The sequence below is a fragment of the Pyrus communis genome, chromosome 5, assembly GCF_963583255.1.
Source record: "Pyrus communis chromosome 5, drPyrComm1.1, whole genome shotgun sequence".
NCBI lineage: Eukaryota > Viridiplantae > Streptophyta > Magnoliopsida > Rosales > Rosaceae > Pyrus > Pyrus communis.
In genome coordinates this window covers 6,187,755-6,259,843 of record NC_084807.1, presented here as the reverse complement: position 1 = coordinate 6,259,843, position 72,089 = coordinate 6,187,755, and the positions used below count along the sequence as shown (strand labels likewise).

The 72,089-nt window shown below is 36.5% G+C and overlaps 4 protein-coding genes across 5 annotated transcripts; 2 read left to right on the top strand and 2 right to left on the bottom strand.

Annotated features, from left to right (window-relative positions):
* Positions 1 to 2,435: 2,435 nt before the first annotated feature.
* Positions 2,436 to 8,856, bottom strand: LOC137734606 (very-long-chain aldehyde decarbonylase CER1-like). The gene is made up of 10 exons (XM_068473845.1): positions 8,719 to 8,856; positions 8,162 to 8,385; positions 7,784 to 8,013; positions 6,759 to 6,978; positions 4,888 to 5,263; positions 4,586 to 4,693; positions 3,396 to 3,596; positions 3,197 to 3,289; positions 2,921 to 3,094; positions 2,436 to 2,838 (listed from the first exon to the last, which is right to left on the bottom strand). The coding sequence occupies exons 1-10, from the start codon at positions 8,776 to 8,778 to the stop codon at positions 2,656 to 2,658; spliced, it is 1,869 nt and encodes a 622-aa protein (XP_068329946.1). The 5' UTR covers positions 8,779 to 8,856; the 3' UTR covers positions 2,436 to 2,655.
* Positions 8,857 to 46,259: 37,403 nt separating this feature from the next.
* Positions 46,260 to 48,700, top strand: LOC137735335 (uncharacterized). Its single transcript, XM_068474755.1, has 4 exons — positions 46,260 to 46,380; positions 46,984 to 47,318; positions 47,428 to 48,357; positions 48,468 to 48,700. The coding sequence occupies exons 2-4, from the start codon at positions 47,146 to 47,148 to the stop codon at positions 48,568 to 48,570; spliced, it is 1,206 nt and encodes a 401-aa protein (XP_068330856.1). The 5' UTR covers positions 46,260 to 46,380; positions 46,984 to 47,145; the 3' UTR covers positions 48,571 to 48,700.
* A 5,606-nt stretch (positions 48,701 to 54,306) lies between these two features.
* Positions 54,307 to 66,927, top strand: LOC137735404 (DNA replication ATP-dependent helicase/nuclease JHS1). Its single transcript, XM_068474830.1, has 34 exons — positions 54,307 to 54,885; positions 55,077 to 55,244; positions 55,328 to 55,537; positions 55,804 to 55,866; positions 56,066 to 56,275; positions 56,370 to 56,423; positions 56,507 to 56,568; positions 57,618 to 57,750; positions 57,886 to 57,996; positions 58,125 to 58,221; positions 58,377 to 58,459; positions 58,597 to 58,662; positions 59,140 to 59,295; positions 59,433 to 59,488; positions 59,612 to 59,669; positions 59,745 to 59,855; positions 59,958 to 60,014; positions 61,387 to 61,521; positions 61,632 to 61,877; positions 62,817 to 62,891; positions 63,076 to 63,197; positions 63,293 to 63,365; positions 63,460 to 63,564; positions 63,707 to 63,874; positions 64,130 to 64,199; positions 64,280 to 64,431; positions 64,836 to 64,913; positions 65,005 to 65,097; positions 65,179 to 65,316; positions 65,791 to 65,830; positions 65,922 to 65,995; positions 66,128 to 66,268; positions 66,395 to 66,514; positions 66,644 to 66,927. Exons 1-34 carry the CDS (start codon positions 54,427 to 54,429, stop codon positions 66,806 to 66,808), a joined length of 4,149 nt encoding a protein of 1,382 aa, XP_068330931.1. The 5' UTR covers positions 54,307 to 54,426; the 3' UTR covers positions 66,809 to 66,927.
* Positions 66,928 to 67,719: 792 nt separating this feature from the next.
* Positions 67,720 to 71,207, bottom strand: LOC137734772 (diaminopimelate epimerase, chloroplastic-like). Of its 2 annotated transcripts, XM_068474057.1 has the most exons (9): positions 70,779 to 71,207; positions 70,476 to 70,643; positions 70,271 to 70,341; positions 70,105 to 70,162; positions 69,728 to 69,907; positions 69,424 to 69,508; positions 68,783 to 68,842; positions 68,609 to 68,682; positions 67,720 to 68,060 (listed from the first exon to the last, which is right to left on the bottom strand). In XM_068474057.1, exons 1-9 carry the CDS (start codon positions 71,061 to 71,063, stop codon positions 67,944 to 67,946), a joined length of 1,098 nt encoding a protein of 365 aa, XP_068330158.1. In that variant the 5' UTR covers positions 71,064 to 71,207; the 3' UTR covers positions 67,720 to 67,943. The 2 variants fall into 2 exon arrangements, with proteins under 2 accessions (XP_068330158.1, XP_068330159.1); XM_068474058.1 differs by lacking the exon at positions 69,728 to 69,907.
* Positions 71,208 to 72,089: the final 882 nt, after the last annotated feature.

Below are 72,089 nucleotides of genomic sequence, written 5' to 3'. Positions count from 1 at the left end.
TTGTATAAAGCAGCAGCCAGCAATTTCAGTGCTGGGCTGCCTTTGTTTCTCAGCCCAAAACTATTTTTTGCTTGTTTTTTTCAGTCTGCACCCATATTTTTGGTGCCTAATTTCACAGTCTTCACAAAGCTTAATGAGTTTTGCATGTTTATATTTGATTTGAATATCACAGACGGGTTGCATGTTAGATATGCATTTTCGGTTAAACATCATGAGGAAAATATGCATTAGAAAAATCTAACCTTCAAAGCATGTATGTGGAAATTCATAAGTAGTTGATACAAGTGCATAGGATTGTTAACGGTGACAGCTAAACCCGAGTCTTTCTCATAATTATTTTAATTCTAAAAACGTTTTTCTTCTTTGCTGCCATTATTTTCAAACTTTCAAGTTTCTTTTATTGTTAATATAATTTTTTAAAACATCAAAACTCTCCAATTTTTTATAAAAAGTCTGTTTTAATAATAAATTGAGAGTTAGTTTAATTACAAGTTAGTCAAATAATTTTTGGGGACAACGACCTTGTATGAGCGATTATACTACAATTACCTTTTATTCTTGCAAGTATTTTTCAGTAATTTTAACCCTATTTGTGCATGTACTAAAAATCCTATCATTATGTCACAAAAAACGTGTACTTTGAAGTAGAATTGTTTGCTAAGCTCTGAACGAAAGTGTTGCGTAGCAGTAAACGTGGTAGGAGTGTCATATCCTTAGAGAGAGCTATAAAGATAAACTGCACCAAAAATATTTAATGCGAGAAATTTTAATAATATGAAAGGCTTTAAGACACAGTGTTGAAATATAAATCCCATAAAGATTTTACACAAGTAATTATGCTATTGGAGAGTTCTTTTATTAGGTCATAAGCTATGTAATAGTACACTTAGGGATGACCATTCTAACCGTTAAACCCAATAACAGTGGATAACTGTCCGAATGAATTGGATTTGGATATGAAAATTCAGGTATGGTATGGATATGGGGAAAAACCGTGAACTTTATTCGGTTATGGTTTTAGATATGGTTATAGGGGTCCCCAATCCATATCCATCCCCAAATCCGACCCGAATATATTGTGTGTGTGTGTGTGTGTGTATTTGATATATAATATAGTTTTATTCAATTTACTGAACCCTCCCTATACTAATTCATTATGCATGCATCAAACCCTATACTATATTTATTATGCACCAAACATCATGCATGGGGCATACCAACAACCTCATCAATTCAATACTATTATTTTATATATCAATTATCAAATGTTCCAAGTTTATCAGATTCATCTCTATTCAAGAGTCTCACTGTCAAGAAATTAATTCATTGAATCAATTTGTTTTGTCTTCCTTTCGTATTTGCTTTTGTCCTCTTTTTCTTTTTTATTGGACCAATTTATCATATTGGCTTATCATGAACAACTTCAAATATATTGTTATGTTTTTTGTAATTGGATGTTGCTATTTAATGATGGAATTAGTATTTACTAAAATTTATAGTGCATCAATAGGATGAATATAATTTTTTTTAATTTTTTTATGAAGATGGATATAACCGATAACCGATTGAAAATCCGTTACTCGGTGGATATGGTTATGGATAATCCCCGATAGTTAATTTGCGGTTATAGATATGGTTAATTTTCATTGTTATAGGGATGGATATAGTATTTCCGTCCCCAAACCGAACCGTTGTCATCTCTAAGTACACTTGTCATTGGCTCAAAGCCTAGTTACAATGGAGGGCTAAGATTGATTGAGTTTATTAATTCTCTCTCTCTTCCAACGGTTATATATGTTTGTACTGATATTGAGCTCATATGCTCAGCATGTATCAATGAGAATCTATGAAATCATTCCTTCTTCTTCCTTTCATTTTATACCAAAATTATAGCTTATAATTTGAATTATATTTTTGATAATCAGAGTCGAAATTCTAACAGGTTTCACTTTCAACATACACATGTAATTCCTTTACATCAAATTTCAATTGGATGGTTGACTTGACAATTTGACATATTGTCAAGATTTTCCTTCCACCCGATATGCCCAAATTTATTGCTTCATTTATGTTGTTTTTAATAAATAAAAAAAAGTTGGATTATTGTTGGTTTGAAAAGAATAAAATAATACTTAAAAATGCTTGCATTTAAGGTAAGACAAGTGAAATGTCTTTGGAAATAGCAAAAATCAAAATTTGAAGGCAACTTCAAATTTAACATCTCTTTATCCATGTCAACTTAGCATTTTTTCCATGTTATCTTTGACATCTTGGTTGGGGTAAATGGTATGTCATTTGTTACTATTATGTATATGTGGCATTTTTTGCATCTCCTTTGAAGATGGTCTAAGTTGTTGAGATATATATATATATACTTTGGTATATTAAAACCACCAAGTATTAACAAAAGATCAATAACGATCAAATTTTCCCGGTGAATAGTTCCAAAGTGATATCCATTTATATAATATAGAAATACTCATAAACAACAATATGATACGATGATAACATCTAGCTAGCTGTTCATAGAAATATAGCCAGCATTACCACATTATAACGCAACTGAAACAAGGGATAATCATGAATAAATGTTATAAGATAGATGTGCACTAAGTAACTTTTTTTTTTTTTTTTTTTTAAATATTAAGCTGTAGATCACTGATTTTTGGTGTGAATGGTACTGATCGTCAGAGGCTGAAACCCATGCACAAGACTTGCTTGCCAAACTTTGTCGATGTTGGACATGGTGTAACCACAGTCATGCTCCTTCCAACCTTCCAAGGCATGCACTATTCCTGCTACTCTCGATGCACTCATCACCCTTCTTGGCAACCAGTTCTGTCGTCGCATAAAAAGATAGGTTTAGCGTTTAGGGTTTAGAGTTTCGGGAAAAATGATGAATAAGTGAATAGAGCTTTACCTCGCAAGCGTGAACATTCTCAAGAGATGTGGGCGTCTTCATTGCTGGAGTGTAGTGATAAAAGCAGTCCTTGCGCAATTTTTTAGGTGGGAATTGTGAGAAGGGAACAAATAATGTTCTTTTTGGTGCACTCATCTGTTCTTTCTCGGTCAGTCCATCACCCACTAACCATATCTGCAAATTAATCAATTGGCATTAAATATTATCCAAAATATAAATAAAGATATTTAAATAGATAAAGAGAATTTAGAATTCGGAAAATGCAACAGTTGATACCTTTTGGGCATAACTTTTTGCAACTACCAAATTACTTTCAGTGCCTAGTGATTTGGTGAGCTTCAAATACTCAGTCTGATATAATGTAGCTACCTGAGAGATTTACAATTTAGGTTAGAAGATATGAGGAAACATAATCTTACTTACAAGGGATTAGACACGACATGCCAACATGACTGCATGATATGTATATGTTTACCTGGACACCCTTCTGGCTCAAAGCATGGGCAATGGCATAAGCAACCTTTGTGAGTTTGCCTCTAAGAACAACTTGGGTTGTCCCTTTTGGAATGCTGTTTAGGATTACTGCCACAGCCAAGCTACTTCCATCCACCACCTGGATTTTTAGGTGCGGATGCCTTTGAACGTAGAGACCGCCGCATCTATTCAACTCCTCACCCTTCATATAAATATATGGAAATTAAATAAATAAACAACTGTTTGAAATTTGAATAGATAAAATTGGAAATAAATACACTGCGCAGTAATAAATGTGGTCCTAATTCAAGGGGAGAGATTTATACAAAATGGGTTCTCTGTAATCATGTATTATATTTCTATTTATATAATATGCGTACTGAATCAGAATGCTACATTGCATATCAATTTTTGACAATCGACAAATCAACAGTGAAGTGACAGAATCTCTAAATGGGCCAGACAAATGATGACGTTACCGACACGGTACCATATGGGTTGGACCATCAGTGAACTAAAATTTAGAGTACCCTACTACATAGACAAATACTTCTCAATAGACCATGCATTAACCAATATTATTTATATATAGATATAAATACACTGACAAATATCTGAGATATATTATCCATCCCAATTCTATTATTTATTTGGAAGTGAGGATTTTGGTAAAATTAATTAACTTCTGATTGAACAAGAGACTTAGGACTAGTTTAGTATTGGTGTGCTTCTTAAAAAAAATTGTTTTTATTGTGCTGTAAGAAAAGACAGCTGTAAAATAAAATTGTTGAGTGTTTCATAAACTTTTTTTTTTTTTTTGGTAAAAATGCTTTTAACAGAAAAATAGTGTTTGAGTATTTGGTGAACTTTTGTATAAACTACGGTAAATATATAAAATAATTAAAAAGAATATAGTAGTTAATATAATATAATAATTGTCAAAAAAAAATATAAAGGCAATGATTATAATTTTGTAAAATAAGTGGAGATATACTTAACATTTAAAATTTTCATTAAATGGACACTGATTATTATGCTTTGATAAAAAACACTTTTTTAGAAACATGGTCTACCATGTTTTTGTTTTTTTTGTTGTCATTAACATTAGTTTTTTTTTTAATTAATTAATTAATTTGTTTATTTTTTTTGGTTTTATCATAGACATTTGAGGCTTTAGATTTTTTTAATTACCTGATTCAAGAGACCTAGGCTTAAAACCTTGACACCCTTTTCCTCTGCTTCAAGTATGGCGTCCTCAATCAAACCATTGATAGCTTCATTTTGCCATTGCATAAAGTACTGAAATTTACAAAGAACAAATTAAATTATATTCCTTATATATGATGACGACGACGACGACGACGATAAAGAACTGAAATTTACAGATAACAAATTAAACCAGATCTCATTAAATATGATGATGATGATGAATGATGATGATGATGATAACAACAAGAAACACCAGTCTGTAATAATTAAGGGTGGGGCCTCACTTGCAAACTGTACTTGGGAATGGCCCAAGTCTGTAATCTGAGCTTGTCAAAGCGGTGCCTGTCGACAACAAATGTACGGCCGTGGATCCAAGTTATCATCATAGACCACAACGTCACAGGCCACATCAGCCACAAGTACCACGTCCTTGTGTAGGGCCTGGAGGCTAAGGCAGCAAATCCTAGCGGTAGATGATAGATGGACTCGGGTGTGGTTAGATGGGTTAGATGGAGGACATCTGGCGATTCCTCCTCCCTCTTGAGTGAAGTTTCATAAAGTGGATCGCTTGATTTGTCCGTGGTGCCATATACGTAGTCGTAGATTGGCATGAAGAGACAGTAATTGGTCTTGAATTGCGTGTGGTGCAAAGAATGGTATCTGCAATGCATGTCAAAAATTTTAATTAAATACAGAGAGAACTATCATTAGTACCTAAAAATATTTAAAAAATGGTGACGGAATTTAATTGGGTATTTAGTCATTTGATTATGTAAACGTATTTTAGTATTATATGTTTTAGAGTTTTTTTTTTTTTTTTTCGTAGGATAAGAATTAGGGTTTCTTTTGTCATTTATATTTAAGCCTAAGATTGCTGTTTCTGTTTGTTTTAAGATTAGGTGTTTGTGAATTGACAATTTTGTATTATTTTACTTTGTTCCAAAACAATACAAAATTGTCAATACGTCTATGTAACTAAAAGACTACATCTTATCACTTATTTCTATGGTCTGATGGTATTCTTCTTCATTTGGAAGTGAAAGGTTTTAGGTTCGAATTTCATGAATGGTGAATTTGATATTAAGTTTAGCTACTCATTATATAATTTAGCCAAACTTCTTCTTCTCTTAATGTAAAGATATCGATGTATTCATAAATATAAAAAAAAACCACATCTTGTGGGTACTTCTCAGATAAACACATAAGCAAGAAATTATTCATATAAAGTAATAAATAACTAAAGGCTAACAATAATAGTGATATATAACAGGGGTATATATGACAATGATGTTGGTTGGACCAAGATTCCTGGTAACCTGTAAAATTTGACAACTCGCTCAAACGTGGACAGTCAAACAAACACACGCAATAAGACTATAACAGTCTCTCACCGTGACAGAAATCTATTTTCTTGTAAAGACATTTATGGCCCGCCCGCCCGCCCGCCCATTTATTGGGCAATGTCCACAGTTCTATGCTGAAAAATGTTAAAGAGGCTGTTTTAAAATTAAGATTATTCATAGATTTTTTGTTACCTTACACTTTAACGTCAATTTTTATTCTAATTTTATAAAACGTTGTGCTAAAAATATAAAAAGATAGATTCTATGGAGAGTCTCATTTGCATTTATCTTCTATCTAATAAATGCAAAATTCAAAAAAAAATATCTCTACATATTTTTCTAAGTAACAGATAATCAAATGATAAATTATGTGTCATAATAAAAAGTAGATAAAATAATATACTTTTCGGGTCCATTAAAAATGTATTATTTACTTTACATATATTATGTAGAGTATCTTTTGAATATATGTTACTTGAAAAAATCTTTAGAGATTCACAGTATTGTTGTGAGAATTATTAAATTGCTTGCGTAGACATTTTGTACGGCACTTGGATGAGATCAGAGATTAGGTGTATATATGTACCATAATTATTCCTCGCGTTATAAAACGATTTCGGTTTTTTATTTTCTTGTGATATTTCTTACAAAAGCAATAACATTAGGACCAGAATAATTTTCAATAAAACTGTGTAAATTTATTATTACTAATTATGTGTATGACATATGCATATTTCCAAGACTCGTATAAAATAATTTTTCCCTATAACCGGTTGTATAAAAATAGTAAATGAGGGCAAAGCGGGACTTACGATGGGGTGTAAAGGAGATACTTGAGAGGAGGGAAAATGGTGAAGAGCCACTTTGGAATGAGCTCAAAATTGCAATGTCCCATGTTGTTCATAAAGTCGATATAACTTACATAACCAGCAAAGCTTACGATAGAAGATGTCCCGGTGAGTATAGTTGTCAACAATGGTATAGCAAAGAGTGTGAAATATGAGATGTGCTCCGCAAATGGGTGAATCACAGCTGCACGATACATCAAACAAAAATATACATTCAAAACAATTATTTTCCGTTATATCATTTCACACTGATTTTCTGTTTATATCATTTCACATACATCTAAATCTAAACTATGTATTAACAAAATCTTCTTTGTCAACTAAAAGATGGTGAAAAGACCATTTAATTTTCTATCTTAACAAAAACGTTGTGGGCAATAATGTCATTTCACAAAATCAAAATTTATTGTTTTTCCATTTAAGTCTCATCTACATATGATTTTAGCATATATCTAATTTTAAAAAATAAAAAATAAAAAATAAAAAACAAAAACTTCTTCCCACTCTCACTTCCACGTTCTCCCTCTCTCCCTTTCTCCTTCCCATTTTAAAAATAAAAATAAAAAATACTCACACAAAGTGTTTGTATGCAGGCATATGCTAGTTACCTATTAACGAAATCTGCTTTGTCTATCAAAAGAGAATGTAAAGACAATTTGGTCATATATCACAAAATAAAATTATAGATAGTAATGCAATTTCACATAAACTGAATTCTTTATTTCTTTCCTCACCCACATATCTTTATAATATATTTCTAATTTAAAAAATAATAATAAAAATATAAACCTCTCTCCACTATCATGTTTTCTCTCTTTTTCTCAATCCCTCTATTTTTACATGACTCTCCGGCATCTCTCCCCCATATATTTTCTTAAAAAGAGCAGAAAACTGCTTCACACAAGAAATGTGTGAACACTTTAATGTACCAAGAGAAAGTGAAGTATACTACTAATTAACTGGAGAAGGTATCTGGATAATATTCTTACAAGTGATTGGCTCAGTGACAATGGAGGAATGGTGATGTGAGTGGTAGCGAGAGTATAGGAAATGGTGGTGAAGTGCTCTGTGGAGCCAGTAGTAGAGAAACTCCACTGGACCGGCATGAAGTAGAATCGTTAGAATAACTCCATCTGTCCTCCAAAATGGCAGGTTTACAGCCCCAGGTAAGTGTCTCCCCAGATAGAATAGAATTGCATTGAACAATATTTGATCATCCCTATACCCAACGAAAAATTAAAAAGAAGAAGATATAATTAAAAACATTTAAATGGATTGGTTATAAGACATCTTTCTGAGATTGTAATCAGGCAGCGCATCTTTTAGCTAAGAATCCGCTGTCGACTGATGTAGTTCTTTATAGGTACCAGTTTCTTTCTCTGTCGACTTGCTCGAATTCAAGACCCTTGTCGACAATCCGGCTATTGCCCTTGGCCGTCCGATATCGAGAAAGAGAGATCCATAACTGGTTGTGGAGAAACCTCCACAGCATAAATGGAAATATGAGGAAATAAGATAGATCTTTATCTTTCTCATCTTTAACGAAATACGAGTATGCACCATGAATGATCCAAGGAGCCACGACCACATGCTGAAAACCCCAATATCACAAACTTTAAGTTATTAGTACATCAAAGTATATCATGTATCGATAATGTATATACAATAAAAATCTTAACGGGGGAGGTAACAAAGTTTTCTAGTATGGACTGGAGCATAGCATGCATCGAGATTCTTGATTGTTCAGAGCCATTGCATTATTGGCCTCGCAAACCAGTTGTTCATTCACCTCGTTCATACTATGGGGCGGTCCATTTTAAAATTTTCGGTATGTGGCATTGTAGGTACGAGAGAGAGAGAGAGAGAGAGAGAGAGAGAGAGAGAGAGAGAGAGGGTGGGAGCTAGGGTTTGTAGAAGGGGAGACCTTAAAGCTTCCAAGAGGAGTCCATGGCCAGTCGGTGAGAACTCCGGGAGTAGTAGCCATATCTTTTTTTTCCTTTGCTAATAAAGCTGGCTGCTTTGCACGTTGACAGTTTTAGCTTTGGGTATGTGTATATATAGTAGTTTGTCGATGCTACATGAGAGTTTTTGTTGCGAAGTTGGAGCAATGATTACGTTTATTTATTGTGTGCGTAGCGGTGCCTAAAATGCAAGGTTTTTAATTCCATTCAGATATTTTGTCGGGTAATGCTAGAAAGATTAAATTTATAGACTAAATTTACAAATTAAATTATGTGTCATCAATAGGAATGAGCCCGTTTATTAACGCGTAAGTCATAATTTAATTATCAACTTTCATATCATTTAGTTTACAAAATTTTATCTATAAATTTAGTTTGTCTAGCATTCTCATTTTGTCGAGAATTTTGAAAAATTCGGCGAAGATGTACGCAAAGTCCAATAGCAAGGTGGCTGTAAAAGTGGTTATGGAGTTGGAGATAGGTTGTGAAAATTTATTATATGCAACGATGGTTGTAATGTACATTAATGGCACGCACTTGCCTTATATAATGTCATACATTATTTTATATTTTCATTGTATTATGTAAGAAAATAAAATACAAAGTTAATAGGGTAAGATTTCTATCTGGTAAACAGTTCTGTTTACCGTGTTCGTATTATTTTTGTATCAAAATTATCATTTTAACAAGTCGTACTATGTCAAAACCTATTAAGTTAAAGGGTTTATAAATTTAAACCCAAACCCATCCGTTAAAATTAACAAGTAACTCGACTTGACCGTTTGCACCAATTACGAACAACATAATATTACTACTAATGTTAAAAAAATCGGTGAAGATGTACGCAAAGTCCAACAATAGCATGGTAGCACAAAAGGTGCTTATGGAGTCATGGAGACATGTTGTGAAAATTTATTATATGCAACGATTGTTGTAATGTACATTAATGGTACGCACTTGCCTGACATTATTTTATGTTTTCGTTGTCTTACGTCAGAAAATAAAGTACAAAGTTAATAGGGTGAGATTTCTATCTGGTAATCAATTTTGTTTGTCGCATTTGTATTGTTTTTGTGTCAAATTCATTATTTTAACAAGTTGTGCCATATCAAAACCTATTGAGCCCAAATCCAACCGTTAAAATTAACAAGTAACTCGACTTGACCCATTTGCACCTATTAATGACAATATAATATTACTTAATAAATAACCAAATGAAAAAAACTTTGCGTTATCTGAAAAGGGAAGTGTTATTGACATTAAAAAAAATATAGAAAGTTTGGAATGTAGAATGAGAAATTTGAAATGCCAATAATAATTCCCATCTGAAAATACTAAACATTAATGTATGAATTCGCAAGTTCTTTTTTACTACATATCTATATGTCACGTAAATTTTACTTCAAAACATATCTTTCAAATAATGTTTTAAAATCTTTCAAATATCTTTCAAATAATGAAGAAGAGATTTAAGGAAGAAGAAGAGTTCCCACCCCATGCGACCTCTCAACTTTCAACTTTCATCTTTTTTTTTTTTTTTTTTTTTTTTTTTTTTTTTTTTTGCCTATTGTTCAATCTAGTTGCGTAACATGGGTTGAATGTGAATTTGGATTTGGTGTGGCACCATCCAGCTTAACTTCTGTGTCTCACTTGTCATCCACGTGTTTGATTAGGGATGGCAACGGTTCGGTTTAGAAACGGAAATACTATATTCATCCCCATAACCATGAAAATTAATCATATCCATAACCGCAAATTAACCATCGGGTATTATTCATAACCATATCTACCGGATAATGGATTTTCAATCAGTTATCAGTTATATCCATCTTCGTAAAAAAATTAAAAAAAATTATATTCATCCAATTGATGCGCTATAAATTTTAGTATATACTAATTCCATCATTAAATAGCAACATCAAATTACAAAAAAACATAAGAATATATTTGAAGTTGTTCATGATAAGCCAATATGATAAATTGGTCCAATAAAAAAGAAAAAGAGGACAAAAGCAAATACGAAAGGAAGACAAAACAAATTGATTCAATGAATTAATTTCTTGATAGTGAGACTCTTGAAGAGAGATGAATCTGATAAACTTGAAACATTTGATAATTGATATATAAAATGATTCAATGAATTAATTTGGTTGAGTATAACAATAATAGTATTGAATTGATGAGGTTGTTGGTATGCCACATGCATGATATTTGGTGCATAATAAAGATAGTATAGAGTTTGATGCATGCATAATGAATTAATATAGGGAGGGTTCGGTAAATTGAATAAAATTATATTATATATCAAATATATATACACACACACACACAATATATTCTGGTCGGATTCGGGGACGGATATGGATTGGGGACCCCTATAACCATATCCAAAACCATAACCGAATAAAGTTCACGGTTTTTCCCCATATCCATACCATACCCGAATTTTCATATCCAAATCCAATCCATTCGGACGGTTATCCACGGTTATCGGGTTTAACGGTTAGAATTGTCATCCCTATGTTTGACACTATTATTTTTCTTAAAATTTATCATAAATTCATACCAGGTTCGAAAAATATTCCCTAAAGTACTACAGATTTGTACTCACTTGAACTTTCATCTCATACCATTAAATTCACTAAAATACTAAATAAAAAATTCTGATATTTTTGTAAGTTATATGTCAAATAATAAACCCAAATTTCAATACAAGTATAGTTTTTTAAGTGTAGATAGGCACTTATTTATATGATATATAATAAATTTACTTAAATCGGCTTAGTCTGCCTAGGCACTAGGCCCTAACCAGCCATCAGACTAACGCTTAGCATCTTTTAGAACGTTGACTTCAAGTATTACATACCCAAAATAAGAGGTTAGTGAAAACAAATCAGTATATTCTCGCACAATATTAAATGTTAAGGATTTATGAAATGTTTTTTATTTTCAAATTTGTAGAGTATTTCAAAATAACCTTTCTCTTAATAGGTTGAAATAGGTACCCGCAAGTAGACCTAAATTGATGTTATTAACGGGTTGACTCAATAAAAATCCGACTCATTAAACTTCAATATGAACCCATATTTTTCTATGTCATTTCATGTTGGGTTAACGGATCGTGCATGTAATTATAGGTCTACTCCTATTACAATCGGTCATGCTAAATAAAAAGGAATAATATTTCTCTCATTTCTAGTAAAGAGGAAAGTTCTTGTTCCCCTCAAACAAGCATTATATTATCGTACAAAAGGTATAGTTAGATCTGTTTATTCCTTTTATCATGAGAGTCAACATCGAGAGTCTGATGATCTATGTAGGTGCACTCAGACCTGGTATTCGTGTCGTGTTTTTCATGTTCGTGTCGTTTTCGTGTCATACGCAATATCTTAATGGGTCGTGTTGTGTAACACCCGTTAAAATAAATGGGTAAAATGACCCGACCCAAAATTGACAAGTATATATTTATATATATTTCTTTTAATTAATGTAGAAGTGTGAAAAATATAGAAAAAATATACAAATGCTCGTAATGACAATCCTTACAACTTTCATAAAGAACTTAATTTTGAAATTCGCCACTATAATCATATAAATCGTAGATTAAAATTTAACCATTGATAGTTGTTTACATTGACACTTCATTTTTCTCATCAAATTTTGTTTTTTCGGATTTTCTTTTTTGAAAACATGATCTATTAGAGGATGCAGGAAGATCAACGGTTTGGATCATTGATATTATGTTCAAAGTTTTACGGTTAGTGAAAATATTGCTTGATGTTTATAAAGTTTCTACAAATTATATGACATCGACTCATATTTCAGTTAACCGTATCAAAACGTGATATCAAATATCTAAACCGTTCATCTTCTTACATCCGCCAGATGATCATGTTTTCAAAAAAGAAAATTTTAAAAATGAAATTCAATAAGAAGAATAAAGCATAAATGACAATCGACGGTTAAATATAAATTTAAGGTTTATGGATTATAGTGTTGGATTTCGAAGCTGACCCTTTCATGAAAGTTGTAAAACTTGTCACTATGAGTGATTGTGTGTGTGTGTGTGTGTGTATTTTTTTTTTTTGCATTTTTTTACACTTCTATAATAATTATTATTATTAATTTTACCCTCAAATAAAAAACATTATTCATGAGGGTTTGGAGGATTTTAAAAATCTAAACGATAATGTAAGTGTAACCATTATCTACTTGTGGAGGAATAATGATGAATCACGAGTGTTTATATGTTCTTTCACATTTTTCACACTTGTATGCATGTCTTCTTAGTTCTTGCCTATACAAATACTATACTAGTTTATTTTAATTTTGGACAACAACATGTTAAGTACAATTTATCCTAGTAATGATAATAAGGAACTCTCATAATAAAAATAAATAATGACTAAAACATTTTTTTTAACTTATATAGAATAATAATACAAAACTATATATTTAACATAGAATATATTGTATATATTTGTCACATCCCGACCCAGGGCGGACCATTTCCCGGGCCTGACTCCACCGTAGCACGATATTGTCGGCTTCGGGCCCCGACCACGCCCTCACGGTTTGTTTCTGGGAACTCACATAAGAACTTCCCAATGGGTCACCTATCCTGGGATTGCTCTCGAGCGCTTCTCGCTTAACTTCGGAGTTCCTACGAAACCCGAAACCAGTGAGCTCTCAAAAGGCCTTGTGCTAGGTAGAGATGGGAATATACATTTAAGGATCACTCCCACAATCCACCCCCCTTAGGGGCCCGACGTCCTCGTCGGCACACACGCGGCCAAGGTTAGGCTCTGATACCAAAATGACACAACCCGACCCGGAATGTCCACTAGGATCCCAAATCGAGCTGTGTTGGCTTCGTCACCTTCCTGGTGTCAACCAACACAGCTCGATTTGGGGTCCTAGTGGACATTCCGGGTCGGGTTGTGTCATATTAATATGGCTATTGTATTTTATAATAAATCTTTTACTAATTAAACTTTAAAATTATCAAAATAATTTTTTTTCTTAATGGGTCGAAACCGGTTACCCGCGTGTATACCCGTTAAGAACCTGTTATTAATGTGTTCTTAAGAAGTCATCCGATAATGACCCGATTAGTTATTGTGTTGACCCGAAATCTATTATTTTCGTGTCGTGTCAAAAACTGTCGGGTCTAGGTGCACTACATGCACCATCGGTCCTCCTAAATAAAGTTACCCCTCGTGTTAAGCGCATTATATTCATGTTAAAAAAATTCAGGAGCCATGTATGGGTGCACTACATGCACCTTCTCAGGGCCATTTCTATTTATCGCCATTTAAAACCATCTTTTATAAAAATTATTTGATTTGAAAATATTGATTCACCTATATACGTAAGGGTCATGGTTTATTTTGGTTCTCCTAAAATTCTCCCTCTTCTAAAAATTTAAAAATGATAACTATATATATGTGAAATTGAAGTTTGACATCATGATCCCCAAATTCAAGTTTTTTTGCAATTGAAATTTCTAAGTTTTTTAGAGTTGGTTGACATATTAATTTAAAGATTATTATTTTTATCCAAATTTCAAGTTTGTTTTGAACAATTAATCGTAATGTAAAGTTCGTCTTGACATATTACAAGATGTTTAGGTTGTTATCCTGTCAACTTTGATTTGGTAAAAAGCAAATTTGATATTAAATTATTATTATAATTTTTGTGTAGCTTAACTCAATGGTATAAAAAAAATATTGTTGTATGAAAGATATTTGGTTTTTTCACTTAAAATGCAGCGTATGTACTGTTTTCTAAAACCTATTATGCGTACATGTTGAGGACTCTGATCTTGGAGGACCATTTAAGCCCTCCCCTCTCTTTACTTCTCCCACCTGTTTTTCTGTTGGTCCCCCTTGATTTGGTCTATTGCAGTCTGCCGTTGAGACACATCCCACGTGGTCGGTCTGATAGTGGAGACTGGGGAGTTACACACTCCATCATCTCCTTTATGTGTTTCATTGTGTTAGAAACTTAATATTTGGATATTAGTATTATCAATATTTAAACATGAAATATTCAAGTGAATGAAAATTAAAGTGGAAAAGTGGGTGAGTCTTGAATTGTCTATATTGGTAGCATGTGCAACTGCTACTTTTAATTTTAAGGAAAACGAATGAAAATAACTTGAAAACTTTGAGTTTTAACGATAAGAATAAAATAAAGGGTAAGGTGAATAGTACCAAGTTTGACTTTTTAGTGTAAAAATGTGGTTTTCCGTTAAAGTGAACAGTATCGCGGGCTTTTCGTTAAAACTTCCCTTTTATTGTCATGAAAGTGGTCATGGGATGAGCTTACCGGTTAATCTCGTTTGAATTTAAACAAGAATATAATTGCCTATTTGGAAAGACACATCAGTTGAACAAAGGGCATTAACACATGTGTGGTATCAGATGCCCCCTTTGTTTGAACCACTTGAATACATGAAGGGTTTTCTCCAGCTTTTTGACAAGGTTGGGATATGACTGTTGAACACAAGGTTGCATCCTTTGTCCTTTGGAAATAGAGCATCTTTGAAAAGATAGCATATCAATGCCTATAAATAGACTACCAAGTCAAGCATTTTAGAGGTAGTGTCGCATTCATAAATCAAATAGAAGTTAGTGTTGAAAAGTCTAGTAGGTAATGAATGCCCACATAGAAACTAAATACATTGGGTAGATTTTCAATGCCCATAAAATCAATCTTGACTTGGGAGATGAAGAAAGATTATATTGTCAAAGATGTGTGCTTGGAGTTGCTCTATAAATAGAGCACTCCGTATGCTTTGAATAGAGAGCAGAAAAAGAAAGAGAGAAAGAGGAGAGGAGAGAATACATAGAGTTATCTTTGTACTCCTATTATTCCAAATTATAATGAAAGCATCACTGCTGCCCAAGGACGTACTCCAGTCACACTGACTGTAGAGGAACCTCGTAAATTTTGTGTCTTGTTTTATTTATTCCACTGTACACACATCGTCGATTTTACAACACGTTATCAGCACGAAAAGCTCTCATGTCAGTGGAAAGCACAACGCCATAAATCCGGTGAAGCACTATCCACATCTCACCTCCGTCATCTAAAATCTCACAGAATAAAAGGTATGTCCATTTTTCGTCTCTCCCACTGCACCAGAAGCACTCCACCGAATTCCGGTGAGAATTGAAATTTACGACCTGAAGTCGTCACAAGATGAGAAAACTCGTACTTGACAACTGGTTTCCAGAGATCCAGAAGAATCTCATCAGACTTGGAAACCCAGATCACGTTGTTTTCGACGGATCTTGAGAACTCCCATGAATACTTGGTTGTTTGAGATGGTGATGGCAAGAATGAATCCACACAGGCCTCCCTCTCTTGTGCCTCCGTCAACCCCACTGTCATCTATGTCTCGGTATGGAGGTTCTTGCTTAACGATGCCATGTTCCCTGGGTCATGCAAGAACAACGCCAGTCTCTAGTAGCCTTTTGGATTGAATTGAATTTGGGAAACCTCCATAACTAGCCAGCTGGCCCTGCGTTTCAAGACTGGTAGAGACAGAGAAGGAAGAATAGAAAATGGGGATTGATGGAATGGCAAGGTACATGTGAAGAAGAAAGAAAAAGGATGTTGACTGCAATCTAAGGACAATATATATATATATATATATATATATATATATATATATATAAGGATTTGAATGGTGCATGACACCATTTGGTCAAAATAATATAAATAGGTTTCTGTTGGTGCATGGCACCATGTTGCAGAAATAAGAAAAGTAACAATAATAATGTTTGAATAAGTGCTGACAAAAGAAAGAAAAATAATAAATAAAAGGAGGTATGATACTTCTTGTTATTTATATGAATTGGTGTTGGTTTAAAACCCTTTCACAAGTTCTATTTACTTTAAAACAATTTATTTATCATGGACGGTTTTACCGCCTACTGCTTTAAGTTTTGATTTATGTGAATGGTGCTAAATTAAAGCCCTTATCACAAGCTTTATTTACTTAAATGCAATTTATTCATTATGGCTGGAATTACTGCCTATTGCTTTAATTTATTTATTGTACTTCTTTTTGTTACGATGAGTACATACTGGACCCCAAGTTCCTTAATTAAATAAGAACCTACAGTTTCTTGATCCTCATCAAATAAAAATGATTGGACCTGAAGTTCCATCAAACAAAAAGATCGGGCATGAAGTCCCTTGATCCTCAAGATCAGGACATGAAGTTCCTTGATAAGTACCTTAAGTTTGAAGTGCCGCAGTGCCTCAACTTAATTGCAATAAAAGCCATAAGAGTCTCAGTCTACAGACTATTAAATAAGGACCAGAAGTTCCTTATGTCCATACTCAAAAATGGTTTAGCAAAAGCATTTATTAAGCGGATGAAATTAATTATCCGCGTTCTGCTGATGAAAATGAAATTGTCAAAGTTTCTACATGGGTACATGTCATGATGCATTATTGATTTGGTTGAAACCTGTTGATAACCATCAATACTTCTCAGTACAACTCGTGTTTGGGAACCAGCCAAACATTATACATTTACGAGTTTTTGGTTGTGTTATCTATATGCCTATTACACTGCCACAACATACTGAAATGAAGCATCATTGCGGATTAGGCATTGATGTTGAACATCATCTATCATTCAATATTTAAAACCCTTGACTGGGGATATATTTACCGCGTGGTTTGCGGACTGTCATTTTGATAAGACAATTTTCCCGCCATTAGGGGGAGAAAATAACTTTGTTTCAGAAGAACGATGAGCAAATATCATTCCAGAAGAATGATGAGAAAAAACCGTTCCAGAAGAACGAAGAGAATTTGTCGTATTTTAATTCATGAAACAATCAATATACAAACGAAGTGAGAATAATTGAATGATGCAAAGATATGCAAATCAAATGCCAGATGCATTTAATGATGCAACAAAAGTGATGAAATCACATATGCTTGCTGCAAATGTGCGTACAAGAATTAATGTCCCTGTTGGACAAAATAATATGGCAGCAAATGATTTATCTGTTGCACGCCTGAAGCGTGGCAGACCTTCAAACTCAAAAGGTTTAGTCCTTCAAAAGAAGAAGAATATGGCACTACTAAAACTATTGCATTCCCGAAGCGTAACTGTCGCATGCCAGACGCATGACAGTTGCCGTAAGGATACTTGTCCTGAAAAGGTCAATCTGCGGACATGGGAATATTGATGTCTCATGCATGAAGCATGATAGACGTATAGGTTCCAATGACTCAACTCCCAAAGTGGAGATTAAAATCTAAGCTCTATAATGCTCAAGAGGAGGTTATGATCCGCATTCTCTAAATTATAACTATCCTGGAAGAAATAGTGTAATGCCCTTGAAAAGGTAATGGATATCCTAAAAGAAATGAAAAGCTTTTATGCATGCGCATGTACATGAGAATATGTGAAGCCTCAGTACTCGGAAGTACCCCAGAAGGGGAAGACACCAGAAGTTGATTATTTGGAGTCTCAATACTTGGTGGAACTCTAGACAACTAAGATAATAGATGTCTTTGGAATAAAGACTCGAACCCCCGATTGTCATTTTGAGTCCGACCTTCGGATTCTAGTAGCTGGTCGAGCTTTCTTTTCATGTTCGTAAAGTAATTATTTGCAAGCATGTGTAACACTTTATTCTCATGCTTGAGCCCTCTAATCTCTTGTTTAAGACTTGCAACCTCAGCCATTAATAATTCAACTTGGTGAGTTCGAGCAAGTAGGCCCTGGCCCATATTGGATACAGAGCCCGCACATTGAACACTGAGAGCCAATGAGTCTTGAATGGCCGCCTCATCAGACCGGTTTGAAAGGATTCTGTTGTCCTTTGGAGTGAGAAGATTCATGGCTACCACTGTAGCGATTATGTTATTCTTTATCACAGAGTCCCCAACCGTAAGAGGACCATTAGAAGATAAGAAGGACGGGCGCCATATGTTATCTTGACGCTGCTCGTCTGTATCAATCTTGAGACTCAAATCTAAGCAAATGTTAGATGGGCAAGCCATTTTCAGAAATGATGAAGGAAGTCAGATAAAATCTCAGAAGTGCAAGAAAGGGAAATTTTTTTGCAGGCAACAATTTTCTGAGTGTTTCTGAACAAAATTGATATCTCTATAAAAGGAAGGGCAACAGGACCACTTATTCAAAAATCGAAGAGACACCGATTTTCGAATTTCAAAAGCTGGATTTCCCTGCATGACGTCTGTCAACATTTCTCAGATGCAATCTCAACTCTTGGATATCACTTGCAACTTTGTCAAAGATCTCTGATAAAGTTGAAAAACGCGTGAATCTTACTGTTCTAATTACACCACAGTTGCTGACAAGAGTAAAGGCGCAGTACTACTACCTGCTATTGGGAAATCCATATATATGTCAACCTCTGTCCTCCATGGCAAGGCAGAACTGAAAAATATCTAACTCTTCCTCATCTCTGAGAATGCATCTTTCACAAAGTATCTCGAAATACTCAGTTTTCTTCCTCTCCGAGAATACCTCTACAAACAAGTCACACCAGAGCAAGAGTATCTCATATCATCAGGGACGAGAGCAAGAGTATCTCATATCATGTAATCTCCCTGTCCTTTCCTTTGTCCTTGTTCTTACCTGCCAAGACAAAGACGGAGAAAACAATATGTCAGAACCTCCACTCAAACTTTCGCTGCCACCAAGAAGTGATGGTCCATTCAAATGCAAGGTTTGCATTCCACTCCTATATCAGAGGACAAATACTACAAGAGAAGATGTCAAACCTGCATAAGGAAAATACCACTTCTGCAAGGGGAGCAAGTAAGGCAAGTGAAAATGATACATTGAAGCATATGGAGACAAGCACAACAAACACATGTCAGTTCATCCCCGACACAGTCTAAGATCACTTGTCACATGAAGCTCCTCATGGTCCAATTTCATTCAAGATCAAGCCTAGACGGCCTTTGAAGAAATCAAAAGTCCGATTCAAGATCAAGTGTCCACCACCCTTGAATCAAATTCAGCTCCAGATAAAGTAGGTAAATTTAGACCTTTGGAGGAAGTCTAGTAGAAGGCCCTCCAACCCAGTTCAAGAGCAAGTCTGTGGAAAGTTAACAAAAAGTGAAACACCTCATTCGGCAACTATCACCGCTAAAAGACTAAAGCAGCAGGATCAATGATCAGCCTAAATAATTTGAAATCAGGGGGAGATACTCATCAATGGGGAGCATCCAAAAATAGATCAAGATCTTAACGAGGCAACTCATGTTGATATGTGGGCATCCAAGGGGGAGTGTTGAAAAGTCTAGTGGGTAATGAATGCCCACATAGAAACTAAATACATTGGGTAGATTTTCAATGCCCATAAAATCAATCTTGACTTGGGAGATAAAGAAAGATTATATTGTCAAAGATGTGTGCTTGGAGTTGCTCTGTATGCTTTGAATAGAGAGCAGAAAAAGAAAGAGAGAAAGAGAAGAGGAGAGAATACATAGAGTTATCTTTGTACTCCTATTATTCCAAATTATAATGAAAGCATCACTGCTGCCCGAGGACGTACTCCAGTCACACTGACTGTAGAGGAACCTCGTAAATTTTGTGTCTTGTTTTATTTATTCCACTGTACACACATCGTCGATTTTACAACAGTTAGAGTATATTTACTGTCTGAGAAAGTGAGCGTTTAAACACTTTTAATTAGCTGTTCTTTGTGAATTGGAGTGTTACTTCCTCAACGAGAAAGATCATTGTATCCTGAGAGACATTTGGCAACACAAACCTTGAGGCACCAATGAGGGGCAATCTTGTCTTAAGGCTATAGAACCAAATTCTAGCCTCGATCTCTTAAGGCTCTTCTATTCCTTGTTCTTCTTGCATTTGTAAAGATTTTATTGTATATGTGTTGTTTAATAATTTATAATAACATACATAGCAATTGTTTCAAAGCTTTTTTCCAACACATTGTTTTTGGCCTAACCATCTCCTCGAAATGTGATTCCCAATTACCTCATGCGTGATGCGTGGGCATAGCCTTAGCTAAATCCCCATCCTAAACATACTTAACACCCCCCCCCCCCAATCCCCCTAAATAAATAAAATTAATTACCATATTCTCAAAACCTATAAATATGATAGAGCACTTAATACAAAGTATTAAAAAAAAAAAACATTAAGGGAAACTTCACATTATAGCTTGGTCATCCAACTACTAGCGTAATCTATCCTTAAACCAATTAAAGAAAACCTTGCCCGTGCTGGAAAACGAGAGGGCTTAGAAATTTACAAGATTGATATCATGTAGTGGGGGACTATGTTTTATCACCAGCATAAACTATGATGTATGCTCGCCATACACTTAATCATCAGTCACGTGTCATTTCACTTAATCTTAGTTAATATTTTTTTACAAAATTGAATAAGTAACATTTAATGTGAAAGTTAACTAGAGTTAGATGAAATGACACATGACAAATGATTAGATATATAATGAGCATACACTATAATTATGGTAGTGAGCAAAAATACTCCCCAACTAATAATACTGACAACCATAATATAATGGCTTACAACTAGAAGTTATGTTTGAGCAACAAAATAAATTCTAAGAACAACCAAGATGAAGTGACCTGTAACTCCAAATGGCCCTAACCAAGTTGACACACCCCGACCGAGATCGGAGCGTGCTGGCCGTCACACGAAGGTGACGTAGCTATGTGCACGTGCGGAAGCTAATAGGGTAGTAATATAAAAGTACGAATAATTAGAAACTAGCATACGAAGTACTAAAATAAGTGCTAGTAAGTGAGATACAATTTCAGAGCAGGTCTATAGCAGCCCAAACAAAACGACAACAGTAGTACGCCCGAAGGCGACCCTACAATGTGGAGTGTCTGTCAGAACGCCGGAAAGCTCTCAAGGGAAACCACTGCGACGGCTAAGCAACTAGAACCTGGAGGGGCGCAAAACAAAAGCGTGAGTGGGCAAAAACAAAGCTCTTTGAAAATCATTCGTAAAAATACTTTCTAACCCCTCGCCGTAAAACCTGTATACTTCCCAGAAAATAAACATATATACGTATGTATAAACATGCCAAACATGCTCCAGGGTATGCCAATCATGCTCAAGATATGCCATGTCGGAAACTCATAATGATATGCAAGTGCTTAGGTATAAATCATATCAACATCATAACATCTGGCAGCCGGAGTCACCTAACGTGACCTGTACGGCTGCATATAGAGCTCAAATCTCAAACTCAATAACTGAACCTGCCCACGAGTCGGAACCACACAAGGTGGTCTGTACGACAGGCCTGGGTGTAACATATATATACGCTCTAGTGCTACGATCACGTGAAGACTGTGCGAATAATCGCGGGTCACCTACGAGTCGGAACCACCTAATGTGGTCTGTACGACAGGCCTATGCACCTAACTTGGATCCAAGCTGAGCGTGTGGTGCGGGAGGTGAACATCACGTGAAGGACTGTGCCCTACTCTGGGCGGGAGCACTAACACCGGGGGTGCAGGTTATGAACTATCTAGGCATCTCAAACCACTACTGAAACATAAACGTGAATAACCCTCACCTGGCACTTACCTGTGCGTCCACAGCACCCAATATGCATATATATGTATGCCACTACTAATGTGTGTAATGATGCATAAACGATAATATTAATATGCATGGCATAAGGCAAATAACCCTTTTTAAATCAATTTCTGGGAATATAAATGTATATAGGTATATACGGAAAACAAAAGCCCACTCACTGGTATGTAGAAGGGTCGTAGCCCCCCTGCCTCGCGTGTGCACGCTCGTCCTCGGGGTACGTGTCACCTAAATGCGAAACAACTATAAAAACGTTAACTTTAAAGCACATAACCCATTTCTCGTAATAACTTCTCATACATTGCTCAAAATGAACAAATGAATATACCAACGTGCTCTACACAACCTCAGGATCACAACCATATTTTTAAAATAATTTTTGGACTTCTCACGCGCCCCCACGCGCCAGGATAGGCACGGACCCACGCGCCCCCACGCGCGGCCACGTGCCCCCACGCGCGGCCACGTGCCAGGCACACTGACGGTGTCAACAGACGCCGTCAGGAATATTCCGTTAAACTTAACCCATGCCGTTAGGAATATTCCGTTAAACTTAACGGAATATTCCTGCTTCTTCTCCGGCCTACCCTCGCCGGACTCCGGTCACCGGAAAACTGGAAAACTTCAAACTCACTTTTCTCCGTCGTTTTTCACCCATTTTTCACGTACTTTATACCAAAATGAAGCCCTAAACCTCATCTACCACATTGGACTAGTTTTAGAGCCTAAAAACAACTGGAATAAACTTTTTAAAAACATGGAAAATCGGCCAAACTTACAGTTCTTGGTTCCAACGTCCAAAACCGTCCAACGATGCACTCCCAAGCTCATTGGGACCTCACCAACACATCTACAAGCTTCAAAAGTTCAAAAACTAACTAGATTAAATTTGCATGAACAGTACTCAAAACGGACATCGTCGAATCGACGTGAAAACGATGTGTTTCTCACCTGAAAATGATATGGTTGTGTTCCCCTCGACTTCACGAGCTCAAATGTGTCCTTGGTTTCCTCGATCTGTGAACATTCGAGTGGGTGTGTGTTGGTCCGTACGTTTTAGGAAGAAGAAGAAGGATAGAGGACTCGGGGGAGAGAGAGAAGACAGTGTCTGTGTGTGTGGGAGTGTGTGTGTGGTCCAACACCTGCCACACCACACAAAACAACCCATAACGTGACAAAAACGAACTAGGGGCAAAGTCGTAATTTCACACATGAGTTTCGATATTTCCGGGACGGGATGTCACAAAGTGGTCCATAAACTAAACATGACATCGATAATCTATGGCTTACAACCAGAAGTTCTGTTTGAGTGACAAAATAAATTCTAAATAGCCAAGATGAAGTGACCTATCCAAATGGCCCTAACCAAGTAATTTATACAAAATGGTCTAGCTCTTCCTTATGAAAATGGTAAGAGCACATGATTGGTCCAAAACACCAATTGTTGGAACCAAATTTTGCGGAATAAGAATGGTTTATCTCAGCAAAGTCGATGTACTTCGCCCACTGATTCTGGAAAAAGATGATGGTGGCATCATTGATCCATTTAGTTAGCTTCGCAATGTGGGTTGTTGTGTCCATGATCAAGCTTTTAAGGTAGCGTAGTCTGATCCATCTCACTCTAGCCCTAGAAAATCATGGTCCCACACCAATCCAAGCCTAAGACTTCGAGGTCTGGTTCAAGATATGAATCCAACCTAGAGATATCAACGTTCGTGGTCCACAAATATAGAAAGTTATGGTGGTCCAGAGAAATATCACATTACAAGATTGAAGTGGCCACAGAATGAAGGTTTTCGAAATGGATCCCTTGATCAACACACAAAACTTCATATTCTTGTTATTCTTTAACTTTCTTATTCTAGGTTTTTATTTTCGATTGGTGGCCTTTTACTTTTCAAATTCTTAGATCGTGTAAATTTATTGATTTCAGCTTTATTTGTTAGAATAAAATTTACGCACATCTATAGGCGGAGGCCAAATTCATCATAATTGGCCATGATCTCCTATGAGAGGAGAATGGGGGTAAACCGAGAGAAGGAAAGGCCAAAAAAGACACAAGTTTGAATGAAGATCAACCTAGCGTAGTTGGGTCATGTTTTCGACGAGGAAACCAATGGCACCGCATTGCGCTAAGTGGCTATAATTTAAGTTCAAGGTGGTCGAGGTGAGCCATGGGGTTCAATTGGAACCCAAATATAGCAATGAAGAAATATTTCTCGACGTTAGGTTCCAAAATCCATGGATATTCAAATTGGATCTTTGAAAGCCACTAAAGATTTCAACGAGAAATTTTTGCCATGTTCGTCGGGATGATTGTGGGTTATCAGAGTGGTGAGTTTTCGCCAGAAATTGGTGAACCATGGGGTTAGGCTCAATTGCGTTTTGAGGACACGGACAACACCAAACAGTGTTGTTTTGGTTTTGGATGGGAGCAACTAAGCTCCAACAGCTTAGTGGTTTGGCTACCATAGACTGAGATAGAGGAATACGGGTTAGGATTAGAGGTGATTGCGAGACCGAGTTCATGTGTTAGCCATTTTTAAAATTTTTAATTAATTATTAAATTATTATACCTATTTCTAATTTATTTTTTATTTAGTTAGACTTGTGGGTCCATTTATGTGCCACATCAGCACATAATAAAATTTTTGGTAGAATTAAGATGGAATGACCTTATTGATTTTAGACATCTGTTTTAGAACGACATTAATCGATTTTCAATTTCAACCTAATATTTAATGTGAAAGTTAACTAGAGTTAGGTGAAATGACATATGACAAATGATTAGATGTATGATGAGCATACACTATAGTTATGATAGTGAGCAAAAATACTCCCCAACTAATAGTACTGACAACCATAATCTAATGGCTTACAACTAGAAGTTATGTTTGAGCAACAAAATAAATTCTAAGAACAACCAAGATAAGTGACCCGTAACTCCAAATGGCCCTAACCAAGTGGTCCATAATTTAAACATGACATCCATAATCTAATGGCTTACAACTAGAATTTCTGTTTGAGTGACAAAATAAATCATGGTCCCACACCAATCTAAGCCCCAGATTTCGAGGTCTGGTCCAAGAGGCCCAAAAAGGCACAAGTTTTGAACTAAGACTAACCTAGCGTAGTTGGGTCATGTTTTCGACGAGGAAACCAATGGCGCCGCATTGCGCTAGGTGGCTATGATCTGAGTTCAAGGCAGTCGGGCCGAGCCATGGGGTTCGATTGGAACCCAAATATAGCAATGAAGAAATATTTCTCGACATTAGGTTCCAAAACCAATGGATATTCAAATTGGATCTTTGAAAGCCACTAAGATTTCAACGAGAAAACTCGGCCATGTTCATCGGGATGATTGTAGGTTATCAGAGTGGCGAGGTTTGGCCAGAAATCGGTGAATCATGGAGTTGGGCTCGATTGCATTTCGAGGACAGGGACAACACCAAACAGTGTTGTTTTGGTTGTGGATGGGAGCAGCTAGACTCCAGCAGCTGAGTGGCTTGGTGGCGCAGCTCAAACGGCTTTGAGCCAAGGCTAGCGTGGGTTAGCTAAAATTTGAAATGCGTAAAATTTGGGTTCATGCATTATGGTGAATGTTTCATGCAATTAAAGCTAAAAAAAATATCGACAATTTAGATTGTGTTTTAGAAAACCTAGATTGCTTGATGGGGATTGTGAACTGGTTTGTAGCAAAAAGTACCATTCATATTCCTTAATGCAGCATTATGAGCATGCTTGATAATATGTTATGGCCTATTTACCGAAAGGAGAGAGAGCGAGGTGCACCAACAAAGAGAGAAAATGAGAGAACAAGGCACAGGGAAATTGTGGAATATATTTTCCCCATGCCAGTGCCTTTATTTATAGTGAACCATGAGCAGATGGAAATTGGCTCTCCCGAGTAATACAAACCTAATAGGAAAAAATCACTAAATTACATAAGAATGCTACACCAAATCTACCAAGGATTTACACAATCACACAGTGTTAAATATTAATTACTACATATATCACATTTATATCATTTTCTGTTTTTAGTATTTGAGGGTTTCAAATAGGTTTCTAAATTCTCGTTAAACTTCTTAATTTGTTTAAACATTTTGGGTTTATATCACAAATGGTACCTGAAATTAACCCATCCCATCAAGATGGTCCTTGAAATTGAAAATCGATCAACATAGGTGTTGCAAATCAATGTGGTCATTTCGTCACAATTCTGTCAAAAATTTTGTTATGTGCTGATATGGCATATAAATAGGGCCCACAAGATGTAAGAGTTTCTTTTTTTTTTTTTTTTTTTTTTTTTTTTTTTTTTATCACAAATGGTCCCTGAAATTGATCACACCAAGATGGTCCCTAAAATTGAAAATTGATCAACGTAGTGCCTAAAAAATATGTCGCGAATCAATGTCGTCATTTCATCACAATTATGTCAAAATGATGTTATGTGTTGATGTGGGTTTAATAATTATTAAGAAAGTTGTCAAAACATCTTTTTGCACAGTGATATTATCTCAAGGTAAAGGTCGCCATCACCAATCCAAGTCGTCACCAAAAGTGGTGTCAATCCTGGTCCAATTCAATGAAGGGTGTCAAAAGTGGTGTCAATCCTGGTCCAATCCAAGTCGTCACCAAAAGTGGGAATATACATTTAAACATCGCCCAGGAGAGTTTAAATGTATATTCCCATCCCTACCTAGCACGAGGCCTTTTGGGAGCTCACTGGCTTCGGGTTCCGTGGGAACTCCGAAGTTAAGCGAGAAGGGGGCTAGAGCAATCCCATGATGGGTGACCCACTGGGAAGTTGCTTGTGAGTTCCCAAAAACAAAACCGTGAGGGAATGGTAAGCCCAAAGTGGACAATATCGTGCTACGGTGGTGGAGCGGGCCCAGGAAGTGATCCGCCCCGGGCCGGGATGTGACAAATTGGTATCAGAGCCTAACCCTGGTTGTGGTGTGCCGGCGAGGACGTCGAGCCCCTAAGAGGGGTGGATTGTAACATCCCACATCACCCAGGGGAGTGATCCTTAAATGTATATTCTCATCCTTACCTAGCACGAGGCCTTTTGGGAGCTCACTGGCTTCGGGTTCCGTAGGAACTCCGAAGTTAAGCGAGAAGAAGGCTAGAGCAATCCCATGATGGGTGACCCACTGGGAAGTTGCTCGTGAGTTCCCAGAAACAAAACCGTGAGGGAATGGTAAGCCCAAAGCGGACAATATCGTGCTACGGTAGTGGAGTCGGGCCCGGGAAGTGATCTGCCCCGGGCCGGGATGTGACTGTAAAGATGGGTGTCTTGAGATTTTTATTTTTTTTTTATTGAAAAAACGACGAAGGCTGCCATAGTTTGACGTAGAGGAATATGGGTTGGGATTAGAGGTGATTGAAAGACCGAGTTTTTGTGTTGGCCATTTTTTAATTAATTATTAAATTATTATACCTATTTCTAATTTATATTTTATGTAGTTAGACTTGTGGGTCCATTTATGTGCCACATTAGCACATAATAAAAATTTTGGCAGAATTAAGACGGAATGACCTTATTGATTTGAGACATCTATTTTAGAATGACATTAATCAATTTTCAATTTCAAGGACCATCTTGATGTTGTGGGCTAATTTCAAAGACCATTTGTAATTAACAAAAATTTAAAAAAAAAAATGACTTTTGGACCCATTTATGTGCCACATTAGCACATAACCAAATTTTTGGCTGAATTGTGACCCAAGACCACATTGATTTCTGACACATATTTTTAAGGACTACATTAATCGATCTTTAATTTCAAATACCATCTTGATGGTGTGGGTTAATTTGAAGGACCATTTGTAATATAAACCCAAACACTTTTCATCAAATACTAAAAATAGTAAGGGTATAGTGGTGATAATTGGACAGCTTTTGTTAAAGTATTTAAATCCTGTAAAATTCAAGGTTAATAAAAACACTTGGTATACTCTAAGGATATATTTACTTGCATGGTATGAGATTAAAAATGCATGGGTATGAAAAGAAATATGAGGGATGAGCTTAGTGGCGATCCAAGATTTGAACGTGGAGGTCCCAGTGTTGAATACAAATTTTTTGGATAGGAACAGAGCGCGAAGCGTGCAAAAGAAAAAATATGTTTATTCACTTAGGCATTTTATCGAACATTAGGTAGGCTTGTTATTGTTAGCCAAACCATGTTGCGCACAGGTCACATATATGCCAAAGCAATCTAATGAGTCATGTAGAGAAAATTTGTCATATGTTGTCGACGCAACCTGTCAAGATACACCTACATACATTACATCAAACATTGAGTCGGCATGAAAATGACCCAACCAAATATTTGGAAAGTCCTCGACAAACCTTCACATGCATATCTTCTAGACTTCGGGTGGTCTTGGGACCACTCGGAAGTTAGAATAAGTGGTTGTAAGGACCTCCGAGGACCACCCAAGTCTGGGTGTACGGTGGTAATGGCGGCCGGTGAAGAAAGAACCAGTAGGCAGCCTGAGGAAGAAGGAGAAAAATTACTCTTTATTTTTTAACCCTCGACTGGACGGTGCCGTTTCATCTATTCATTTAATGAGTATTTGAGAGGCTGTTTGTTTTTGGGCCTTGGCGTATAGAGATTCATCTATTCATTTACTGAGTATTTGCGAGGCTGTTTATTTTTGGGCCCTAGCTTATAGAAACTAATGCCACATCACTTTAATTATGTCTTTGTCTTTCTGTTTTTTGTTGAAATTATTTCCTTTTGGTTCTCCACTGCTTCCCTCATCCTCCTTCCCTTTTCTAGTCCAATTTTTCATTGTTGACCAATTTCATCTTGGTTGTCTGTGTGTTCTTCTCTTTGGTTCTTTTTTTTGTGTTTTCATTTTCATTTGTTTCCTTTGTTTCCTAATTATAGAGGATAATTCTACACTTATTTTACAATAAGAGAAGGAAAAAGAAGTTTGAATTGTTTGCTTCGTTTTACAACCAGTCATAAAAGTAAAAGTAAAGACATTTAATTAGGTATAAAATGCTGAAATTGAAATGTTGTGGTCCGAACAGAAATTCGTTTAATTATTCAAAAGATGCAAAATTATTCACCAGACTCAAACATGCCATACAAATAAGCAACTTGGTGTTTACCTCATTGAAGCGATCATTCAATTCCTTAAATTTTAAGAGAAATAACGTTGTGTGGCTTAAAAAATATTGAAAAAATGGTCAAATTAATTGGACAATAATTAAAAAAACAAAACAAATCTCAAGATAAATCAGCACATTAAATAGCAAGTTAGTTGGCGCACATTGATTGGCCAATGGCTAAAAAAAAATAAAACACATCAGGGTAATTTTGAAAGGGCACGTGGGTGGGATGGGAGAGAGAGAAAGTCTCTCTTCTTCCTCCTTCTTCTACCCTCTTTTTCTTCGTTAGAACCAGAACTCCATTTCTAGAAGCTACAAAATGCAGATCTTCATTCCTCCTTTCATTCACCAGGCCTGGTATTTTTCTTCAAGAAAACAAAAAATGAGAACTTGCACGCAGCCTGCATTGTGCTAGAGTATGGAAACCCAAAAGGCCAGAAAACTAGAAATTTCATCACTTCCAATGGGACCAGAGGGGCGAACCATCGCTCCTGAGCTTGATTTCCGGCGAGAGGAAGGGCAGAAGCCACTCCTCGCCCTCACGTAGCTTCGTCTATGCACATTGGGACCACCCAATGTTAAAATCTTGGATCTACCACTGCCTCCATGTGAGATGTGTATGGGATAAACAGTCCCGCTATGTTAATGAGATACCTTCATTTTTCAGGCATGTCATACCAAAAACCTATGAGCTCATCTAGTTTCTTTATTCATTTTATAGTTAATAACACATGAAAACGAATGACACTCATTCTTACTAAATTCATTTATTAGTACGTAAACATGCCCTAATAGATGAACTCAGCTCTACAGAAAGTGTTTTTGAAGAATATTTAGTTATGGGAAAACTTTTTTCTCACTTGTAAATCACTTTCAAAACTCATAGTATCGTTTGATAAATCTCTTCAAAAGTACAAGGATTTGCTCTCTCTACATAGCTTTTTAACAAGCGATAATACCAATTCTTTACGTGTTAACAGCACCGTTTGTAGTTGGCAATATTCTTCGTCGATCCATTAAATCCTATTTTTCCTCAACCATGAATGTAAGCTCATTTATTTTCCTCCACCTCTATATATAAGAACAACTCTCCCATGCATTCCCATGCCTATCCATAAATTCCATACCTACAAATACCGAAATAATAATAAAAATTGGAAAACAAAAACTGAGTCATTTAATTTTATGGTTGCGTTGCTTAACTTTAGGGGCCATTTAATTTTTATTTTTTTAGTCGGACCGCTTATCTATATCCCCAAGGTGCAGACATATATCTGCCACTTTATAAACTATCCGACAACGATTTTACTGGAAAATAAGGTTGAGGAGTAATGGTAGTTGTGCATCACCACATGGAGATGTTTATAACATATATATATATATATATATATATATATATATTCTGAGCAATGCTACACTTATCATATATTTGTACAATGATTTGTATCACATTTCTTATAAATGGGCAACTGATGAACCAACACACATAGGTCCCATATCTTTTTTTCTATTTTTAAATTTTTTTTTATAGAAAGTGATATATTTCATTGAAAGCCAAACAAGACTAAGAAGTATAGGGAGCAGATAGATCCTCCTCAAGAAGGTCACAAATAAGCAAAGGAGGTTCAACGAACCAAGTACAATTGCCTATAGAATGGAGAGCAAATCTAGCAATCCTATGAGCCATCGAGTTAGCTTGTCAATGAATATGGTCAAAGGAAACTTCAGTGATCATTCGTGATAGATGCTTAGCGTCCTTTATAATTGGTCCAATCAAAGACAAATTCATTGAGGGAGCATTCAATGCAGAAATGATCTGAAGTGAACCGCTCTCAAAAAAAGTATTTCGGAAGCCCCTTTCCATCACCAACTCAAGCCCAACTTTTGCTGCCAACGCTTTGATTTGCACCGAGGAGAACACATTCTGGAAGACAAACGAAGCCGCTCTAACAAAGTTACCATTACCATCCCTGATAACAAATCTCGCTTCTCCAATGGACCGAGAAACATCCCAAGCATTGTCCACGTTTACTTTGAATTTACCAGGCAGGGGTTTAGTCTAACGCTGACAACCCAGCTGGTTAGACGTAGACACTAGCTAATGACAAATTCACAAGAAATCCTTCCACCAATCCATATCACGTCTGGTGATCAGACCGGGAATTGGATTGGAATCAGTGTCCCAGAATTTTTCTTTACATGCCATCCAAATTGCCCATATTACCATTAAGCAACCATCAACATTTGTTTGTCGTACTACCTGTGACAAAAGAAGGGCCCACTCTAGCAACAAACCTCTATAGCCCGATGGCGGACGGATACCCAATGAAGAAGAGAGCCAAACACATTATGCAAAGGGGCCTTCTAGTACAAGATGAGTGGTAGATTACAATTCGGCGCCGCATAAAGTGCGTGAAGGCTCACCATCAAGTGCCTTTTGTGGATGTTGGCCCCATAAGGTATGATATTGGACAGAATCCGCCACGTTGCCATCTTCACCTTAGAAGAGATGCAAGCCTTGGACAATTTATCCTATAACAAACTAACAGGTGTACAAGCTAACAATGATGAAGGAGCCAGCACCTTGGGGATGATCTATTTGCGCACCATGTGGCATGCGCTCTTGACTGTGAATCTACCCTTCTTGTCAAAGTGCCACACCAATCGATCAAGACTAGGGAACTTACACAATGAAGAGATCAGATTAAATCTGCTTCCTCTTTAGAAATAAAGAGTTTATCAGAGGAAAATTCCATTTTCCCTGCTCAGCGAAGAACTCATTCATTGAAGATACCTCAACACTAACGGGTTTAGGAGAGAAAACTCGAAAAGATGAAAGTAATGGCAACCATCGATCCCCCAAAATGCTTATTGATCTACCATCCTCGACCTGCCACCGTGATCCTTGTTTAGTAATTTCCTTTCCAGCACAGATACTCTTCCATACATAAAAAGCATTCGATTTAATTTCAACCTCTATGAATGAGCAACTAGGAAAATACTTAGCTTTCAAAAGCGAAGCAACAATAGAGAAAGGCTCGTGAATGATTCTCCATCCTTGTTTCGCTATGAGGCCTAGATTAAATGCATAAAGGTTTCGAAACCTAAGTCCACCTCACCCTTAGATCGGCAGAGATTATCCCAAGACATCTAATGGATCTTCTTGGTGCCCCTCAATTCATTACACCAAAATAAGGCCATTAATTGATGGAGATCATCGCATAACTATTTAGGCAACAGGTAACAGTACATAGTATAAAGTGGAATAGCTTGTGCAACCACTTTGATTAGGAGTTCATTACCTGCCGCACAAAGCATACTCCCTTTCCATCCTTGAAGCTTTTTCCCTAGGCGTTCTCGAATATGGTTGATGTTGGTATATTTCATTAATATATATATATATAATATATAAGATGCAATGGTGTCGTATGTGTAGGAAGTGAAACTTCCATCTGACATGTCCCTTAGATTAAAGGATTGAAGAAGTACAATTAAGGGACATGTCCTTTGGTTATTGAATCAGAAAGTTATGACTTTTTGGTAAAAGATACATACATGAACAAGCAATGGGATTGCATTCATTTGGGGAAATGAAAGGATGCAGCAGGTTATAGTTTTTGATTAAAGGATGCATCCATTCGGTGGCAATGATGCAGGGAAGAACGTGACCTTTTGTATACACACTTTGATCCATCTTCAATGGGTTCCATAGTATCTATATATAGCCCATGTTGGTTGCATATTTGGATATACATTTCAAAACAACAGTTTCTTATCCTCTTTCTCTCCATCTAAATCATACAGTTTCCTTTTAGAAGATTTTAAGAGAATTTCAGTTCTAAAATTCAAACTTTGTTGTATCCTGGAAGTGATTTGCTTTAGACCCGTTAGCAAACTCATATTAGAGTGGGGGCAAATATCACTTTAAAGAAAATGTATTAACGTGCCTCAAAGTCATTTTTTCTGTCAAATTCTCAACATTATCCTAACAATCTTAAAGTGATATACGTAATGGACAAGATGTCTGAAATTATTACCTCGATTTCTCCCAACAAAGGTGGGAAGTCCTAAATACTTCTCATGGTGATCAACATACTCAACCCCTAGAAGCTCGGCTAAGAAATTTTGCGTAGGTCTCTTTATGTTATGGCAAAGCAAACTGCACTCTTTTGAAAGTTCACCACTTGCCCCAATGCCCGATCATAAGACCTAAGCAAAGCTTTAGCCATTTCACAATCCTCCCTTCGAGCTTTGGTAAATATAAGGCAATCATCTACAAAGAGTAAATGGTGGATGGTCAGAGCGTTTGGGCAGATCGTAACCCCCTGCAGTGAATCCATTTATTACGCCTTATCGATGACAGCTGAAAAACTTTTAGCACACATTAAGAATAGATAGGGGAGATGGGATCTCCCTTTCTTTGCGGGAAGGACTCTGATTCATAGCTACCCTAGTGAGGATTATATCCACGTGTCCAGGTCTAGTATTTACATTTTTTAACGTATTCACCACGTCATCAGTGGGATTCAAATCCCAATTCCTCCACCACTGAGAGTCATTTCCCGCAACGGTCGCCGGCCGCTCACGGTCAAGGAAGAGGCACATAGATGTCTTTTATATGGAGGCAACTTGAAGACTATGGTTGAATTTGTTCTCACCATCCTTACTAACTGGAGGTTTTCATTGACAATTACGAACATGGCCCAATCGTCCGCATATGAAACAAAAATCTTCCAAATCTTCATACTTTAGAAAGAGGGTTCGATTACCTCGAATGGCACACGACATACTGAAATTAGTGAGAAAGGGCCTAGTGGTGTCGATATCCACCCGAATTTGTAGAAAACCAATGACCGTTGGATCATCCACCTCCATAATCGAACCAAGCTTTGCACCCAGCATACGAGCATTCGTTGCAGTGCAAGAACCTGTCACGCCACTATCTCGTCCCCCACCTTAATGGAATAAACGTTGGCCTTTGCATGAGGGGCCTTGACGTTACCTATTTTCCTTTATAGATTTCGAAGAACTTCCTTCACAACAATTTGGGATTGTTCTAGGTCTGCAACCAAAAGACCCACCAAATGGACTGATTCTAAGCATTTTTCCTCCAGATCCAAACTAGCTTCAAATTCAATAGAGAGATAATCCATGTATTCTTCATCAATGGGTAGGTCATAGTGTGCCATTGAACAAAACTACGCCAAAAACAGCATCCCAAGCCAACCCAAAGAGAAGCACCGTTTAAGACACAAAGCCTCACTAATTGAACCACAAAGGTAACAAAACACAGGGCGAAGGGGAAGATTACTCCTTCAAGAGCTAACTGTAATTTGGAGTGAGTGAGTAGAGATGCAGAGCTGAGGGTTCGAAAAAGGGCAGAGAGGACGAGGGAGAGAGAGCCATTTTTTTCTCTCTATTTGAAAACTAGGTCCCATATCTTTTTAGAGAAATGGTATATGATGGTACATATATGTGATAAAAATAGCATTTTTGATATATTTTTTTGTTTCATTCATCAAATGGAAATTTGCTATATATGAGGAATTTTTTCAACTACCCCCTTTAGTCTTATATACCTCTTTCTCCTTTGTCCTTTAGTTCGTCGCGGTTCTTTGCCATTTAGTTCTTCAAGATTCCTATTTATTTAGTCATCATGGCATCACCCTTTAGTCTATCCCAACAGCGTGTAGCAATGGCCCGGCCACATCACCCTAGTGTTTGGCCCAACGGTAGCTGCCACAATGCCTGCCACAACTCGCAACAACAGACCCACTTCGATTGGCCCACCTCTCTCCCTTTGTCCAGTGGCAAAACTTAATAGTTTCTTACACAACATATTAACGTTAACGGATCAGATCATAAAATAAGGGATTTCAAGTCAATATGTTAATTAATCGGATTGTTATTAGACCACACTTTAATAACCTGTTAATAATGGGTTCTTAACATGTTTATCCTCAGCTAACACGTTTCAACTTGATAAAAAAAAGTTAGTTTTGATAATTTTAAACTACTAAAAAAATCTTACTAGAATAAATATTTTTTTTTTTTTTTATCTCACATAAGTGAGATTAAAAAATTTCAAAGCACATTAAAAATACTAAAGCAATTAAAAAAATCAAAGCACATTAAAACTTTCAAATTAACTAATTTACAAGTATGAAAATTTGAAAAAATATGTAAGCGCTGATGATCGCATCCTTTACGTTTTGATGATAGTTACATGCTGATGATCGCATCCTTTACGTTTTGATGATAGTTACATTGTTGTTTGGATCTTTATAACCTTCCAAACCCTCATGAATAGTGTTTATTGTTTGATGCAAAATTAATAAAAATTCATAACAATCAATGTAGAAGTATGAAAATTATAACAAAAAATAAATACAAATCACTCGTAATAATAAGCATTACAACTTTCATGAGTGGGTCAACTCTGAAATTTGACACTATAATTCATAAACCTTAGATTTATATTTAACCGTCGATTGTCATTTACGCTCTATTCTTCTCACCGGACCTTGTTTTTCAGATTTTCTTTTTGAAAACATGATCTTTTAGCGGATGCAGATAAATGAATGGTTAGATCGTTGATATCACGTTCCGATGTTTACAATGAATTGAAATATAAGTCAATGTTATATAGCTTCTAGAGACTTTATAAACTCCGAGCAATATTTTCACTAACTGTAAAAATCTGAATGTAATATCAACGGTTCGAACCATTCATCATTCTGCATTAACTAAAAGATCATGCTTTCATAAAAGAAGATCTAGGAAAACGAAATTCGGTAACACCATCTCCAACTCTTGGATTAAAACCTAAACTTTTTAACCCAAGAACAATTTTTCAGCTCTAACCCTTCTGAGTCAAATTTTTAACCCAAGATTATTAAAGAATGAATTTAGGATAATTTTTTTCTTAAGTAACTTTTTTTAACAAAAAAAAAATTATGTAGACTATACTAATTTAATTTTATAAACATTTTAACCTAAAAATATTTAAATTCCGATAAATATTGAAAAATCACTAAACCGACATCTTGAAACTCGTGGAACATTATGAAAGAATATGGAAGAATTTATCTTAAAATATTTTAGCCGTTGGATTTGAATTTAAACTGTTAAATTTTTTTATTTTATTTTTTTACTGTTAGATTTGATCATATTAGATCTTGACCTTTAGATTTAATGAATTTATAAATATAAAACTAAAATAAAACACACATATATGATAGGCTAGCCCACTAACCCAAGGGGGAATCATGGGCTAAATTTGACCCAAAAATAAGTTTTGGGTTAAAACTTATATTTGGCCTAAGGTTTGGAGCAAGTTGGGATAGGTTTAGAAACTAAAATTTGAGTTTTACCCCAAGGGTTGGAGTAGGTCTAAGAAGAATGGAGTATAAACATAAACTACAATCATCATTTAAATTTAAATCTATTGTTTATGGGATTATTGTGTAGTACTCGACGACACGAACACGTGAACACAAGCGTAGTCGAATTTGGAATTACGATAGAGATTTTACTGACTTACGAACGTGAAGGGCAATTTGGTAATTTCATGTTTAGAGATATTTTGTGGCTTGTTTTGTGAGCCTCGTGGGGCCTACACCCCTACTCTTTTCCGTGTCTCCCAATCTCTAGAAATCCTTTCTTTTTTTTTTTCAACTCTCCACTCATTTGCTACAACCTCATCTATCCTTCCCCTATTTCACTCTTTCTCCTCTCTTAGCTCTTTCTCCTCTTTCTTTCTACAAGTGCAGAGCTCGCGCCACACCATACCACCCACACTAAAACAACGAGCATCAACCCACCACCGCCAGCCACTTCAACGATTGTCAAAATCCAGATCACCACCTCACCCTACTCCCTACACTCTCAAACTCTCTCATCTCAAAGTCTTCCATCTTCATCTGTTTGCACCAAGAGGGTGCAACAGTAACACCGCCACACCATATCGTCATTCCGACGATTCCTCTGACCACTGAACCACCATCATAGTACCAGTTACCAACCTCCATTCGAGAACTGACCTCTCTTGGCGTGTACGAACTGAGGAAGAGTTTGTATCAATTTGACTTTTTTCGGCAAGTTTCTTCCATCCCCGACCAAGGTAGGCTTCGAGACTCCTCAAACCTTTCTTATAGCTCGATCTAATCCTATTTAACCATGAATGTCGTCTTGGTGAACCTGGGAACGCAGGAACATCGGGGAGAAATTTTCCAGTCTTGTGGGAAATGAAAATTATGGTCAACTAACCACTTTCAGACCAATCTCCTGACCAACTCCGGCCACGCTCGGGAAAAGGTATAGTCCTACACTACACTCGTTTTTCTTCATTTTGGTAGGAAAAGTGTGAAAAATGGTTGATTTTTTAGCTCGTTTGGAGCTCTAGAATCACTGCCCAGATTCCGGTGATCGGACCCGCGACAAGGACCTGGTCAACCTGACTGGGAAAAAAAAAAACCTGGAACCAGCCCAAGCCCACGACCCGTTTACCCTAACCCGGACCGACCCGGGTCCATTTTAGATTTTAGAGGGAATATTTTCCTAGAATATTCCTTTAACTTTAACAAAATATTCTGTCTGAGGATGGAATATTCCGTTAAAGTCAACTGTTGAAAGTTAGTTAACTTCTTTGAAATTTTCTCAAAAACCCTTTTAGGCTAATTTCGACGCCCCGAGTCCATTTTTTGCATCCATTTAGTGAAATTCCAAAGTTTTAATATAATCGACTACGTCGGCGTCTTGGTTGACTTTTTAGGGTTGATCGTTGACTTTTTACAAAATTTGCCGAGAACCCTCCTTAACGTATTTTGACGCCCTGATTCCAAATCTGCACTCCATTTTCTCAAATTTAATTATCTTAATGGAGTCTTACTAATGGGTCCCAATATTATGCTTAGGTGCGATTACTATCGGAGACTCCGGCTATCCTAGTTCGAACAGCTGCAACCTCACAAGTATCTGTGAGTGGGTCTTTGCTTTTAAATATTATATATTTATTTAGTTTCCATTTATACATTTGAAAAAGAATTTCCTACATATTCCTAGATTAGACTAATGTTTATAAGAATTTGCGAAATGACGGAATTTACGAAATTATTTTGAATCCTGCAGGATGCACATGTATATGTACTATTATGGGATGCTTTAATTATATTTGTGGCCATGAATAGTGTTATGGTTGATTAGAATTATCGATTTACCATTATATGATCATAATTATATTCTTTGTTCATCGTGTGCTACAATGGTGTTGTACTCGCCCGAGCCAAGGCCAGTTTTTTAATTGTATGTTCAGACTACCTCCAATGGTGGGTTAAATGCTAAATTACCCCCCAACATCATCAACGTACACTTAAAATTATTATATAAATGCTTAACCAACATCATCAACGTTCACCTTCTCGGCGTCATACATGCTCAACCAAATATTTTTGGAGTGTGTCATGACATTGAGGAGCTTGAATTCTATTTAAACGTCTCATATACTCACTCAAGGTGACCCTATCCTGTCGGGTCTCATATGTGGTTGGAGCGAGATATTCAACATCTCTTGCAATAGCTCTTGCATGTGTTGGTTGGTCATCATCCACATCTTCGTCTGAATCTTCTTCAATTTCAATGTACTTATCTTCCACAATCATGTTGTGCAAAATTATGCACGTCATCATGATTGAATGGAGGTCTTTGGATTGCTAAAATCATGCAAGCCCTCTAACAATGGCCCATCAAGGTTGTAGAATCCTGAACGCTCTCTCCACATCCTTCTTGTAAGACTCTTGCCTCTGCGAAAATAATTTCTTCTTTGCACTATCGGGATGAGAAAAACTTTTGACAAAGGTAGACCAACTAGGATAAATACCATCAGTTAGGTAGTAACCTAGCTCATACCTATTACCATTTACCTTGTACCGAAATTCTGGTGCCCATCCATTGACAACATTATCGAATAAAGGAGAATACCAAAGAACATTGATATCTTTGTTTGATCCAGGAGCGCCGAGGAAAGCATGCTAAATCCATGTGTCATAAGACGTCACAGCCTCGAGCACGATGGTTGGCTTGTCATGACGGCCTTTGAATTGGCCAGCCCAAGCAGTAGGACAATTCTTCCACTCCCAATGCATATAATCGAGACTTCTTATCATGCCAGGGAAGCCTATTTTTTCTGCCTTACGTAGAAGCCTCTTCAAGTCTTCACGATTTGGGTTGCGGAGGTATGTGGCTCCATATATGCCTTCAATTGCCTTACAGAAGCGCTTCAGGTTCTCAATAGCAATACTTTCTGCAAGTTGGCAATACTCGTCAGTTGAGTCTGCAGAGCATCCATTAGCTAGCATGCGAAAAGCAGATGTGAGCTTCTGATGAGGTGATAGACCTTGTCAGCCTGCGGCATCTACCCTCCTTTCAAAGTAGTGGTTATGATTGATAACTGCATTCAAGATGCTTTCAAAAAGCTCTCTCCTCATCCGAAACCGCCTCCGAAAATCATGAGCAGGAAATCTTGGATGCTTGATGAAATAATCTTTCATCATTCGATCATGACATTCTTCTCTATCACGTTGCACATATGAACGCCCCATGACAAAACAACGATGGCTAGATTCACCATGGTGCTCAGATTGCATAAACGAGTTGATAAGTTCAACTTCGGCGTTGAACAATTCTGCATCCTCAATCTCCATCCTTGCTTGGTATTGTGCCATCTGCATTGCCATACTACGCCTTCTTCTATCACCCATTGATGAGATATTGAGGATTTTTAGGAAACAAAAACTCTTTGAAAGTCGAAATATTGGTGAATATAGAGGATGATTGAAGGTTGAAAGGTTGTGTGATCAACAAATATTGGACATATGTTTATATAGAGGATGATTGATGAAAGTTTGGTGTTGAACGGTTGGTGAAAGTTGAAAGTTTGGTGTTGAACGGTTAATGAATTGAAAATTTGGTGTTGAAAGATTGGTGAATTGAAAGTTAGCCCAGGGTTGAAAGATTGGTAAAAATTAAAGGCTTGCTTTATGGAAAATTTAGTGATTTTTCAATATTTATCGGAATTTAAATTTTTTTAGATTAAAATGTTCATAAAATTAATTTACGATAGTCTACATATTTATTTAAAAAAAAATTAATTTAAGAAAAAAAATAGCCTAAGTTCATTCTTTAATAATCCCGGGCTAAAATTTTAGACCAGAACGGTTAGAGCAGAAAAGTTGTTTCTGGGCTAAAAGCTAAATTTTCCGGGCTAAAATATTTGGCTTTTAGGCCAACCATTGGAGATGGTCTCACATCGCACCGTACACTTACTTTAGATCCATTGTAGGCGTCTTGTCCTAAATTGCTACAGGCAATTAGGACTTGTATGTGATGCACATAGCACTAATCTTCATGTGATTGTAGTACTAAAGTGTAAATCATTATTATACCCAGTCATGTTCATGTCATAATACCTTTGCATGAACTCAAGTGTCTACATATGTAGATGAGCACTCGATGTGACATGTTTATTTCTGTGGGATATTGTGATTACTATAAGTTATATGCCTATTTACGAATTTTGTGATGTATTGAATTCTTGAGATATTGCAGGCTACGATAAGTATTTTCATACTATACGTAGTATGTATATTTTGAAAAATATACTTGTTTTACGGCAATGGGTTATAATGTTTCAAAAAGGTTTTTATAAAAACTTTATTTTTAGGCCCATTGACCTTTGTTTTTTGCCCTTCCAGGTTTTTGGTGCTAAGCTTTCGTGTCAACAATGATTCTTGGCAAATCTTGGTATAGGTGGTTACCTTCGATGGTATAGTTCTCATTCTACTTTGTTGTACTTTACTTATGCTCTGACATCACATGTGAAATGAGTTCATTCATACTCATAAGCACACTCTTATATTTAGGCACTTTTAGGTTTAAATTTATTCACATTTTTCACATCACTACATTTTATGGCTTCGTCACCCTCCTGGTATCGGCCAGCACAACTCAATTCGGAGTCTAGGTGGACATTCTAGGTCGGGATGTCAAACAAGTCAAGTCATATTATCCGTTAGTATTAACAAATCGAGTTCGAATTGAGTCATATTATCCTTTCATTTTACTGAGTGTTACACGACATAATAACATAAACACGATAAACACGACATGAATTTCAGGTCTTGCAACAGCCCACTTAGCCTGGGGCAACCAGTCTTGCTATTGTTGATGGTGTTCTACATGCTACACCTTTAAACACACCCTCGTAACATGTCCTCACTAGTACCCATGGGCCCGATATCGCTCATCCTTTTGCCAGAGTTCAATTTACTCATCTGTCAGATTTGAACTATTATTTTGATATCGGTTCCACTTACCATATGACATGACAAACCTCTACACTTTTTGTTCCCCAGCCATATCCCAGTCGACACAATGTTTATTTAGGTAAGCGGGCTGGATAAGGGATTCCATATAAGGAATCCAAGTGGGTGGCCTGGATTGGCCCTCCCTTTTCCTAGACCAATCCCATGAACTCGCTTGTCTGTCATGACTCGGATATCTGCCTTCGACCTGTTTCCCATCTAAGCTTCCTAAGTGAGTTTATCGGAAACTCCGGCAACGAGCACCGTCGCCACCACCACCATTCTACTGCTCTTGGTGCCACGAATAGAACCCACCCAAGTTTTACTTCATTTGGTCGCCACACAAGGCAGCTCAAAGCCGTGAAAATCTCGAATTTTCTACGGGCAACGATCTTCCAGTTTTGTTGAACACTCTAGCAACTAACACCATCATTTGACAAGGCACAGTCCCAGGAGCAAAACCTAACCTTCCGATTGTTTGTTGGTGTAGCGTGCAGCGAGGCTACCATTTTTTCCAGTGATCTGATGGTTCTTGGTGATTTTCGCCGCTTCCATCCACAACCAATCTCATGCGAAGTTGAAAGTTACTCCACTAGTTATAGTGTACACTCTGGTGAAAGTTAAGTCATTTTGGAGTTGGTAAGAAATTTCGGCAAGTCATGGCTGCTGACTATCGCGTATGGTGGCGACTCATGAGCCTAACGAAATGCTTTGTCTACTAGGCTAATGTCGATACCCTGAATCCGTTTTTGACATCAGCTTGATGAGATCCAATCGTTTTAGCACAATTTCATAAATGATAACCACTTGACCTTTGTGGTAGGCGAAGATCTGACCGTTGGATTATCACAAAATTATAGTATGTAGGTAAACATAATATTTGAGGATATTAGGACTTTACGGATCGAAAATCCAATGTACAGACCTTCCAGATTGGATTAGGTGATTGTGCCTTGTATATCCATGATGGTTGATCATTGCCTACATAGGATTGTATAGAGCGGTTGGTAAATCCGCGATGGATGATCGCTTTCTGGTTGGGTTCCATTGAGTGGTCCGGAGTCCTAGCTCTTGTTTGGTTCCATTGAGTTAGCCTTGAACCCTAGATTCTAGTGAATATAACTTACTCATGGTAGACATTTGTGTTTGTAAATTTGGGTTAAAAATGTTATTCCTTGGACTCCAAGTAAGAAAATATGGAGGTTTGCTTTGTAAAACTTCGTGGATTGATACTTGATTTTATTGATTAATTAACGTAGTTAAATTAAGCATCTTGAGTCATTGAATCAATTAATTGCTATGATTGTGAATCTGTGTTGGAAAGCATTGTGATATGTGTGAATGACGAATTGACAATCTTGGTCGTGAAATGGTTGCTTTATGTAGTATGGAATCTAACAAATCATGCTTGTCGAGTTCCATTAAGTGATTAGGGAATTCTATGCTTTTCTTTTAGAACATACTATGATAAATGTCGGAGTCTAATGAAGGGTGAACTACGAATGGTTTGATCCCATTTTAGGGTAGTCTATCATAGAGGTTAGATGCAGCCATGATATAAAAAGGAAAGTTACTGCGTTGTTAAACCATTGATTTATGTTTTGGTCATGTCTTGGAGGGCATGAAAGATGAACAGGTATATAGTGACGTCACGTGTCGATCCCGAACGTATCTCGGAATTAGAGCGTGGCAAATTTATTATAATTTATTTGTTCGAATAAGAAATGTGTCACTTCTAACTTTTGTTGGATTAGTTGTATTGAATAGTTGTATTATTTCAAATGCAACTAACTTCTATATTAGAATTGCAAAAAGGCATTTAAGGGATGCATTCCTTAGCCAAATGACGGTAGCTTATAAATGTAAAGTTACATCTCCTTAGACCATGTGCAATGGTTTTGGGTTAAAGCTTAAAATTTTAAGCAAGAGAATATCAAGCCAGAACCTAGAAACAACTTTTTTATCTAATGGTTATGGCTTTTAAGCCCCATATTGTTCAAGAATGATTTGTTATCCTAATTTAATCACACAACCTACCCCAGTCTTAAAGACATACACATATGCACCACATGATATGAAATAGTTTTGGAAGTGGGTAGAAAGAAAAATGAAAGAATTGTATGAAGAAAGTGAATTTTGTGGAGAACAAATACACAGGTATTCATAGGGTTTTTTGGGGTCAAAGTTGAGTTAAAATATTAAAAAAATTTGTTAGCCATTGAATTTAATTGTGGATCGTTGGATCAACCAAAAGCCTAATCATGCCAACTATTTGATCAAAGAAAGAGTCGTTAGGAGAAAAATGAAAGAATTGTATGAAGAAAGTGAATTTTGTGGAGAACAAATACACAGGTATTCATAGGTTTTTTTGGGGTCAAAGTTGAGTTAAAATATTTAAAATTTTTGTTAGCCATTGAATTTAATTGTGGATCGTTGGATCAACCAAAAGCCTAATCATGCCAACTATTTGATCAAAGAAAGAGTCATTAGGCTTAAAACAAGTGACCGAAAAATTTGTTAGCACTGGGACCAAACCGTTGCATCTTTGTTAAGTGTGGCAAGTGAGGCGCGCCAATTGGTCGAGTGAGTCAGTTTCTTCAGCGCATATATACACAGGGTGGACCCAAAGACTTAAACCAAGCTAAAACTATCAGAGAAAGGATCCTCGCCGGATCCTTCAATCACATCCGTTCATTGTACATCGTGCAACCAGTTTTCATCAGGTACTTGTTTATATTTAATATTAAATAAAAAAATTACAATGATTTCTGACCATACAATGTACGATGAACGAATTTGATTTGAGGATCCTCACTCAAACTGTCAAGGGAATCTGGACCAAGAGTTTCTCTCTCTCTCTCTCTCTCTCTCTGGCTTATTAAAGCCCAATAATTGGAAATACTTTAGAGGATTTAAAGTTCAAATTTTAAGCTTTACCCAACCATTGCATTTGATCAACCACCATTGGGGTTGCCTAGTGGTTGGACACGAATTTCAGGCCTGCATTTCATACTGTACATCTTGAGTTCAATTCCTGTCATTGGTGAATCATCTGTTTATTCATGTCTTTCTCCTTATCCATCAATTTATGATCGAAGGAGAGCCTTTACTTAAAATTGGAAGGGCGGTAGATTCGTGGAAGCACTTGTTCTTCCATATTTTGGAACTTAGCTCCATAAAACAATATACTAATTACGGATGAACTGCCAATTTAGTCCCTGAATTATCACCTGAGTGAAAATCAACCCTAAACTATTCTTTTAGAAAAATTAGTTCTTGAATTATAAAAATATGCCAATTACATCCCTAATATTATATTCGAAGTTATTATATTCAATTTTTCGTCAACTTAAGTCACTTGACACACTTTAGTGTGAAATATCGTCATTTTCTCGCCTATAAGCCCTTAACATTTTATATAGGTTGCAAATCTAATGTCTAATTTACCCTCCAAAGTTAACTTCATACACTATTTCTTTATGAAAATTACCATCTAAAGTTAACTCCATACACTATTTCTTTATGAAAAATTACCAATCTCGGGTGAACTGCCAATTTAGTCCTTGAATTATCACCTGAGTGAAAATTAAGTTAGTCGTTGAATTATAAAAATATGCCAATTACATCCCTAATATTATATTCGAAGTTACTATATTCAATTTTTGTCAATTTAAGTCATGTTATTTGCATGTGATACACATTGGAGGGTAGATTGGTAAATTTTCATAAAGAAATAGTGTATGGAGTTAACTTTATATGGTAATTTTCATAAAGAAATAGTGTATGGAGTTAATTTTGGAGGGTAAATTAGACGTTAGATTTGCAACCTATATAAAATGTTAAGGGCTTAGAGGCGAGAAAATGAAGGTATTTCACTCTAAAGTGTGTCAAGTGACTTAAGTTGAAGAAAATTTGAATAAAATAGCTTTGAATATAATAGTAGGAATGAAATTAGCAATTTTTAATGAATTTAGCGACTTATTTTACCAAAAAAATAATTCAACGACCTAATTTTCATTGAGATGATCATTTAGGGACTAAATCGACACTTCACCCTATTAGTTACTGTTGAAAATGGTAGAATTTATTTTGGCCGTGCCTTGAAGTGAAATTGTATTGTATGTTAGCTTAGAGAGGTTAGCGAACTACTACTATCTATAAATTTCTCAGCTATATTCAATTTCAACAACAATAGAAGAAAATTACCTAAGTAAAATAATGAAATATTAACAAGGTAAAGAAAAATAAAACAAGAAATATAGGAGGATGGATCAAGAGGAGTGTACCGGGCCAAGCCCAGCCAGGTTATCCATTTTTCTGTTGGGGCACCTGAAAACGCTGTCGTTTCGTTGCATCTCTAGGCGGGCCAAAAAATGAAATAGGAAATCTAAGCGCGCCATAAACCTCTTTACACCTTCCTCACTCTCCTCACACTTCGAAACCCTAGCGAGTCGGAAAACCAGGGTACGGCGTCGTTTACCCTGCAAAAACCCTGGATTTTCATCGTTTCTGCCCTAGCAATGTAAGTGTCTCTCTCTCTCTGTTTTGTCATTTTCGCTAGAAAGGTCATCTGATTTCTCGTTTGGGTAAATGGGGATTGTGCAAGATGTAAATTTGCAACTTGAGAAATGTCAAATTGGTTTTTTTGTGTGTAATTTTTGGAATGCCGTCAGGCAATGTTTGGTTGCTCAGAAAATGTAGGAAAACGAGATAACGGAAAAAGAATCCGGATTTACCTTTTGGGTTTTAGGGATATGAGAACCGTGATTGTTAGTGGTTTGTAGCATGTAGCCAGAAGCATAATTGTGGTTTTTTCTGGTGTTTATTTGTAAACAATTTCAAGGGGGTTTAATCCCGTTATCGGAATTGACTGATCGTTACAAATTTGCCTTGCCTAATCTGCGATTCTTAATTAATTGGCAAGTTTAGATTGCATAATTAATTGTCACAATTCCATAACAATGACAAATTTGATTGCTGTATAAAAAGAACGGAATGTTTTAGTGTATTTAGTGAGGGCACCTAAAAAGTTTCTATAATTAACTACAGTGGTTTCTGTAGCTTCTTTGCTCGTATTTTTGAACCTGACACAGTTAAATACGGAATCTAAAACATTTTCTTACAGTTAAACTTTAGGTAACTCAGTCCGGAAGGCAACAATTGACTGTAAACGACGAGGGTTATTCATCATCTTGGCTTTCGACTATTGATACTTTCTAGTGGAAGTTGGAACTCTCATGCAGTAGTCCCATTTTTCTTCTTTACATCTATCTCTCTCTGTGTGTGTATGGAGAAAAATATGGATCCACCATCTCCAGGCTGCACAGGTGCAGAAGCAGTACTAAGTCTCCAACCCAACTCATCAATTCCTATTACATATCACCCGCTCTTTGGTCCTCACGATGATCTGATCCTCCTCGAGGTTGATCAGAAACTTCTCCCTGATGTCCTCCACCAAAGGTGAGGGATAAATTAAACTACTTTCTGGAACTTTTGTTCTTGGGTCAGTAGAGTGTTATTTATTGTTACTTATTGGCGATTTCTTTTCTTCTCTTCTCCATTTCTCTAGAGTAACTGTTAGAGGACAGCCTGATGAAGATGCAGTCCTCTGCACGGAGTCAAAAACTTATGCAATGAAGTCCGTTGGAACTTCAAATTCTGTTTTTCTCATACCCCCATCAGGTCAATATAATACTTTTGAAAGCTCAAAGTGTTCCAATGAGAACTATCATGACCCACTATCTGTTGCTTCCATCATTAAGATTGCAACTGGTAACATGGAGCTTGTTGAAGTTGCTCCCCGACTTGACAAGCTAAGGTTGCTACTTTCCCAGAATCCTTACCGATCTGATGAGGACATAGAAATGGTGGATTTAGAAGAGATGGAGAGAACGAATGCTGGGCTGTATAGATGGAATGATCTCATCGAGAAGGTTCAAGCTAGCGATTACGAATTAAGGATTGGATTGCGGGCTCTTTCAGCAGTGGAGATAAATGGATATTGGAGAATTGTCGATGAGAAGTACATGGGCACAATTCTAAGGATGCTTTTGCACAATTCAGTGTTGAATGATTGGTCCTTATCTTTGCTTAATCAAGATGATGTTGTTAATATGTTGGAATCAGATGGCTTTCCTCGCAAACTTGCTGACCACTGCTTGCATATTTTTGGTAATAAGATGACTGAAGGTGTGATTACAAGTCGTATGTGGAAGTTGGATGAGAGAAAGGTATGTGTGCATTTTGCAAGAGAAATCTTGAGAGATGGGAAGAGGAAGATGAAGAAGTTCATGGAGGAATGGGTTTGTAAGGTTCCCGAAGGGATGGCAGCCAGTTTTGACATATTGGAAGGTGAAGTTTTGATAGAGAAGCTTGGAGCTGAGACATGGATTCGAGCCTTCAGTGTTTCATCTCTACCCTACAATCCTGCAGAGCGATTCTCCATCCTTTTTAAGGAGCGTGCAAAATGGGAGTGGAAGGATCTACAGCCCTTTATCAGGTTGGTTTGTATTTCTTGTGATCGTCCTTTTTCCTTTTCTGGTGTATTCCTGTTTTTGAGACTTTGATCAAAAGTAATTTACATTTTCCTTGTCTGAATCTACTTCTTAGGGACTTGAATGTGCCAGGCCTTTCTGCGGAAGGTTTGCTTCTCAAATACACTAGAAGAACACAACCAACTGCTGATGCAGAACCAGTCTTCAGCGCGAGATAGGATTAGCGTATCTGTTAGTTGGCGTTTCTGTGGTACTAGTAGTGTCATGTGTCAGCGTGTGTGCACTTGTGAATTGGCTATATTGTTAACAAATCAAGTAATGTCCTCTACATAATATCGTTCAATGCACTCTAATGAAAAACCTATTCGATTTTGTTCGGAGACTGCGATAAACATTCAGAGGTGCATCACTCCCCGTCCTTTTGCAAGGCGGCCAACACCAACAGTGTCTCCCTCCATTTCCACCTTCGCAACCTGCAAGTCCTGCACAAACAGGCTGCATCTCTGGCCGCCAGCGCCTCAGCCAGCAGCGGTGGGGAGACTCCCATATGTTTCTTCAACATTAGCAGCCACAAAATCCCCCTTTTCATTTCAGACCACCACCCCAGCTCCTCCCACCTCCCGCAGTTCATCCCAATTAAGTTTAGGTCCATGAAGCATATGATTCAATATCCCAATAGATAAGGTGTTGAGTCTAGATTCTCTTTTCCACTCCACCATCTTTACTCATGCATGAAGGTGTTTGGATGTAAATATTTTCCTTGACAACAATCTATGATGTTGATACACAAAATCAGTGAGATTTTGGAACAACGTAAAGTGTCGAGTTTGTGACATTCGCTCGATTGCCCTGGTCACCTAGTAAGGGTAATATGTAAAGAGATACAGATAGGGAAGCAAACACAAGATGTAGGTGGTTCACCCTAAGTTTGGCTACGTCCACAGGGTAGAGACGTTCTTATTAATAGTGAAGGGTTTACACAATACATAGGTTCAAGCATAATCATCATTAGTGAGTTCTAATGACGGGTTTAAGTACAATAATGATATTCATTATTAAATGTAGGAGAATGATCTTCTTTTATAGTTGAGGAGAGTCTCTAGCTTCCTTCCGCAGTCAATGTGGGACTTTAGGAACTTTGTTCTAACGTTAACACGTGTCGTATTGTGATTGGCCTCTTGGGTGGAGGGAAATTCTTGTGCTTCGGCAGGGGTGCCTTAGCATGAACGCTTCAATAGATTCTTGAAGGTATGAAGGTGATCAGTGTTTGATAGTTTCGGGATTGATGAAGTACGGTACAAACATATGACAAAATAAATTGGAGCCCAAGAGTTCATCTTGTGTTTTCTTGGTTTATAATGCACAACATATTGGCTACAGATGTTAGACCCTGTGATAAAGTGTGTATATCAAGACATGTGGTGTTTCATCATGCATCCTCTTTTCCTTCCTCCAAACTCATGTATGATTTCAGAGTTAGTGACCTGTTGAATCTTATGACCAGTTTGTAAGGGATTCCACCATCGATAACGAACAACCCGACTTAGACTTGTATTTGGGGGAGAAAATCTTGCTTAGGGCTCAAAATTTTGATATTTTGTTGGGATGGATGACAAATGGGATTGAATATCCAATTTGACATTAGATAGTGTGAGACATTTTGACTATTCCTGCATCCACATTGGCTTCAAAGTCTACATTTGGCAATAGTATAAGATTATCAACTCACATCGTAGTTAGCTTCATTCAAGCACAGTGGAGTCTCACATGTGTGCTCGAGACTGTTTGTAGAGTCAGATGCGAAGAATGCTTACTGTAAAATTTCATGTATTTATAGGGATAGGATTCAGGGATATATTTTGACACCTATTTTGAAGGGTCCACTTTGTAATGTAATTCAACAATTTGAACCATTTATATTTTAGTTCATCATTCATGGATCATTTTTGCAATATATATATATTAGACAAATAAAAAATCATTAAGACATTCATTCATGATAAAGAAAATGGACGAATACAGTTTTACAAAGAAACATTAAATTTAACCCAACAATCTCTGCATAGCTTTGGAAAAGATAGACGAGTGGATCGTTAAAATACATTACAAATTGGGCTTTACAAAAACGTGAGTCAAAGTGTTTATCAAAAACATGTGTCCCCGTATCTTATATGTATATATACGTTTTTGTGAGGCTTACTCTGTAATGTATTTCAACGATTTAATTGTCTATCTTTTATGACTTACCTCAAAAATTACCCAATCTGAAACTCGTTTTCCAATTCATTCACTTCAAATGAATATCTTAGTGGTTTTAGATTTGTCCAAGTTTTTGCAATGATGATCTATAAATGATGTATTAAAATATAGACAGTTCGAATCGGTGAAATATATTATGAAGTGAGCCTGCAAAATGGATGTCACAATGTGTGTCAAAAGAGAGTGTCCATGAATCCTAAATCATATATATAGGGAATTATTATTAGTATTTCAAAAATCTCATTTGGCACTCTAAACTTTCTATAATTAGAAAGAAAAATACACTTGTGAGGAATGTCAAATGAGATTTTTGGAGTGCTAATAACAATTATATATATATATATATATATATTTTCATAATTTACCCGCTTAGCCTAATTTTTATTTTTATTGTGGAATTAGATTATGTGAACTCTAGAGTTAGTAGTATTTGACTTTTCTTGTTAAACTTGTAATATTTTATTACACAAGCATTTTAGATCAATTTTCATTAGATTAGGCTTTATATACTTAGTATTAGTATCGAAGTTTGAGATGTTAAAGATCCAAGTGTAAATGGATGTGGTTCAACAAAAGTCAAGTTATTTTATGCATATGTATTTCACTTTTAAATTTCTATGCATTATGATTAGTAAAACACACACATGAGTTGGTCTGACACCTTTTATGCTGAAGTGATTTTTTCACCATTGTTCCTTTCACATTGTATTTGCACTCGACAAGTGTCCTTGTGTTTTGTACTTCAGCTAATCCAAAAGGAAAGATCTTCTTGTTTTAAAAGGTGCTGTAGGTGCTTTTTGGCCTACGTTTGGAACTTTATTTTCAAAGAATGTTTCTGTTTTTCCTCTCCAACATAAACCTTAGAAGCAGCTCCATATAATAGGTTTAGATATTGAACTTGTTGTGTTATCCTGATGTGAACCTTATTTTCACTAGTGAATTGGATTCTCTGGAGTCCCTGGTTTTTTTAACCTAGCTAGGGTTTTTCCGAGCAAAAAGTTGTTTTGTATATTTCAATCAACTTGCCTGCGTATATTATTGTTTATGCTACTTGCTATTATTACGTGATATGATAAGTGAATAAGTTTTTGTGCATGAATACATGTTATTAAAATTGAACTGGGTAGAGTTTGACTAGTTGAGATTTCTAGTCATTTAAGTTTATATCTTGCAACTGTGTTTTCTATTAGTAACAAACTTATAACTTGTTGACCAGCTCGTCTAAGTAGTCTACAATTTTTAATTTTTTTGTTGCAAGAATATTCTGCCTTGTACCATTTTCATATTCAAACTCTTCTACTAGTGTTAAAGATTTCCCGTTAAATAAATTTTTTTTTTTTAACTTTTTGGTTATTGTTGATTAGTTGGGAAACTAAGTCACTTTGTACATTTCTTGTCACTTTGTACATTTCTTTTAAGTCATAAGATTTTGTTTGCCAAACTATTAGAGTGTTCGAAGGTTTAGTTTTGGATATTTATTGTAGGGTAATCTAAATTTAGAGTTTTGAATTATCTAGTATTCAAGTGAATGATTACCTTGAGTTTTTGGAAGCTTGAAGTGTAGAATTATGCCCACAAAGTCACTCATTTGATGAATTACTTTTGGAACTTATCATGTTAAACTCTTGTTTAGTTTAATGCAAGGACATGGTTTATTGTTAATCACTATTTAAAGTATTATGTGTTTAATCAATAATAGAATCCAATGAATGTAATCAACCTAAGTTAGAAGTGATATAAGTGTTAAACCAACGAGATCTTTCTCTTACGTTCATTTCTAAAATGTTCTAACCATAGGATTATCAATTGGGCATTGACAATTCACTAACACTAGTATATGTTAGTCAACTCAAATGGAAGTATGACTAATCTCAAGGCCGTTAGTGTTCGGACACTAAGACAAACAAATAGGTGCTCCAAAGGTTGTTGAGGTACACTGAACAACGATCAACAAACATACATGTCAGGTAAGAACTCATTGGTTACAATAATAAAAAGTAGTCATTCGACCTAAGACATCACAGTTGTCCTGTGGGTATGTCTTTGATCATTTGACAATGTAACAAGACCATGCATTACCTTGGGCAAGTTCCTAGCATTGTTGCAATCGTTTATTTACTCAAAGAGACATGCATATGTGAGGGTACAATAAGGGATATCTAACATTCCATAGTGGAAGGAGAATACTATAAAATATATTTAGGAGTCTTTGGCTAAAACATATGAATATGATTTAGGAAGTATGTTCCAAATCATATTAAATAGAATCATATAAAGAAGTATCACATTGGATAGTAGACATGTAATAGAACTGTCAACCAAACAATTTGATCAAGAGTATAGAATTAGAGAAGAACCACATTACATTATAGTTGTAACTTAATAGGTTCTCCAACAACTTCTATTTAGCTTAGGAAGCCATAACATACAACCAGGTGTCACTCAAGGTTTGTGTAAGCCCCGAAGATTAGCTATCACTAATCTCATCAAAGAGAGAATTGAAAGGAAGTTTTAATTCACAATCGATTAGTAAGATTTATAATTGTCCACTGCCTCGCTAATTGAAACCTAATGGATCGTACACCATGTAAGGATAAGTATGAAGATTTATAATTGAGATGGATAAGATCAATTAAATAGTTTTTTGAGGCCCAATGGCATTTGGTCCATGATGCCCATTAAGCTTAAGTTGTATGTCAACTTAAACCAAATGTGACACAAACCCAATGACTAGAGAAAACCGGCCATAGAGAGAGAGAGAGAGAGAGAGAGAGAGAGAGAGAGAGAGAGAGAGAGAGAGAGAGAGAGAGAGAGAGAGAGAGAGAGAGAGAGAGAGAGAGAGAGAGCTTAATTACATTCACATCACTCAATTTTGAGCGGCTACAAAAGGGGTGTTAATGTGTTATAACTAAACCCTCATTAGGGTTGTTAGAAGAAGAGAAACTTAGAGGTGCTTCATCTCCTCTTTCTCCCTTAAACAGCTGGCAATTAGAGCAAGTTTTACTAGCATCAAAACTTCTTATAAGCCTTCCATCTTGCTTCACATCTCTATCTTGATGTGGTGGAGACTTAGAGGTACCATCTCTTTGGTGCTTGGAGAATCTTTTCATCAAATCCTCAAGAAGCAAAGGAGAAAGGAAGGAGCAAAGGCCCAAGGATTCAGAGAGGCAAATCCATGGAGTCTTGGAAGAAGATTGAAGAGCCTTAAATGGCTGATAACCTTGTGAACACAAGGATAAGCTTCAAAGGTATGAAGGCTCAAACTTTCTTCTTTCACTTTGATGAAAAGAGTCTTGGTTCACCACTCACTTGGCCTTGAATTTCATGGGAAAAATTTGTTTTGAGTTCATGCTTTACTTTAATTATTATTTATATGCATGTGTTGCTCAAATAATCTCTACATAGTCAAATTATTTTCTCCACCAACTTTGTAATCATATAAAGTTTGATTTATTTTAATCTTAGACTAGATGTTTTTAATTGAAAACTTGCTTGAATTTAGGAGAAATGTATGTTGAAAAACGGTTATAAATAAATAATTACGGTTATCCAACTGCCATAATCGATGACCGTCTTTAGCCATTTATCTCCACAAATTCATTTGGGCTCTCATAGAGGCCGGATCTCTATCATCTTCATCCCAAAAGCCCCACTACACCCACTTTTCATTTTTCATTTTGGAGCCGTACGTTCATTTTGGCGGGAAAATCACAGATCAGCAGAAAGCGAAATCCAAAACCCCCAAATCTCCAATCGCACTCCGAGAACTGAACCAGCAGACCAGGAACTGGAAAAGCTACCACACCATTGCTCCAATGGCTCCGAGAAAGAAACCCATTTCTTCCAACACGACGTCGTCTAAGAAATCCAACTCGAAAGCTCAGCCGCAGCCCTCCAAGTTCGGCATCCAACATTTTTTTGAGCGCCACACCCAGAACTCTCAGAAACCCAAAGAGGTCGCCGCTTCTTCCCCTCATCAGAACCCTAAAACCCTAGCCGCCACCGTCTCTCCCACCGTTGCTCCAGTACATTCGGTTCCAAAGATCCGAAAGCCTGCTCAGATTGATGCGGGCAATGCGGTTTTAGCTTTGGTGAATGATGAAATTCAGTCGATATCGGAATTGGGGAATAAGAATAGCATGCCGAAGTACACGCCGCCGGAGAATTTGATGGCGGCCGGAGTTGATGGTGATAAAGAGAATGTTGACGATGAGGCCTCGCCGGAGATTTCAAAGTCCAAGTCTTTAAAGCGCTTCAAGTTTTCACCTGGAATGGTAAATTCTTAGCTTCAATTTTTCACAGAAATAATTTTATTTTCATTTTGTATTGTTTCTTATTGAAAGATAATTTCTTTATGCTACAATTGATGGAAATGCTTGTGTTTTACTTGTGAAACTTTGAGCAATGCTGATTTTATGGTATTTATTTGTGTAATTTGATTTTGGGAGTTTCGATACGGTTATAGTTGATTAAGCAGAGCCAAGATGACGGAGGTGATGAGGTAACATGGAGGATATCTCCGGTAAATGAAAGACTCCAAGCTGTTTCAAAACGCATGCCGGAGATTATTAGAGTGTTGGCTGACTCTTCAAGGCTTGAATCTTTAAGGATTAATCAGTGCTCGCAAAACAAGGCATGTTTATTTTTTAGTTTTCTCTTCATTTCCTTCTTTTTGTTTGTATTGTTGTCAGTGATTAATCAATGATAAATGTACAGACTTCTCCTGTTAAAGCTGTAACGGTTGAGAAGTGGATTCCCTCACCGACACCGAATACTTCTGATAGATCGTTGGTATCCCTGAATAGGGTTGGTGTAAAAAGAGTTAAACTAGATCAGGATATGGATAGTAATGGAGCTTTTTCAGGTATAGATAGTAGGCAGAGTCCATTCCGAACTCCACCTTCTCTACCGTACTGTCATGATAAGGTAATTGTGCTTTCAAACTGACCCAGCGTAATTATTTATGATGTTGTCTGAACTTTTAAATTCACGGAAATGGTGAAAGCAAGAAACAAGAAGAAGAAATTTGTTCTGCTGTTTTGTTTGCATCGGTCTTTTCCTATTCAATCTTTTCTCTGTCTGTACATTACAATCAACAGATAAAAAGAACATTCTTTGATATCCTTTTTCCGTCTGCTAAGTAGAGGGTGTGGAATCATCTTTTTCTGATTGACGCTGTAACTGCAATGCAGCTTGCTAATGGTGTTGCATGTAATGGAGTTTCAGATCAGCCGGGGTTGAGGCAGCATAAAAAGGTTTGGATCAATAAAATTATCTACTTGACCAAGTTTGGACCATGCTATCATACTTAGATAAAAAGCAATTAATCACTTAATTTTCTAATCTGCAAGTTCGCTTGGACTTGACCTGTGTGGCTGGTATGTGTCAATTTTATCTTCTTCAAGCCGTGGTGTTAATTAGAAATTCTTTTGGCATATTTTTCTATTCTATTAGGCATTGCTTGAACTCTTAGATCAAGTGGAAGATGTTATTTCTGTTGAAGATTCAGTGTCTAGTGATGCGGAGGAATCTCCATTTCAAGTTGAAGATAAAAAAAGCAAGAGAATGCCCATCAGTTTGGATCACACAGTAAAAAGAGTAGAGACAGCTCTAACAGGAAGGGTTCTTCGGAAATCTTCCTATTGTAGTTTTCTTGTATTGGAGGTATGGATTACGAGTTTAGTTTCTCTTTGAGAAAGAATAGTGAATTTCTTTAAAATTGGTTAGCAACTTTTTTTGTTTTTGCTTTCTGCTATAGGTATCTGAGAAATGTGGAGATGCTGATTCATCTGGTGATCAATGCCTGTTTAAGGTTTCTAGTAAGCAAAATCTTAAATTATTACTTTTGTTCTATAGATTAGTAATGCTAATATAGATTATCCCATTGATTTGCAGGTTATAAGGTTACTAAATGAGCAAAGCGGAGAAGAGCGCTCTGTATATTTACGAGATGAGTGGTAAATTCAGGTTTTTCTTGTTTTGTAGCAGTTTAATACTTTATTGGTTCTTCGGAAATTATTTTCCGGTAATGTGGCATAATACAACAATTTCTTACAAGTATTATTTAGAGTGGTTATTTTTCTCCACAATAGAAATGCACATTCTATGCGATTTCAGCTTGTTCCTGCTTGATAGGGAACTTTTTTTTAGTTCTAACTAATTCCGCAAGATGGCTCTTCATGGTTTTTCGTGGCCTCATCTTTATAGCCATTTCCACCCCTATTATTTGTGACTTGACTGTGATTAGAATTCTTCTGTAAATCTAAGGCACCAAGGTTCAGATTCTTGCTTGATTTATTGATCATCGGAGGGTCGAACTTGTAATAATGTTAAGTGGAGGAGGCCTTACATTTGTTTAAATATATTTGTATATTATCTGCAATGGATTTTTGTCCGCATTGCCCAATTACTGTCTGGATGTTTTGAGAAGGCAAGGTTGAGTTGGGTGATCCTGGCCTCTTGTGTATTTATTATTTGAGAAGCATTTTGCTCTTTTATTTTTTGGATTTTGGGTGGGTGGGGGTGGAAGAAGGCAAAAACTTTATGTGTGTTGGCTGTAATTTGGGTGGTTTGACTATAGAAAATTGGTACAATTATTGAAGATAGGCTAGGGGATGAGGTGTCATCTTTATGATCCTTAGTATCCTCCCTTTTTAGGAACATTCCTTATAATATTCTTCATCTCGATTGCATGCAGGAGCTGTGAGTTAATCTTAGTTTTGACCATTTGCAGTCAAAGTTTGTATTTTAATTTGGATGTAATAGGCTACGTTTGTGTATTTTTGGCCTAGATTGTGGACCTCTGGTGAGATTAAATTATTTAAATTTACCATAATATCTTTGTTTTCTTCATTAAATATTAGTGTCTTAGAGATTCGTACATTTGGAGTGAAATTGAATGCTCTTGGTTTGCCAACAAGACTAGTACATTAAAATTCAAATTCTTCTTGATTTCAAAATATGATTTTTAATAATGTCGCTCTCCTATTCTCCATTATTTTCTCAGGTTGTACAGTGTCATTGCTCCTGGAGATTCTGTCAATGTTATTGGCGAATTTGATAACCAAGGACAGTGTCATGTGGATCGTCACAATAATTTTATAATTGTTCATCCAGATGTTTTGGTGTCTGGAACTAGGGTACTACTTCCTGCTTGTTCATTTATCCTTTACATGTTGTTGACATTGTTTTTGTTATGATTTCTCTGATATTTTGTCATTAGTTTTGTAGTTATTGTTGCCCTACTTGATCCTAATAATTTGAAACACTTTTAGGTTACAGCTAGCTTCATTTGCCCTAGGCGAACTGTCCTGGATGAAAGGCTAAAATCCAATGAGCATTCAACTGCAGCACTAAGTGGTACAATATTGCATCGAGTTTTTGAGGTATCAAAACCACTTTATGACCTTGTAAACTTTTTAATGTATATGGATAGTGTCATGCATCTTTTTCCCATGAAATAATTTGTAATAATTGCTCATCTATATCGTGTAAAATTTCTTTGTTTCTGTAGGCTGGACTTATGAAGGAGATACCTACAGTAACTTTCTTGGAGGAACGCACAAGAACGGTGCTCCAGAAAAACCTTGAGAACTTGTATGCTTGTGGAGGTTAGAATTTTTTAGATTTTACTTTGAAATAATTTCTGATTTCTATGTCATCATCATTCAGGTTAGTTTGAGTGGGACTAGTTTTCCTAACATTTCATTGGTCAGTTTTATGGATCTTAGTCAAGCTTCTCTTCCCTTTCATGTGGATTTTGCAGTGAACGAAAATGATATGTACAAAACATTGATTGAGGCTGTCCCCACAATATTGAATTGGGTTAACCTCTTCAAAAATTCCCAGGTGCGGCCATTTTGTTTATATTGATTTTTTTTTTCTTTCTATTTTCACAATTCAGGTGAAGAATTGTTTGACATTTTGCACCTTAAAGCAACAGTAGAGAGTAGGGCTATATTCTGAGGCTAATGGTATTGTGGCAGGGTTCAAAAGCTCCTTCTGTTGATTTTGGATCTGACATTGGCGTCAAAAAGGTCAAATTATCTGAGGCAAGGCATCACACTTGGTCTATTTGTAGATAATTGGTTGTTCTATGTTATATATTTTTTGCATCCGTAGATATGTTTTCATTGTATCTACCTGTTTAAAGATCATTTACATGGGATTCATGCGCCATACCCAATCTGGAAGCCTGCATGAATCGGTAGCTTTGTGAGTTTGAAAGTTGACTGGTTTTCCTATTACTGCAAAGTATTTTTCATTGCATGCACCCTCCTGAGTTTGAAAATTGTCTTCTTATACTGTAAAATATTTTCCTTGCAAGTAAATGCATCTATATGATGATGGGCGTTCAAATGTTTTCTTCTATATGTATCTGCCGGTCGAAGGCATACATGGTTAGATGAAGTTTGTGTTTGTAAACATGGTCCTAGTTTTCAATTGTATGTTATGTGCTATTCCGTAAGTCACATGTACTCATTTCAGGAACAACAATAGGTCATCTGTGAACTATGTCTATTCTGTAGGTAATTGATATTGAGGAGATGGCCTGGGCTCCAAAATATGGTCTGAAAGGCCAGATTGATGCTTCTGTCAGAGTGAAAGTTGAATCTAACAGTGGTGAATCTCATGAAAAGGTCATGCCCTTAGAGTTCAAAAGTGGGAAAGTACCAAAGGGCCAGGCAAGAATAATGTCTTTACTAGTTCGCTTAAACTTGTCTAGAATGATATTAAACTTGAGTCATGTTTGTCATTGTATTAACTTATGTTGCTTAAAGTTTCTCTTTTGAATTTTGGGTCATGGTTGTTATATGTGCAGTCGTCTATGGAGCATAGTGCCCAAGTGATCTTATACACTCTCCTCATGTCGGACAGGTACTTATAGTTTTATTCATCTCTATTTTTTTGGTTTCCACAGGGTCCAGGCCTTTGTACAAGTCAATATTGATATCTTTTGAGAAAACTTTATTTAATTTGCTATGCTTCTCTTGTATTCAGGTACCAGAAGCATGTCGATACTGGTCTCCTATGTTATCTGCAGTCAGATCAGACACAGGTAGTACGGAATGCACCTGCATCATGTATTTATGTAGTCTTAAATGAATTTATCTTAATAAAATAAATTAAACAGGGGATTGTTGCTAGAAGATCTGACCTGGTTGGTCTAATCATGCGACGTAATGAACTTGCAAATGATATCCTCAAGGCATCACAAACACAAGTACTGCCCCCAATGTTACAGGTATGACGGTTGTTGTAGTATGAACAAATTTTTTTTTCGGAGAACTCTTTACTGGGCAGATATTTTAGATTCTTTCTGTTTTTGTTCTTGTTCGTGCTGTAGTGTCGGAGCATTTGCGGAAGTTGCCGCCATCTAAATGTTTGTACTGTCTATCACAAGGTATTTTCTATTTATTCTTGTAATGTTCTGTCAAAGCGTGGATAGTCATTACTAACTAGAAGAGCAAACAAATTGTTACTTCATAAATTGTTCAAGTTTGGCTCATATTCATTAATTTGAATTTTGAGCTAAAGCCAATATTTATTTCTTCTGATCTTATTTATCTTCAGCTTGTAATCTTGCGGCCCTGTGTTTGTGTGTGTGTGTGTGTGTGTGTGTGTGTGTGTGTGTGTGTGTGTATTAGTTTCTCTTTGGTTTAATTGACAAAAGAACTGATGATTAATGAGATTCTTTCAAACTTTTGCCTACTCTTGTCAGCAGAAATGCAACATTGATTTCACTTTTGATTGGGACTCTTAAAAGCACTTTCCAAAAAGAATAGAAACATGGTGGTTTACTACCTACTTCAAAAGGAAAGTGATATTCACACACCCATTTTTACTCCCACACACCCTTGTTAGTCTTTGGCCATTGATCTTCTTCAATTCATTAGATCCAACAGCCAAAAATTGAGAAGGCTGTGTGAGAAGTAAAAATGGGTGTGTGGATAGCACTACCCTTCTTTTTTCTCAGTTTCCTATAAGATTTCAGTTACTATGTACTTGATTATTCAAAATCTTAATATACTGCCTAACGCAAACAATCTGTAGATCAATTTTGTCGTGTGATATTTACATGACTGATTAGTAACCCTAACTATATTTCTTAGTATTATTTGAATCCTTGAAATCTCCATGTCATCAGTAAGTTGTTGCAACCTTTCCTGTTGACTTTTTTGCACCCCCTGCCTGCCATTGACAATATTACAATTATTTTGTTCTTTAGGCTTCTCAGGAAATTGATTGATGGAGAACCTTAGTTCTACTTTGTTTCAGTGCTACCCTTGACAATCATTAACATAACCAATCTTCAATGTTGATGGGAATGGACACTATTTTAATCCCGTTGCCATCGAGAAATTCCTGCAACGCTTTCTATATCACATCAGCTATAAGCTACTAAGAATAAGTAAATATAGCCTTCATTCAGTTTGCAAGTCCTTCAAAAGATTGTAAATAGAAAGATCACTGGATCTAGCTTCCTTTGATTGGAATTTACAATTACTAACGCCAACCCTTGCAACATATGACCGAGGGACATGTCCGATTTTACAGAGTTTCCACATCCCTCATGACCCATTAAAATATTAAGTTTAAAACTAGGTTTCCCATGAAAAAAGTTGCAGTCACACAGGAAACCTCAATATAAGCAAGATATTCATTACTATAATACTATTCATACTTTAAGAAGTGTTATATCATTATTCATTACTATAATTCTATTCATACTTTAAGAAGTGTTATATCATTGGTCATCACCTTTAATTCCACAGGTACATGGTGGAAGCACAGAGAGCAGCGGATTGGCAGATTTGTTTGATTCAAATACTCAGTACCTAACAAATGCTCATGGTGTTTTCCTAAGGCTGTGGGATGGGTTGATTGATCTGGAAGCTAAAGAGATGCAGGTGCAATTTTGAAGTCACTGGTTGCAAAGTGTATAAATGTCTAACTCCTAAGTTTAGTTTATTTGATATGCTAACAACTTTTCTCTTGTTTGAAAATTTATCTGTTTCAGCTTGTAAAGAATGAAATTTGGCGGTCGCATAGCTCCAATAGTGATTATGCCACTGGTTGCCTTTCTTTTATTGTTCTTGATGGTGATTCTCGATGTTCGGCATCCGGAAAAGATAGCAGATTTGTTTATCGTTTTCTGCGTAAGAATTTTCCTTCTCTCAATGGGAGGACATCTGATATAGATTTTTCAAGCGCCAGTTCTTCAAGAAAAGATATAGACTGTACACTGAAATGTGGTGACTTTGTGGTACGTTTTACTTTCATAATGTGGTTTTTGGTAGTTCACATGAAAGCTGATTGTTTGTACTAGTTTAACATAAAACTCTTACAGTAGCTGTGGATTTTATGTACTCGAAGTTGTTTCCATGGAAGACTTACTAAAGAACATGTAATGTTCATGATTCATTAATCAAGAATCTTTTTCTCTATGACTTGTACATTTTTTATTCATGACTGTTTATTGCTTTATGGATTTAGATATGTAAGATGTTCAGATATTTTGTTAAGATGTCCAGGGTAAGTAGTTACGCGTGATTGTGTTTTATGGTAACCTGTTCTTTTGATATTTGATAAACATAACAACAATTATTGGGTATTGACTTGAGACATAATAAATATTAACGATGTTACAACAAAACTTCTAGCTATGAAATCAACCTGATACGTTTCATATGTTTGTGTGTTTCTTGGTACACATGCAGCCACTTCTTGTAAATCTATCACTGTCTAATATATACTTCAACAAAAAGGAAAATTCGAAGCCTCTTCTGCCCTCATTTCCTTCTCTCGCCCAGTCTCTGGAGTTTTTTTATTTTAGAAACAAAAAAAAAATCAAATATAAGTTGGAAACAAAACTATCAAACAGTAATAAGAATCTTTTTGAAATTTATGCCTGTTTGAATTCTTTTTCTTTCTTGGATGGAATTTCTTGTTGTGCAGAATAATATTGCAATACTTGTTTAGCTTTCCAGTCATTCCCTAAGAACCTAATCAAGTTAATAAAGTAATCTATTAATTATATTAATTCATGTTTTGGTCTTCTCAAGAAGTTGCACTTGTGCATGCATGCATGCTTTTTATATATGCAAGTTAGTTGTTGTGAGTGTGATTTTGTTTCCCCTGGTACGCTTTTTCTTTTATCCTCGCTAACAATTTATTAATCACTGGTTATTGGTTTTTTGTTTAGATACTTAGCAGCGAATCTGGTAATTTACCTGTTGCAAGTGGGATCATAACGGATATAAGTCAATCTCATGTTTCTGTAAGGATAATATCTGCCATGTTTCCTGTTCATCTGTACTACTGTAAGCTCAAATCTGGCGTTTTAGTGCTTACCTGACCTTTAAGCGGATGTGCTAATATAGCTGACGAATGCTACAGTGGAAAATCTTAACTTACTGATCAAATCAATTTTGTAAATTCTAATATTTTCTGCAAAACTCTAGGTTTCTTTCTCTAAGCACTTACGACTTCCTTGGAGCAATCCTTCTTCAGAGGCAAGTGATCTCCTTCAGGAGGTCTGGCGTGTTGACAAAGATGATTTTGTGACATCATTTTCAGTTATGAGGTAACACACTCCTGAACCTTTCTGAGAAATTTCCATATCCAAACTTTTAGAATACTTCTCTGACCCTGTCTAAGTTCATGCTTTTGTTGCTGAAGGTTTAACCTTGTTCAACTTTTTCTTCAAAGTACACAAGCTGCTCACCTTAGAAAGATGATTGTTGACCTAGAAGTGAGTTTTAGTGAATTGTTTTCTATCAAATTAACCATCTTTTGCTAATTCTAACTCGCTTTTTTGTTGTTCTACATGTGTGGATTCTTTTTAGGCTCCTAGGTTTGACAATGGGTCTCCACTAAGCCAGGATCCAGCAATATCCTATGTCTGGTCCCAGAGAAATTTAAATGATGATCAGCGTCGAGCCATTCTCAAGGTTTTCTATACGGTTATCTTTTTTCCATAATACTTATGATGTCTTCCCGCAGAAAGTCTGTACCCAGAGGCTAAATTTGTTTGACACTAATCTTTCAGTTATCTATTGAATGTGGACATTTACTAATTCAACAAATATCCAGATACTTACAGCAAAGGACTACGCTCTTATACTAGGAATGCCTGGAACGGGCAAGACATCCACCATGGTGCATGCTGTGAAAGCTCTGTTGATTAGAGGTTCATCCATTTTGCTTACGTCCTACACAAACTCCGCTGTTGATAATCTACTTGTCAAATTAAAGGCTGAGGTCATATCTCTATTTCACATCCATTGATAAGCATATTCTTTCTATTATTAGTATTATTATTATTTGTTCTTGTTCATAGCAAATTTTTTCCACCATTCAATCTAATGGGCAGCAGTTACCATTCACCATTGGGCACAAAGTTGATGTCTCTTTTCGTTCTATATTTGTGGGTGTATAGTTTACCCATTTTTGAGGTGCATATCTTCTGTGAAACACTCCTTTGGGTTTTTTTGTATTGAATTTAAAGCATGGCAGGATATTGATTTTATACGAATTGGAAGACATGAAGCTGTGCATGAAGAAATTCGAGGCCATTGCTTCTCAGGTCAGATTTTAAACTATTGAGAGAATTTTCTTCAGTATCTCACTTAATTCTCAACATATTAACGGTGGTTTCTGTGACAGAGATGAACATTCAAACTGTGGAAGGCATTAAGTTAATATTAGACCAAGTCAAGGTGGTTGCCGTTACATGCTTGGGGATCACCAGCCCCTTGCTTTCCAATAAGAGATTTGATGTATGCATCATGGATGAAGCTGGACAGACCACCCTTCCAGTACGTACACTTTCTGATGGATATCTTGACCTGCAGTTATTGCTTATGTAACTAGAGGCAGATGTATATTAAGCTATACCATGGAGAAAGTTAGCAAATATGTCGTGAAGACCAAAATGTAGTACTTAATGATTTGGTAGTTAATTCACTGTCAGTGGTTAAGTTGAACTCATCGAATTATCTTTCCCTGATGTTATGTCATGTTGCAAGTATAGATTTATAATAAAGTAAAAAATCTATCTAATGTTGTTTTGTGTGTTAATTAGTAGGAATTGCGTTTAGATGGGTTGAATTTATACTCTCTTTTAGGATTTTGTTTAGCTTTAAATGAAAGTTGAAGTCACTTGTTTATTCAGAACCTTATCAAAGGCAGTGGATTCATGAGCAATTTTCTGTTGTAACAGGTATCTCTTGGGCCTCTGATGTTTGCTTCAAAGTTTGTCCTGGTTGGCGATCATTATCAATTACCTCCTCTGGTCAAGGTGTATATCACTGCATGCCTGTAGGGTTCTAATTGGTTGTCACGCTCTGAACTGTGGCTTAATGAAATGCCCTATGCTTTTTTATTTCCAGAGTACGGAGGCTCGAGAAAATGGAATGGGGGTAAGCTTGTTTTGCAGGCTTTCAGAAGCGCATCCTCAGGCAATTTCAGCCTTGCAAAGCCAGGTTATTATATTCATTTGCTATTGTATATAAATTTTGGCACTCTTCTGTAGAAGTGATATTTACCGAACTGTTTGCATCCAGTACCGTATGTGTCGAGGCATTATGGAACTGTCAAATGCCTTGATTTATGGTGATCGATTGCGTTGTGGCTCTCCTGAAATAGAAAATGCCAAACTCAAGGTTTCAAGTTCAATATCTCATTCATTTTGGATACAGGAGGTGAGAGCAATTTTCAAGGGAATCCCATATTTCTATTGAAATGTATAAGTTTATTCATGATGTGCACTTGCATAAAGAAGTATACCTATATCCTTGTTTGTTCTACTCATAAGCGGTAGTAGTAGATACATTTGATAACAAAATTCTCATTCAGTTTATAGCACCTTTCTTCCGGATAAATCCATACAGGTTATCTTCCGTGTCATGTTGTGGGCATTGGAAACTATTGATATATCATGTAAAAGAATTATGACTTGATGTTCATTACAACCGGTTAGCATGTTTAAAAATTAGATTGTGCTTAGGGAAAACCGATTTCCAATTTGGTTGAATTCATGATGATATGATTTTGTCACAGATTGGATTCAAGTGAATTGTTTCACATTTTATGGCTTGTCGAAAACTTGTGCAATGAAATTGTGGTTTTGTTCAAACTTTGATGCATTTTTCATGTGTTTTAAAACTTGGTTGCAGGTTATAAACCCAAGCAAGCCAGTTATATTTATTAATACAGGTTTGTTGAAGTACTATTATCTGTTTTACATAATCTGTTCTTCTATATAAGCAGTGTTGGTTGTTTAATATAATCACTTTTCGGAATGTAGATTCTTTACCTGCTTTTGAGGCAAAGGATCACAAGATTGTGAGTAACCCGACAGAAGCTAACATAATTGTACAGGTTAGATCTTCGCTTGAATATATATATACATAACGCAATCATCCTTTTTCCCCAAGAAAATATTTTTCTGATCTAATGCAAACCGTTGAAGTAGCTTGTTTTAGCTAAATAAAAATTTCATTTTGCTTTTAGGTTGTGGAGGGACTAGTCAAGAGTGGAATAAAGGGGGAAGATATTGGTGTCATTACCCCATATAACTCCCAGGCTGAGATCATCCGGCTTGCCCTCAGCCGCCTGACCTCTGTCGAGATACATACCATTGACAAATACCAGGTCTGGGTGAAGGATTTCATTTTCTATGCCGATGTTATTGTTTTCTTTGTCTAACTATTCATATCTTTGAAAGCAGAAGGATGACATGGTTATATCTAATTTCAATTGTCCTTGTTTTTTATCCAGGGAAGAGACAAGGATTGTATACTAGTGTCCTTCGTTAGGTCAACGGAAAATCCCACGAATTGCTCCTCCTCGCTGCTTGGAGACTGGCATAGGATTAATGTAGCTCTCACTCGTGCCAAGGTAAGAATCACATGAGTTTGGCCTTCTCATTCGATCATGTTCCGATGTGAATTTGGAGATTTTCTTAAGTTTTCGTAGTGACCAAACTGAGTAACATGTTTTTCGTTTGATTTTGGTTTGCTTCTGTAGAAAAAGTTGGTAATGGTTGGATCGTGCAAAACCCTATCGAATGTTGTGCTGTTGAAGCTTCTTATCGAGCAAGTTGAACAACAGTCGGGCATCTTAAATGTATCGAACAAGGATATTAAGTTTAAAGGAGAGTTAAAGAGATGCTCTCAGGCTCAGGCAAGATAGATGATTGATTAGTGGCTGTACATATGCTGCTGATGTATCTGTAGTAAGCTTGAAAGTTGTAGAAACATCACTCTCTCTCTCTCTGAGGCATTTTTTCAAGATTTAGAATTATAGGCCACTCGACGCCTCCATGATTGCTCAAACCGCCACTTAACGCCTCCATGTTTGCTCAAACCGCCCGTGAATATGCTCGGAAACCACCTCTAAATTCTAAAAACTTGGGGTAAAGCCCTGGTATTTCTCTCCAGCATCGGCACAAAAATGATCATGTCAAATCTCTTGTCGTGTTCTAGTCACGTACATTACACATCCCTCAAGCACAACATTCTCATTTGAAATCTTAAGCTGCAAATTCTTTAATTTTACTCTTTCCCTCGGACTCTTCAATGCAACAGGGTCCCTCTCTTACCCATGTGCGAGTGAGTGACTGAGTCTATAGCATAATTCTAAACTAAAAGTAGCCAACGAGGTTGGCTTTGTTGGTAAGGTCACTATCTTGTTTGTCGCCCCACCCAGGTTTGAGTCTTGCTGCCAGCAATCTTTGTTGATGCGCAATCTGAAAATTCTTACGTAAATCCATTCATGTGACAACTGGCAGTTAGGTGCCACGCGTAAGTCATTCCAGCTCGAGGTTGTGAGTATACCCTGGCATTGGTGGTGAGAGTAATCAATCTTCCCCTAAACTTTTAAGGTTTTTTTTTAAAAAAAAAATGCAAAATAAAAGTGGAAGTGGAGTGGATTCTGAGTTCGAGTCTTCCTTTCCCCATCACTTGTATCAGTGGTGGAGTGCATCCGATCTCCTAAGCTATCATTTTACTTTATACAAATGATATTCTAAGTTGCAGAGAGGAAAATTCAAACGCAGGTGCATAAAGAGAGCATATCTCCTAGACCCACGTATGCCCCAACCATCACTTAGAAGTCAAATTTTACAAGGCAAACACAGATGAAGAGTATTTGACTATGAAGACAATACGATGTAACTGGAGGGGCACACCTATCATAAGGCAAATACAGATGACGTCTTTTATGTCTCCAACAGTTTCTTTCACTTGCAATTCTCCAAAATTCAGGTGAATTTCAGTTACAAAATCTATCTTCATTCTCCACACAAGCACAATAGTAGTGAAAACAATCATAGAGGCACTGATCCGTAAAATACGACTTCAGCTGGGCCTGTCATGTAGATGTGATTGTTCTCCTCTCTCCACTCAATCTGCAATGGCCCCCCCGGTAGATCAACCGTGCAGTTCTATGTCCAAAAGATAAGCATACAAAAAGATGAGCAAAGAGGAAAGCAAGTAAAAAAACTAGGCTAACGATTTAACGATAGAGCAAGAGGTTAAAAAAAGAAGAAATTTTGTGATTTAGTAATTTGATTGAAATGACATGGATAGAGACAGACAACATTCACTTCTCAACAAATTATATCCGTACTTAAGTATTATTAAAGTTGGGAAGGAAAATGTTGCACACTAAACTTTCCTCACATTATCTTTACAAAATCATGTGGCTTTTGCATGGAGGGTACTGCTTATAGTTATGGGCAGCTTATCACGCTTCTGAAATTGACCAACGTAATGTGACAATGTAACACATAGTGATGTGGATTCATAAGATTACTGAAACTATAAGTATAGTATGTATAGCATTACTCTTCTGTCTTAAAATTCAACACTAAAAACTGATAGACGAAAGGGGAATAGTTTCATTTTCATGTGAAATAGATAAACCATCTATATTAATTTTTTTTTTTTTTTAATATATCCAACATAAGAAAAGAAGAAAGCCAAAACTTACTCGCTCAGCACGACCCTCAAGAACTGCGGCAACCACTACAGCACAAGCTCCAGTTCCGCAAGCAAGTGTTGCTCCTATAATGCAAAATAATTATACTTCCCATTAAAACAAACTCAAATGGATTCGATATCAGATTACAGTATAATAACTTCTTTTGGTTGCAGCAGAACTAACCTGCTCCACGCTCCCAAACACGCATCTTTAGGTGCGAACGAGTGAAAACTTGCACAAATTCTGCCCATCAGAATCAAATCAGAGTTGTGAATACAAAATATGCTTAAGAATAATTACAAAATTTGAGACTTTAACGTTCACGAGACAGGAACAAAGGATCAAACAAGTTTGACTGAACAAATAATTTATTAACTGTATTTCAATATGCTAAGTGAGAGTGAGACAGAAGCTTGAAGCATCCATTACCATATTTGGATAGATATTTTATCACATAATTTCTTTACAAATTTGAGGCATTTCAGACCACAGAAGTTCTGAGTAGTGTTTCCAATAAATATACCAATCTAATTTTGTAAATTCAAAAAAAAAATGTGTCACACAAATTTTTGAGTACATCCTTTTCAACTTATATCTCAAAATGGCCACCACCAGTAAGAAATATACCAACAATTTTAAACTGAAAGATCAGAAATTTCAAAGTTCAAAGTAATGCACTGTCAAAAGGTGTAAGCAATGGACAATCACCAAAGAAGAAAAAACCCATGATCTGTAGCATGTAAACTGTGGTCTTACACAAACAATATGCCAACTCTAACTGCTTCCAGAAACAAAAGCATGCCCGTAGACAAATAAATTCTAACCTGTGTTAGTTCGTGCTGGAAACACCTCATGATTCTCAAACTTGGGGCCAATTTCAGCCAACTTCAATTCATCAACCTTCAAATTCTGTTCAATTCCAACAAAAAGCAACAAGTCACAGGCAGAAATGACGGATATTGCTGGGGGTAGTCCTTCTAGGAAAGTTTCAATGATTTGAAAAGGACGTCATATGCTGGACTGGAAGAAACTATTAATCAATTATAAACAAAAAATTGGCTTTATTACGCCCAGATTAGGTCATTCATTTGAGCAGAGTGAATATCTCTCAAATTATTCCAGCAATACCTGGCCTCCTTCTGTACCAAAAGTTATGCAATGAGGATTTCCCATACTAACACAGGTTACATTCCAGGTTACTCCATCCACATTCAGACCCAACTTAACGACGGATTGATCTTTGTTTGCAGGCAGTCTTGTAGGTACGTCTGAAGCCTTAAGAATTGGTTCCCCCATATCAACTTTAACCTGTAATTCTTAATGTCTGCTAAAGTGAAGATGAACATCCAATATATAACGCATGACGGAGCACCAGAGCAACAATGGACATTGTTACAATATTTCATAAGTCACATCACATGCTTTGCAAAATGTTTGACGTGCTCAAAGCATCTCAATCTGAAATAGTTTATTTGAACTGAAACATAATACAAACAAGAATTTACCTTCCCATCTTCTTGAATTTCCGGAACAATTAGACCAGCACCAGTATGTACCTTAAAGCTGCAATTGTTCACACAGACTGTTGTTTTCAGAAATTTACACACCTATCACTTATCAGTGCAAGACTGAATAGATGTTTATCAGTATATGGAACCAGCTTTACCATACCTATGCCGTCCCTGCAAATTCTCGAGCTCGGCAATGAATCTGGCAAAACACCGGACTCCATTACCACACATCTACAAAACACAATTTAATATCCAATTTCACAAGTTTGAAACACGAATACTACCATTCAATACAATGCAGCAATCAACTATCCACATAAAATTTAAAGCGTAGAAAACACAAATTTTCGGGAAATACAAGTCACCTCGGGCTCGCTTCCATCAGAATTGTATATCCTCATTGTATAATCAGTGCCGTTGATGCCCGGCAGCGCGAAGATCACTCCGTCGGCGCCAATCCCAAAGTTCCGATCACACAGCTTCGCCGCCTGCTCCGGACTGATTTTAGGCTCCGAAGAATCTCTGTTATCAACCTATCACTCACAAAACCAAAAAGAAAACTCAAAATCCAAACAGCGTATCGATAACATCTAACCATAACTTCTTCTCAGCTAATTAAGTTGAAGATTTTGAAAAAAAAATTCCAACATTTCAGAGAAATTGAATACCAGGATAAAGTCGTTGCCGAGGCCGTGGTACTTGACGAAGTGGAGGAATCCGGATTCTATGCGGTCGAGAAAGAAGGCGGGGGAGGCCTTCTCGACGGATTCCACGCTCATGGAACATGATACCGCCGACACGCGAAGACTAGTAGCTCGCGGCGAGGCAGCTGCATGGAAAGAGTTGAGCTTTAGAATCGGAGAAGAAGGTCGAAGAGAGGCGGTGAAGAATGTGAGGGAGCGGCGAGTTGGGGAGGTGAGGTGCAGTGAGATGGTGGCGGCTATGGCTCCCATGACTCGGTGGTCGGCGCAGACGCTGTAAACGGAACTAGATGTTTGTTGTTTGCTTGCTGTTGGGTCGTAGGGCAATGTGTTCAATTCAACGTATGCATGAAGAAAGTTAATGGTCCCAAATTTCTAAACCAAAGTGGCCCTAGGTTGTCAAGCCGCGTAGGTCTGAATTCTGTCTGGGCTATATATTAAACTAAACATACACTTCTTTTGAAAATTTGATCAAGCATTTTTCTAAAATTTTAGTTATTAATTTCAGTTTTTCACACAAGTTTATTTTGTTTAGAATTTTAGTTTTTCACGACTTTTCCTAGACATTTCGTTTTTTCCCCCCCTCTCATCCCTATATTTATGCATTTATTATCTTGTACATATTTTTTATTGTTTGTTATAATTTTACTTCTTTTTTTTGTGAATATAGTAGAATATTTATAAATAAAAAAATATCAGATTTTATTATTTAGAATACCCAACACATAATAAAAATTTGTTTGATTATATAGCTACATCTAGTTACCTATAATATGGACACATTTAGTTTTATAGTGGATTTGATTTTTTGTATTTTTCGGTACATTTGGAATGTAAATGTGCCAAAAGGGTTATCAGATAGAGACATTTGGTTTTGTGGTACATTTGTGATTTTTTGTTCATTTGGTTTTTTGGTACGTTTGGAATCTAAACGTATCAAAAGGGTTACCTGACAATGGGCACATTTGGTTTATATGTACATTTGAAATCTAAACGTACCAAGAATGTTACATAACAATGGGTACATTTGGTTTTATGGTACATTTGAATTTTTTGTTCATTTGGTTTCTCAGTACATTTGAAATCTAAACGTACCAAAAGTCGATACTTTTGTTCTCAAATGTACCATAAGTTTTAAGTATATTTTTTATGTGACATCCCACATCACCTAGGGGAGTGATCCTTATATTTATATTCCCATTCCTACCTAGTACGAGGCTGTTGACTCTAAAAATTACAAAACCTACGCGGCGCGCAGGCCGAGTAATTAATAAGCTA

Excerpts from the sequence above, each read along its gene's own strand:
- LOC137734606 (XM_068473845.1), bottom strand. The coding sequence starts at position 8,778 with ATGGCTACTACTCCCGGAGTTCTCACCGACTGGCCATGGACTCCTCTT. Across the intron at positions 5,264-6,758 it reads TATCTCCTTTACACCCCATC|ATACCATTCTTTGCACCACA; the intron begins GTAAGTCCCGCT and ends CATGCATTGCAG. Across the intron at positions 3,095-3,196 it reads CAAAAAGTTATGCCCAAAAG|ATATGGTTAGTGGGTGATGG; the intron begins GTATCAACTGTT and ends ATTAATTTGCAG.
- LOC137734772 (XM_068474057.1), bottom strand. The coding sequence starts at position 71,063 with ATGGGAGCCATAGCCGCCACCATCTCACTGCACCTCACCTCCCCAACT. Across the intron at positions 70,163-70,270 it reads AATTTGCAGGGACGGCATAG|CTTTAAGGTACATACTGGTG; the intron begins GTATGGTAAAGC and ends GAACAATTGCAG. Across the intron at positions 69,509-69,727 it reads TTGGTACAGAAGGAGGCCAG|AATTTGAAGGTTGATGAATT; the intron begins GTATTGCTGGAA and ends GGAATTGAACAG.
- LOC137735404 (XM_068474830.1), top strand. The coding sequence starts at position 54,427 with ATGGCTCCGAGAAAGAAACCCATTTCTTCCAACACGACGTCGTCTAAG. Across the intron at positions 61,878-62,816 it reads TGAAATGTGGTGACTTTGTG|ATACTTAGCAGCGAATCTGG; the intron begins GTACGTTTTACT and ends TTTTTTGTTTAG. Across the intron at positions 66,515-66,643 it reads TAGCTCTCACTCGTGCCAAG|AAAAAGTTGGTAATGGTTGG; the intron begins GTAAGAATCACA and ends TTGCTTCTGTAG.
- LOC137735335 (XM_068474755.1), top strand. The coding sequence starts at position 47,146 with ATGGAGAAAAATATGGATCCACCATCTCCAGGCTGCACAGGTGCAGAA. Across the intron at positions 47,319-47,427 it reads CCTGATGTCCTCCACCAAAG|AGTAACTGTTAGAGGACAGC; the intron begins GTGAGGGATAAA and ends CCATTTCTCTAG. Across the intron at positions 48,358-48,467 it reads GATCTACAGCCCTTTATCAG|GGACTTGAATGTGCCAGGCC; the intron begins GTTGGTTTGTAT and ends TCTACTTCTTAG.